The following is a 56,545-nucleotide window of genomic DNA, read 5'->3' on the forward strand; positions in this document are numbered from 1 at the left end:
TCAGCACAAAGGGACCATAAAGAGTTTTAAAGGCCTTCCTTTGGCTCCCTTGTAAGGAAGCTCTTTGCAGTGAACTGGCAAATACCTGCTGGTGGCTGGCTGGGCTCCTCCCAGAGCTGGGGCAGGATCAGGTGAGGGTTTCCAGTCTCCTTACCTGGTGTAAGAATTACTTTAGGATGGTAATCTCTGGCCCTGACTTCCAGGAAGAACAGCAAGTCCCTGAGCCATGAGGACTCAGTGATCTTAAAGGTCTTTTCCAACCTAAATGATTCTATGGCAGGCTTTGAGAGCAACCCAGACTTGCAAGATACTGTAAAATGAGGTCTTTTTTTTCAAAATGGGAGATTCTTATCCTGAAGAAGTGAAACCAAATAGTTACTTGTTCAAAAGGGTGTGCTCAGAATTGAACAGGCTAGACATGAATTACTGCTCTAAAACAATCTCTTCTGCTACCCTTCACTCTCACAGAGTCTGCCTGTGGCCTGTTGTGACAGTTTTGCTTGTTCTTTGTCCTCAGAAGTGGCATTTTTATATGGATACATCTATAGATGATACATTACAAAAAGAATTCTGCAGTGATAGCTCAGTGTTCTTTTTGCTTCTGATGGGGAAATTGCAGAGGGTGTTTTTGGCTGTAATTCCTGGGGATCAACACATTAATGAAGTAGCCAATGAACTTTGGGCTGGATGTTGCAATGTCTTCGGGCTGTAGCACTTATCTGGATTACTCTTCAGAGAACCCATGTCCTGTCTGCTCCACAGGGAGGTTCAGAGAACAGTCCATAAATCCTCAGCAATGCACACAGTGGATTTTGTTTTAATTCATAATCCACCCCAAGTCACAGTACACTGCTAACTTGGTGTCGATGTGGTGCCTGCTGCACTGACATAACCTGTGTGCAGTGGACACTGAGATCTCTCCAGGCAATCGTGGTTCCCCTTCAGTTTGAATCCTCCTTCCCAGCAGCAGAGCACAATGGTCTAATACGCCCAAGGCCTGGAAATATTTATGCTACAGGGACTCCTGGGCTGAGCATGGCTGGTGTTTGTCCCTGTGTTGTGCACGCTGTGCAACAGCAACAAGCCCTGAATTTCAGGAGTGTCAGCACTGGGAGGAATCTGGTTCTGCACACAGGCAGGCTGCAAACCTTCTGTTAACAACAAAACCTCCAAAATCGCTGACCCACTTTGTTCAGAGGGGTTGCATTCCTTCTCTGAGGTGCTTTGGAGGTTCAGGGATAAGGGAGTACTTAGCACTATAACCAGAAGCTTGGGGGAGGAGAACAGGCAGTGTTGGGAGTCCTGGATGGGAGCAAAGAGTTAACTTGCACCACTGGTTGCATGACAGCCCCCATCTGTCTGTGCCTTCCCCTCCAGCACTTTTCTCCATTATTTCATCAAAGCAACAGGCATGGTTTTAATTTTCCATGACTTGCTTATGAAATATGATCCTTGCTGTAATAAAGAAATGATTTGGTTTGTAATGGATACATAAGAAATCAATTTCCTATTTTTAAATTAGGTGGGATTAACAATGAAGCAAACAATAAGCAGAGCAACGGGGGGGAGAAGGATGGGAGAAAGACCTGGCAGCCCCCAGTCAGCGCTGGCTGCACTTGGACATGTTAAACTGCATTTGTTAATGGCTTCACCAAGGCAGCCACAGCTGTAGTGGTTCTTCCAGTATATATTCATTTTATGTTTTAAAATCACGATGTTGGGAAGATTGCTGGAGATTCATGAGTTTTCTTCTGCCTGGCAGTAACATTTAGGGTCCAACATGGTTTCTGTCCAAATTCATAGTTCAAAATAATCAGCACCATCATAAATGTCTTGGGAGCAGCTGCCCTGCCTGGCCATCCAGCAAACATACTCACCTGGACCAGGAGATTGGGAGATGCTCTCCAGCAACTGGAACAGAAGAAGCTTCCACTGTCTAAGGGTGTAGCTGTATGTGAGAGCTGCTTGTTTGGAGATAGAATAGCAGAGTGACACAGCCTGCAGGGAGTTTTGTAGCTGTCATTGCTAGAAACCATCTGGTCCCCCTCCTTTACCTTCCTCCTACAGCACTGAGCAGTGCTGCCTGGGGACCCCCAGGCCAGGCAGTTGTCAGCAGTCTCACAGCTCTGCACAAGACTAATCAGTACAGTCACCTTCCCGGCAGCTCTCTGCACTGTGTCCCTGAAAAGAAAGCACTTCCCAGTCCTCGCTGTAGTGAATATTCCCAGTGCCTGGTAATTCTGTGCTGGGTGCCATGTGCTCCACCTGTGCAGGCAGAGCAGTCCATCTGGTGAGGTCCATTGCAGGGGTGTGAGGGGCACAGGGATTAACCTTTAGCCTCTCAAGATGCTCTGCGTGCTTTTTTAATCCCCTGGGTTCCCTGGGAAATTCACCTCCTGTGTAGCAGGATGTGGGCAGGGTGCTTGCAGGGCATGTGCAGGGGGGCCTGTGGGCTGCCCAGTCACTGATATTTGCTCCAGGACACAGTTCCTTGGAGCTGCAGGAGTCTTGGAAGGCAGACTGCCCTTTAGACCTTGGACTGCAGACGGCCGATCCAGGCTCCTGCTAAGCCGCACCGAGCACTGCCGGTGTGTTTTTGTGTTGTTGACAGACGTGCTGTTACTCTGCTTTCCTACATGTGCAGGGAGCCCAGGGATCACAGTGTCCCTGGAGCTGTCAGCTTGCAGGGTTTTGGGGATGGGTCCTGTGGGTACCGAGCCTGTCTGAGTCTGTCCCCCTCAGCAAATCACCAAATTGCAGCGTGGACTTGCCAGAGCTGCTCTTCTGGTGCCAGCAACTCCTCCTGGCCCAGCTCCACACTTGTGCTAAGTGGCTTTGGAGCTGCCCCAGGGGTCTGTCACGGGTTGGAATTAAGAGTTGCATTTGGCTGGCTGGTCTGTCTTTCCTTCCTGGATGCGATTGCTTTTTTTAGCTTATCTCGGTTCTGCATGGGTTTGTGAGTTCCTGCTGAAGTCTCTAACAAGATTTGTATGGTGGCTTCTTTTTCCTCCAAGCAATCATAATTTGGCCAGAAATAAATGTCTGCAAAAATCTTTTTAAAGTCTCTCCCTCATGTAGGTTTCTGCAGCCTTCTTGAGAGACAAGCCGTAAAAACTGATGGGACTTTTGGAAATGGTTGGTGGGACTTCTAGGACTGGGCAGAAGTCCAAACAATTTCTTGTAATCTTCTCCACATAGATCTGTTATTGCTGGGGCAGGTACCAGATGCATTATCACTACTAATCTCCTTCAAGGGTGGAGGGGTGCCTGAGTGTAGGTAACTATGATGAAATAGAGCCAGATTTCTGTCTCTACAGAATAAAGACCAAGAAAACGCCACGGAATCCAAGGCTTGCTTCTACTTATTAGTGTCAGAAGGCAATTGTTTTTGTACTCTAAGACCACCAGTCAACCCACAGCTCTCAAACAGCCTCTCCCTCCCTTTCCCAACTCTTGTCCTAGTTTAAATTTATAGCTAATTTATAATTGGGGTTTTTTCCCTATTGGTTACCTCTGGAGCTTCAAAAAACTGTTGGTAGTATCACTTTGAAAGGCAAAACCAGGCTGAATGTGGGGTTTTTGCTGGGGTTTGTTTTTGTGCAGATTCTTTCTGTCACCACCAGAGCCAGCAGGAGCTCTGTTGTCCAGCTCCACTGTCCCAGCCGTGGGGCTCTCCATGAAGTTGTTATTTAAGACTTATTTAAGGGACTGAGGTGGAACTAAAGTCCAGGCACACTTACCTTAGCCTGGGCAGACATGAATGAGCTATAGGAAAAGGACCAGGGGAGTCAGGGTGCTCAATGAGGGTCAGGGCAGAAGCTTCCCATGGCTCTCACCACCTTCCTGGCTCCTGCCAGCAGGAATAACTCCCAGGAGAGTTTTACCACTCATGGTTCCATGTCATTCAAAGTCACCCCACTTCTGCAGCATTGCTGGACCTGGATGGTGATGTTGTTCACCCTGTGGGTGGGAATTTATCTCCATGCCCCTTGCAAGGCTCTGCTGGCTTCCCAGCCAGCTGAACTGCCATCGTCTTGTAGCTTTAGGTTTCGCTCTCTTTCCAACCTTGGATAAATTTAAAGCCGCTATTCATAGCTGCTGTCAGGATCTGGAGCTCCAGAACACCATGGGAAGTTTCTCATCTGTTCAGGAAGACAGGAAGACACAGATAAATATAGTGATGGTTTTCAGTGGGTAAAACAAGGTTTTGTTGTTCTATTCACGTTCAGAGCTGGCATTTGTGCTGTTGCTGTGCCAACCTCCACCATGGTGACAGGCCCTTTCTAGGATTTCTGATGAGATGGGAAGGATGACAAGTTCAGACTATCAGTTTAGTTTAAAGCCCACAAATCTATACACAGCAGGGGTAAGATCTATTTATTGTGAGCCTAGGAGCTATTTTCTGTGGAGGATGAGCTTAGTTTGTGCTGGAGAACAGCTGTTTATCAGGATCAAATTTCTGGGAGGAACTGTTCCTTGGCCATCTCAACCTGGGAAATGGCCTTGTGATGCTTTACAAGAAAAAGAACAAAAACTACATTCTTGGTTCAAAAAAAGAACAAAACCAACAAAAATTAAATGCAGCAGTTTACAAAGGGATTTTTTAGCTGAATAAAAGGCCTTGAGGCTGCATAAGAAACAGCACAAAAATTTTGATATGTTCCTTTGGGAGGATTAAACCAGATGTTTTCCCTTTTCCAATGGCCAACATCTGACATTTCCAAAGAAGACAAAAAGAACATTTCTGGGATGTGTATTAGGAAAAGTTCTGCTTGCAGCTTATCAGCTTGGAGGAAAGCTGAAGGCAGAATCCTCTCAGAACCTATGTCTGGTCACATTTTCACTGGAGAAAAGGCATGGCAAGAGGCACCAGTGTGAGGAGGAGCAAAACAAATTTCAAGGTGATTGTCACTGATGGCATCAAAGGCAGCACAAAGCCCTTCATGCTGGGTAGGGACAACTCAGAGGTCTTTTGCATGGCCTTGTAGAGTAAAGGCATCATAACCATGTTTTTGTTTGCAAGGAGCAGACACAGCCTGAATTTAGCATATTAATTTATGTGGATTTCTGCAATTTGCTCACAAAATCCTTCTCTGATAAAGTTTTGCAGCCAACATATCCATGGTGGCTGCAGAATGCAGTAAAGGAATACAATAGCAATTTGTGGTTTTTCTTTCTCATTTTCCCCACCTAGCTGTTTTGCATAAGGACTCACAGATGGGGCTGGACGTGGTTTGGAATCTCGGTGAGGAGGATTTGCCAACATTAATTTGACCAATGTGCCCTTTTGTACTGCTGAGGTTAAACCACTGCCAGAAATGTCCTCCACGATCAACACTAACAATTACTAATCTGGAGTTTAGAGTGCTCTGCTTTGCCATCCATAGCAGCATTCTCACAGTCTTCCAGCCAGGTACCTCTCTAGTTACAATAATTGTCTTTCAGCTGGGGAGCTGACTGACTATACTGCCGAAAGTATGGAATAAATCATGTTACTATGGCAGCCAAGATTTTTGGAAAACAGCATTTCCCAGAGCACAAATGCCATTTCTCTGAATTTTGCTTCTTTTCCTGAAAATATCATCCCAGAATTGTGAGAGGTTTGAAGTTTGGTTTCCCAATTTTCCAACATGAGTTCTGCAGCAAGCCGGATGCTGCTTTTCAGGTTTATTTATTTACTAGGTTTAACCTTCATGATGTTGACAGAATCCAGGTGTGTGGATATCTTATATACTCAAGCTAATTACTGCTGAGACTGACATCTGAGAAAGGGATTTGAAGGAACAAGACAAAACACAGTCAAAACTTGACCTTGAACCATGAGAAATGAGTCCAAAGGACGGCATCGGGCTTGGAGGCTTCTCAACCTGTGCAAGGACTGGGCCAAGGTCTAGGTCTGAGCTCTGGATTTATCTGTGCTAACAGGAGCACTTGGCACTGAGGCCAGACTTTTTGCCTGAGGGACTGTGCTAAATTTAGGGCAGTTGAGCACAGCTTTTCCTGGATGCGGTGCATCCATCACAGTGTTCTTGTCCAGTGAATCACGGCACAAACAAGGCACCAGAGATCGTATCCTCAAGAGCATTAATGGTTAAACTGTGATTTTAATTTTGTCTCTCTTCTTCTCAGCCACCGGTACATCCACAAGTGTTTTAACAAAGTATTTTGTTTCTCACTTCCCAGAATACCAAGTGCATTTCATAACACAGCTGTTGCAAATGTTATGGCTCCGTACACTTCGTGTGTTAGTCTTGCCTGTGCTTCCCTTCTCTGAATTGCGTTTAATAGGCCAAGTTTTATATTTCTCTACTAATTTGTTGAAATTTATTGCATTTGTTGCCTTCCCCTCTTTCTTTTGAAAATCAGGGGAACTTCCAAATTTCAATTTAAAAGCATTTTGTTTTTATGGAGCATAGTATTTGTTGGAGGGAGAAGAGCTGAGATCATAATCTGGCACGGTTGAGTAAGTTTCTAAATTTTAAACCACCGCCTTCTCTCTTTTTAAACATTTTCACTGCCAATACTAAACATTTTGATCATTCAAAATGTAAATTGTACTCCCCATAGATGCTGATGGGCTGAGGATATATTTACATACAAAGGAGCTATTGAATGACTCATGCAAAAACTCATTTTCTTGTTCTCATTCCTAACAGTACAGCAGGTTTTTTCCCCCATTTTCTGGTTTCCGGAATGATCTTTGTCTCTGAGCAGTGTTTGAAAAGGTGCATGTGGTTAAAATGTGCGCAGTGGGAAAACCACAAATGGTTTAAATATTTTTTGCCAGAGGAGCTTGTGATAGTCACTGCCCATGAGTAGTGCTGTGTTACATAGAAAAAACACCCAGAGCACAACCTGAGGGCAGTGGCCGGTCAAAGGAAGGGAAACTCCCCAATTTCTTGGGGTGAGGAGGAGAAAGCAGGGGTTTAGTCAGAATATGAAAGCCAGTGTTTTGGGCTGGGTAAGATGTTCTCAAGGCAGTTAGCACTTTATAACAGCAGTGTTGCTAACTGGGCGTGTGCTGTAAGACCTCAGTGATGGTATCTATATCTCCTCACGGAGCAGCATTTTATGGGAGAAGTGTCACTTGGTTTTCCCATGTCCATATGCCTGCTGGGCTTGGGCCCCTGGCACAGATTCCTCTGGCAGGAAGTAGGAGTCGTTTCTTTGGAACATTCGTTGGAGCCTGGTTGTGTTTGGGAAGGCAGAGCAGCACACTGGAGTGCTCAGAGAGCTCTGGAAAGCCCCAAGCTTCTGTACATCTCCTGGGCAGCATTTCAAGCTGTGCCTGGAACACGTCTGCGCTGCTTAGGGCCGCGATCCTCTCCCGAGGCCTCTAAGAAACTCTGAGGCTGTAACTGGCCATAACTCTCTGATATTACCACGATGAATTTTCTCAGCTCTCCCTGTTCTTCCTTAGACATATCCAAATACCAGTCCAGTGCTGTCATATCAGTTTGGGAACGGCCCAGGCTTTTCATCAGCTATTTATAGAATTACTTTATTAACAACTTTATTTTATACACTTGATAGTAATCCTTGAATCTGAGGAGTGTGTATTCCAGTCTTCCTTGGCTCACTTCCTCTGACTTATTTATTGACTTTCACCTTGACTTTTCCATTGATTTGGAGCCTGCTCAAGAGCACACATATAGGTGACCCTATAGGAGATGCAGATGTGATTTTGATCACCTCCACAGAGGCTGCACCACTCTCCTCCACTTCCATCACAGCTTTCTATTGTCTGTTCTCTGTCTGACCTATGCATTGAGTTGGGCTCTATTATTCACTTCAGAACTGATAATGTTTGTGTTAAGTCTTAAATATGGAGTCAGGGGGTGGTTAGAGCCTTTTCAGGTTATGTGACCTCTCCTAGCAAACTTTGAAGGGCAGCTGTTGACCAGCCCCGGCACTGTTTGCTCTGCAAGGAAGCAAGGTCTGTAAAAAGGCTTATTACACAATGTAAGTGATTTTCTTTTTGCTAAGCAAATATTTGCAATATGTTTTGGGAGATCAAGCATTCAAAGTGAAAAAGCAGGATACCTGCCAGGGATGTGGGAAGCACATAAATGACACCTCTAACTGGGAGAACACGGGATGGTTTTAGTGTCTTGGCTCTACAAGGAAGCCAACACAGGCTCCTACCCTGATTTTCATTGAGCTCTAAGGCTTTAGGCATCCCGACAAATCTGGAGAACTTTTTCCCAAATTGTCTTTACTTCAACAGCTGCACTCGTTACTCTTGCAAAAGCCAAGGTACTGTGGAACAGAGACAAATCCTATGACTTTAACAAATGAGCAAGGTCCTAATATGGGGCTTTCCTAGAGGGTAGTTTATTTTATAAATGCCTGCAGTAACTAACAATGCCCAGTTATGGAGAGTGTGTCACCAGCTGGATGACTGCTCACAGCTGGTATCATAATTTCTGGACCATTCCTTGGCTTGAATCAAAGTTGCAAAGACAGTATGTGGCTTAAACCAGTTGGCTTAGGAGTAGCAGATCAACTCTAGTCAACATCTAACTTCCACATGTGAATCTCTCCTTGTGCTGTGGTATTGACAGGAGGCTCAATTTATATGCATGCAGTTTATAAACAGCAAGAATACTGGAAATGACGTAATATTTTGTATAAACATTTATTTTATAGTTTAAGAACAAGCCATTCAAAACATCTGGAAATCACAGGAACATGAGTAATATATAATAGCAATATCTTAAATATGCATTAGTAATATAAAGTCATCTTTCACTCTGATAGAAGTTACGACTTCATTTTTCTAAAAAATATTTAAGCCATGAAATATGTTTAGGTAGTACATATATACAGCATCTAATTTTCTCTCCTCTTTCCTGCAGAGTCTGAGACTCCAGAGGTTTCTGTGATGGAAACAATGTGCTACAACTTGAAGGCTGGATTGGTTTGGATTGTATACGCAGAACTAGGCAAATAATTTACACTCATCATGGCTCTGTGTGCATGTAAGTGACACAGCAGGGGTTTCAGACCCTGCGCACATGCACTCCCACAGCTGCCCACCTATTCACAACAACCGATGCAGTTATAAATCATTAGGTCTGGAGTTATTTCTAGAATGTCTGTATTTATATCCTAACTAAGCTATGACCTACTTTCATTATAACCCCCTGCCCATCAGTGTGCTGTTATGCTTCCAGTGGTGATTTGGTGAAATGTGTTTGCCCTGTCTTAGCGTGTGCGAATTGATAAATAATTGTGGGTTTGATCAGCTTACAGCTGTTTTATCCTCATCTCTAAGGCAAGCAATTCCCTTTCTATTTCATAGGGAAGGTCAGCATTAACTTGCACTTCAAAGTATTGCTTGATTTCTTCTACCTCTTTTTCCCAGAACTCTTTTGAGATATCAAACAGTTCGGTCAGGTTGACATCTTCTAAACCCTTCAAGTTCAAAGCAGCATCAGTAGGGATGTAACCTATGGCAGTTGGTTTGGCAGAGGCTTTCCCTTCAATTCTGTTGAACATCCACTCCAGCACACGGGAATTCTCCCCGAAGCCAGGCCACAGGAATTTCCCTTGGCTGTCTTTCCGGAACCAGTTAACGTGGAAGATCCTGGGTAGCTTTGCAGCCGGACGATGGGCCATGCTCAGCCAGTGGGCCAAGTATTTGCCAAAGTTGTAGCCAAAGAAAGGCCTCATGGCAAATGGATCGTGCATAATGATTTTGCCTGTTCAAAACACAGATGGAGAAGGTAAGGGAATACATAGCACATTTATTCTAAAGTACAAAGATTCAGATCCTCCCAGGGTTTAATACCCATAATCCCTTCACCATCCTTCTGAACCAAAGAGCTTTAAGAAACAACACAAGCATTATCCTTGATGTACAAAAAAAGGTAGAAATTAAATTAATTTTTGTTTTTAAACTTCTTAAATCTCAGGTCAAGCAGCTTAAATGAAGATCCTCAAGAGATGGCTATCATTCACGCATCTATGTTGAGCTCTAGCAGAAGAGAAAATTTAAGTTTGTTTATCCCAGACTGTAACAAGAACTCCCTGTCAAGGCTTCTGGCAACCCTGTGTCTGCATCCTGTTCTGTATGCTTGCCACCTAAGGGATTATTTTGCTTAATTTGACTTTTACAGAGAATTTGGCTCTTAATTCCAGTGCAAATATTTCCTATTGTGAAAATGCACAGGTTGCAAAATTATCTGCCAAGACTGAAATGTGAAAGAGCGAGGGGAAGGAGAGGGCAGGCAGTCCAGAGGGGACTGCTTTTAATACAGGTAGGCAGATTAAATTTTGATTTACCTTTGTGCTCAGCAGCTGCTGTTGCTTCAGATCTCATGGCTGCTCCTACAAATACTCCATGCTTCCAGTTAAAGGCCTCATATACAAGAGGGACACCTAAAAAAGAACAAAATCACTTCAGTAATTAGAGGGCCAGAAACATTTTTATAACAGGTTTTGCTATCTGAGATAGTGCTGAATGCATGTCACGGGATAATATAGTCTACTTTTTCCTGTTTTTTAAAATCAGTTCATTTCCTGCTCTCTTACAGCAAACAAGTTTAAATGAATGTTTTCAAAACTGGCTACTGATTACTGAACGCATCCATGTTTAGTTGCTCAGTGGGAGATATCTGGGACATCAGAATCTCCAGCAGATTTTAGTGGAAATAGAATCTGGTCCTGTGGTCATATTAGACTCAGACCTAGCATTACTTCTATTTCTTTTCCAACTTTAGGTGATCTTTAACAGGACAATTTATTTTACTTCCCTTTCTTTAAACTATCTAAAACTGATTCATTTCTCTAAACATTTGCTAACTGAACTAGTTAAACTACAAGCAAATTGAGGCCAATACAGCAATTTTCTATGTGTCTACTACCCAGGTTAGTGGGTCCTGATCTCCCTCCAGCCCTTTATTATTATTATGTGTTTTGTGCTAACATCAAACAACTCAGACACTGCAATACCAGTGGCTGGAAGCGTGTGTGCCAAAGGCTAACACGGAGAAATTGGACTAACATTGTTATTTCCTTGCTTTTGCAGCTGTGAAAGAAAAACCCATGTCTATGGCCAGCTGTGTGTCAACCCTTCTGTGGCCAGCACTTCAGCCTGGAAACGTGGCTGCTGCATCTCTTACCAGCAGGTCTGCGGCCTCCAAAAATGATCCCCTCGATGGGAACGCCTTCGGGCGACTCCCACGCAGGATCCATGATGGGGCACTGCCTGGCTGGGGAGCAGAACCTGGAGTTGGGGTGAGCACAAGGTTCCCCTGCACAGAACGAAATAAAAAGGTCTTGATGGCAGAAGTAACATTAATTAATTTCAAAGAAAGCCAAGAGAGGGCCATGGCATGGGCCAGGTACCGTTGTCTGGGGTCCAATCCTTGTTCTTCCACGAGGTCATGGTCACTCCAGCTGGCAAGGGCTCATCAATGCCTTCCCAGTAGACACCTCCATCACTGGTTTCTGCCACGTTGGTAAAGATGGTGTTCTTGAATATGGTTTTAATAGCATTGGGATTTGTTTTGACTGAGGTTCCAGGGGCCACACCAAAAAAGCCATTCTCAGGATTGATTGCCCTTAAGTTGCCTGGAAGTTAAATGACAAAATATAAGTAAATCATACTGATTTAATTCTATCCAGAATTTTGTAGCATGTCTTACTGCACCTACAGCAACCTGTAAAACATTCCAATTTAATTTCCATACCTTGTTCATCAAATTTCATCCAGGCAATATCATCACCCACACACTCAATTTTCCATCCTGGCAGGCTTGGGTTCATCATGGCCAAGTTAGTTTTTCCACATGCACTAGGGAATGCTGCAGCAAAGTACTTCTTTTTACCTTCTGGATTGGTAATTCCCAGGATCTATTGAAAAATTAATGCAACTGTTAAACACAGTCTTTTTTTCTTGCACTTTTTGTTTTGGAGATTGTCTCCCAGCAAGTGGAAATTATAAGATATTTAATAATGCACATTTGTTCCTACAGAAAAAGCACCACATAATATAGCTGAAAAATATCTCAAACTGTATTTTTGAAATCAGAGAGTCAACTCTTCTTGCCATTAGAATATCTGTAAGAAATTCTTATATTTTTAAAAAATGTTAGGTCTGCACATAATAAACATTTATCTTTATTTTGCTGATTAAAGACCATATACATCTGGGTTTCACTGTTGAGACAGAAGAAAACGAGGCAATATTCTTTTGGCTGCACAAGTGGAGTGAAGGGAAAGCACTTTGTGCGTAGATACTTCTGCTCTTCTCAGAGACCACAGATATTTTTTCTGAGACTGTTCTCTTATGCACTTTGAAGTTCTTTTTTGCAGTGGTATTTTATGACGGTAGAATGTTTGAGTGACAGCAGAAATTAAAGGCATGAAGGGTACACAGCCTTAGAACTCCCTTAGAAAAACCAATATTTGCAGGTTTTTGAGTGCATAGACCTCTTTATAATATGAAAGACAATTTTAAAAACTTGTATGAATCTTTAGCTATTAGACTTGTAAAGCAGATGCCCAGTGATGATGTTCAGGCTCTGCTCAAGTACATGGGTCTGCCTCCAAGAAGTCACTCTCAGAAGTTCCAAATCTTGCTTGTTTTATGCCATTACAGGTACTATTTTAAAAGTTTAGCACTTGGCCTTGCAAGCAGTTTTCTATTCCTCATGAGCCTGGCACGGGATACATTCCTATCTAAAGTTACAGGACTATCCATATGTGAGACTAATTTCATTGATAACAAGATGGGTGATGGATTTATGTGGCTCTAATTTGGGGTTTAACGGCTGCTCAAACACACATGATTTAATAGCTCTTACCAGCATGTGCTCTGCGAGCCAGCCCTCCTCTTTGGCCAGTCTGCTGGCAATTCGGAGAGCAAAGCATTTCTTCCCCAGCAAGGAGTTTCCTCCGTAGCCGCTGCCAAACGAGATGATCTCCCTGCGATCCGGGAGATGAGCAATCAGCGTCAGCTCCGGGTTGCACGGCCAGTTGTTGATTAATGGTTCTGCAGAACAGAATGTTGTACTCATGAATGCAGCAATTTCCATGCTTGATCACGCTGTTGTTTCATCAGCATTGAGCCTCTGACAGCAACCCACACCAGATGCTTCAAGGAAATCCCTGGTAAGTACCAGGGATAATAATCTCCTTTCCATGAAACTCTCGTTGAGCTTTGATTCCTTTAATTGAGTTTTGAACCTAGTGCTGTTACAGAACCACCCTGGTCTTCTCTGGTGAGGGTCTCCCATGTGCTGAGGACACACACAGAGCTCCAAAACACAGCCCTGGGAATTTCCAGGGGTTTTTAATGGCTCTTACCTTTTAGCGGGAGAGGGCACCCAACCGAGTGAAGGCATTTTACAAACTCCCCATTGCCCAGGGCTTTCAAAACATCTGTTCCCATCCGTGTCATGATCCTCATGCTGGCCACCACATAGGGTGAATCCGTCAGCTCGATCCCAATCTTGGACAAAGGTGACCCAATAGGCCCCATGCTGAAGGGGATGACATACATTGTACGTCCTGGAAAACAGGGAGTAGCAACATGTGGCCAAGAGTAAAACAAAGAACTTTTGAAGTAACCTTTATTCACGAGGAGGTTGTTTCTCAGTCCTTTAAGAGCCGTTTGTCTTGTGAGAGCTCCTGATGATGTTTCAAGAGTGCTTGTAGCTTTCTGTTTGTCGAATTGTGTAGCAAGAAGTTTTATCTTAAATGCTGAAAGCAGCAGTTCCGACAGATTGTCTAGCCAGGACTAAGGGGAGTTGAAGGTCAAGTTCTCTGTTAGTGTAAATCCCTGAATCTGAAATTATTGCTGTGGATGGGGGGGTCCTTCATTCTCATCTCACTTCCTATCTGCTGCTTAGTTGCTGTGTGACTTACTGAACAAAGTCACGCAAAGTTTTGTACTTTGCCACTCTTTTGGAAGACAACAGTGCTGGAAAGAGACTGAGGACTGTCCTTGCCCAGGTATTTGGGTCTGTGGTAAGATCTGCATGAAACCAATGAAGTGACTATCGGGGGTATAAAGTTAAATCTTCAGCTCAAATTGTTCTTTAAAGATAACAGTGACTTGTAACTGTCATCTTTACAGTAGTAAGTGTCTCTGCAATCCTGAAAGTTCAGTGTCAATCATCTTTTTCTTGCCTACCTTGCATGCAGCCCGGGAACCTGGTGTTGAAGGCTTTCTCAAAATCTTCCTCAGACATCCAGCGCCCCAGCTGGCTTGTTCCAGTCTTAGGCATCGGCGTGGTATCTCTCTGCTCTTGAGTGATGATGACAGTTTTGCTCTCAATTCTTGCCACATCTCTTGGATCAGTGAGAGCCAACCAGCTGCATTTCACCAAAAATCAGGAAATTAGACTTTATAAATATAGCATTTTTACCCTTCTGTGGGACCAATTTGGCACAAAAGGATGCTAAAACAATGCTTTGTAAGGCAAAAATTACAGTGACAGAGCCAGTATAACAGATAATCTCAAAAATCAGTCAGATACATTCTCTCATACAAAATGTTTTAAGACTTTCCAGTGCTAATAACAAATTATATGGCCTAGGAAATTCTTGTTACATGTTAATACTCCTTTGCCCCTTATCTCAGCCTTATTCTCTGTTGCTAACTTTCAGGGAAAAGTTAATCTTCTTTAATTCTCATTCTCATCAGTGTGAAGTTGTTTTATATGGGAACCATAAAACGATGCCTCGAGCTAAGTGGATGCCAAGGAAAGTAGTTTAAGTGTTGGTATAAGTGCCAGAGGGATCAGAACCCAGCTTAGTGAATTGGCATAGTTCTTTAAGTTAGACGCATCACAAAGGAAATACTGAGAATAAGCACGATCATTAAAAGTGAAGGAGTTTATTAAGGGGATTCTTTTTCCCCTCCAAGGAATTTTTGCCATCTATTTACAATAGAGGGGATTGTTTTACATTTTCACCTCTGTGCATTGAAATTTTCCATGAGTATAAAAATGTTCTAGTTGGGCTGTCATAACCATCATCACTACAGCTAAGCATATAATTAACAATGAATAATTTATCTGGTGAATCTTGCCCTTTTCTCTCCCAAATAGTCTGCAAACAGATTGCCAAATTCCTGCACTTAGTTATTCAAAAGTCATTGCAGATTTCTCCCATGAAGATCTCGTGGTTGGCACGTAATTCCTGAGTATGTACTTGTTGTTAATATTCTCCTTTCATGTTCAGTTAGTTGGGAGAAATTATGAAATATTTGAAAAAAGTATTTGCAGAATACATTAGAGTCAAAGCTCATCAGTACGATATGAATAATGCCTGTACTGAATAACATTTGAACACCCACAGACCTATCTGAATGCCACAAAAAAGTATGTGATGAATAAACTAATTGGCTAAAATAGTAGAATTCTTCAAAAGAAGATTTGCTCAATAATATTTAGCCACTGCTAATGATTAGTTGCGTATGTCTCATGACATTATTTCAGTTCCCTGATGTAACTAATCAATAGAGACAACATACAGTTGATAGTCCAACTGAATAATATGCTTAATGTTAATTTTTAGAGGACAAAGTTTGCTTTTCCTGAGTATTTCACCTATGTAAGCTAAAGTTCCGAAATGTTCATGGAAAGCAAATATTGGAGAGTTATAAGAAGTTTTTAAAGTAAACAGGATAGAAAATGAATTTTCCAATTCTGAGATGTTACTTGACTTCATGTAGGCTACTCACCAGTTCTCATACTTGTTCAGCTTCTTGATCATGCCTTGTTCCACCATGATGTCCAGAATTTTTTTGTTCTCCTCTTCCGAGCCATCACAGATGTGAATGCACTCAGGCTGGCACAGCTTGGCATTGGTTTCGATGAAATCCCTCGCTTCTGGAGACAGACTCTCCAAATCCCCCTGGACAACCTTGGGCATGACGTTCATCTCGGCTTTCAACTGTGGGGGCATTATTGAAGCTGTAGTGGATCTTGTTGATGGCTTTAAAATACTGATCACAATCTAAAATCAAATAGATTGGGTGTGTTAGTACACTTTACGTTCTAACCAGTGTCACAAAGCCTAACAACATATAACATAAAGGGAGAATTTGCAATGGACTTGATTATCTACTGCTTTAATATCGAGATAGGGAATTTGGATCACTGCTAATTTCAAGGTGGAAAAAATAGAGGCCATTCTACTAATTTAAGGTGAAAAAAGAAAAAAAAAAGGCCATTCTACTTACTGTCTATGTAAGGTGGCGCTGGATGCCAGAGAGGATTTTGCTGTCCCTTTCAGCTGAGCCCGTTTCACCTGCCTTGGAGCTCTCTTGCAATTGCTGCTTTCCAAGGACGCACCTCCTTCCTTAAATATTCTTTGTGGTAGTGTCCATCCCACCAGTTGAGGTGAGGGAGGCTTGTCCTTTACATCACCGCTGGATGTGTCTTGGGACAGTGCCACTGACATTGTCATCACGCAGAGCTGTCAACAAAGCAGCCCTGGTGGGGTAATGATTTAACAGGCTTGATTAATGAATGCTGAAAGCGGAGGTTCTTAGCCCCCGGGTTTGCTGTTTTGAAGCAGTTACAAAATTTAGCAGCTTAACCAAACTTTGATCCAATTTGGCTTTGAAATCAAAAATGTCATAACTTCTCGGCTTGTGGGAAAGGTTGAGTACAAAGAGTTTCTGCAGCAGGAACACAGAGGTCATGCACGGAGGCAAAGTGCAGTTGGCACATTTTGTAGGCAGATGGTCACTAGTTGGCTGTGAAGTGGAGGCTCGTCCAAGGAGTGTTTACTCACCTTGGGAACATTGCCTGATCCAGGTATAAAGTTCAACAGTGAGCACTGACAGGCCTGAATAACCACTACGTACACAAGGCCCAGAGCTCTCATTTTTGTCTATGCAATACTAAAATATTCCCAAGCAATATAAATCTAAGGGTTGTGGTTCCTTCAGTGTAGGCTAGGAAGTTTTTGCTTATGGCTTGCTTTAGGCTCTTGGAAACTAAACAATTAATTTCTATTGCTACAAGCCCAGAATAGGCGGAGCGGCAACTGTCTCAGTAATTAACCTCCTCTTTCAAATATTATGTTTTATTTTACTGTGAATTCTGTGGGGGGGAGGTGTCATAAAATATTAACCCATCTCTAAATTAGTACTCAGAGCAAAAGCACAGAACTGCTCAGGACTGGGGCTGCACACTGTTCTGTGGGAGAAGTGCTCTGTGCATATGTGCACATTCATAGACTTGAGTCTGTATCTGTATCAGTTGTGGCAGTGTCTGATACCAACAGCCACTACTACTCTTAAAATTCTGAGCGTTATCTCAGAGTGATATCAGACGCTTGTGTGATCTCAGACACTTTGAGCTCTTGTCTCTGTTTCTGCCTGCCTGTCTTTAGCTTCCCCTATTCCATTTCAGACCATTGTGACCATAAAGAAAGGTGGTCCTCATGTCCATTTGTCCATGCAGTCTGGGTGTGTGAAGACTGAAGTATTTCAGACAAACAGAACTGTAGAAATAACTCTGCTGCCATTTCCTCTTGCTGTGTTTACACCCAGTCCCATCAGAGCATCTGGGGTCTGGATGAGCTGGTGATTTCATGCCAGCTTGTGGGAGTTTTTTTGTATTGATGGGGCTTTTACTATGTATGTAAAATGTTGTCATTGGTAGTTTGCAGAATAGGAAATCTGGGATTCCCAGCTAAGTTTCAGCTCTATAAAGCAACAAAATTGACTGAGTATCTTGTATAAAGGGTGTTCATAACCCAGCCATTGCTCAGGTTGTGAAGCAGCTGGATGTTCCCAGCAAGGTTCTTGCTGGGGCAGCCAGCAGTGACTTACAAGCCCTGAAAAGCCATGCTGGCAGAGCAGCAGGGATCAGGACTGCAGTTCACCTTCCTGCCCTGCAAGTCTAAAATACTGCAGAGCTGAACCTCCCACTGCAGGAACACCCCCTGGGACTGTACCCTTTATCTCCCCATCAAAGTCTTTTATTATGTTTTGTAAATAAGGGAAGAAAATATTGAGGTAAGAGGGGCTGTCCTTGATTCATGGCAAGGCCAAACATTCCTGAAAAGGAAAACAAAAATCTGGTGGGATAAGAGGTGCTAAAGACTGTTCTAGATAGGGCTGTGACGTAAGCAAAGACAAAATCCAACCCAAATTTAATAATGGCAAAGCTGGTGTTTGTCTTCAAAGTCCACATACTGTGTTGCTGGTGGAGCTGATCAGAAATATTTTCCTTTTAAAACACGTCATTAAGTACCTTCATTAAAAATAAAATGGAGCATAATCTTTAGTAATACTAAGCAGAGCCCTTTTTCAGAGAAGTACAAAAATACTGAGTGCTTTTTGCTGGCCAGGTAAGTCAGTGTACGTAGAAATAACTGAGAGTAAGCCAGCAGTGCTCAGTTGTCAGGAAGACAGTAGACCAGAAAATGATCCTATTGCAGCACAAGTAAAATCAGAATAAATGCTTAAATACAACAGTGTAATACAGCAGGATAAGTCTTAGTGTCTCTAGGTTTTGAGAGGAGGAAAAAAATTCCCAAACCCAGAGCATTAATTCTGCCAATTAAATTACAGTCAGGCAGGTGTTGTGCAAATTTTCTAACACTGCAATCCTAACCTCCCACAATCTTGCTATACAAACTGTGGGCTTCTCTTGAGAAGACACTAAATATGCCAAATTGGTGGCACTGTGTTATGAACATATGTCCATTAAAAATCACATTAAGGATTCCAAATGTTTTTCATTTGTGATGGCAGCAGGGCTCGAGTGCAGATGTCCACTGGGAATTCTAGACACTTCAGCATCAAATTACTTGTATTTAGGTAACACCTCCCATCAGAGGATCTCAAAGCATACCACAAACACACAGTAAGCCTCAAGCCCCTACATAAAACACACGTAGTATTTGGTGCAATGAAATAAGTGGAGCATATGCAAATCAGGCCCAGGATTTTTTATTTTTTTTTCAAGAATCTTCTCATTTAGAGATTCAGCTTTTAGACAGCCAACAGAAGGCATTAAAGGTTTTATGTGAAGATAGTGAATTCTCATAACACCCACTGTCTCCCACACAAAAAACCCAGATGTAGCACTTCCAATGGCTCAGTTACAGTGGTCTTGAGGTGTTCACCCACTAGCAGTGGGTGCTGCTGCCTGAATTCAGTTTCTAGAAGATTTCACTAATGGCAAACATGGGAGGTGGTACAGGGCAATGTAAGGCCTTTAAAAAAAGAGTTGTCTTGAATGTAAAGTTTATTTTCCATTTAAATGAGAAGTCTTTTTTAGTAGTACTACATTATAATGCTCATCTAATAGCTGATACGATTTCTTCTGATTGAACTTTTTTTGGCACTTTTTCTCTGTGCTTCTTGACACTTGAATGTGATGCTTATCAGGTGCATTCTTGGAAGCTGTCAAATCATTTAAATGTGTGTGAATCTGACATTTCAAGATGAGAGTGTTCAACAAGTGTCTTGAAAGGAGGGGGTTTAGGACGTTTGCTTTGATGGACACTATTCAGGTTATTCAAAACAGCAGTTTTTGAGCACTTCAGGTTTTACAGACTTACTGGAACTCAATAAATGTAAAAGTTTTTAGATGCTCAGAAAAAGTGTCATTAAAAGCTTAACTCATCACTACAAACCAAGGTGCAACAAAGCACTCACAGTGCGATCTGAAAGTTGTTAATGGCATGTAATAATACTCAGAAATTCTACTTCCCTCCCATTGCTAATTCTCCTACATATTGTCACCTCCAAAGAGTTTGTCACTTGGGTATTTTGTTATAAAATTGTAGGTTTTTTTAAAGATTCTCTGAACTGTTCTATTAACGGAAGAGCACTGCCTCTGGCTTGTTATTTCTGTGGTGGAGTCGTGCTCAGCTGACACTGAGCACACTCCAACAGCTGCTGGACTGGGTGCCACAGAGTCCAGATCCAAGGGCAGCCCTTGCAAGCTCACAGAGAGCAGGGCAGGGATTGTTCTCTCAATTTCCAGAAGAAAACGTGAACCGTGCAAATTGCCTGCATTTGCAAAAGAGTCTGTGAGCGAGCCAAGTGCTTATTCCAGACCCTGCACAGCCCTGAGTGATATTTCCGCCTCACAGCCCCTTTCCTTGCAGGCAGTTCTTCGGCACTGACCCATCTGCAGGAGGTCTGGGGGCCCTGCCACACGTGCTGCACACTCCTCTCCGCGTGCGCTGTGTGAACCGTGAGCCTGAGCCTCTGCAACCGGCCACAACAGGTAGCAGCAATCCGGGGCCACAGTGCTTTCCTTCTTACCTCCTTCTTCCCAACCCCGAATGATACAGGATTTGTCTTGGGCAGATTGTAAGATATATTTGTGGACCACTACAAAAGGGGATGTAATTTTTTTTGCCCATGTTCAAAATGAAGTGGCTTGTTCTGATGGCGGAGGAGAGGAAAAAAATACCCAGATTTATCATGATTAGACTGTACTTCCATTAGTATTTTCAGCTTGACAACAGACATTTCTCAAAACAAATGGAAGCAAATTTCAGCAGCCAGGAACATGCACCCATGCATGTTTAAGGTCTCTAAAGAAAGTCACCAACCTTTGATGCTCAGTTTAGTATCAGCTCAAGTGCTCAATCCTGAGCTGTATCTTAGGGGAAGTCCTAGTTGGGCCACAGTACATGCCAAGGCTGACATTATACCATGGGCACACTGATTTCTTGCTCATTGTTCTTCTGTTTGGGCAGATAAAATAGTTATTGTCGTTGTTATTATTATTACTTTATTTTTAAGCTCACTTTTACAGGCTCAGCTCTGGAGATGGGATTGATTCATGTAATTTTAACTTTGATAAGCAGTCGCTCTTCTGGAGCCATTTCTTGAGCTGTGACTCTAATCTGGGGACTCTTCCCTAAAGGAATACTGTCCTTTCTTAAAAAAACCCTGTTAAGTATCAGTGTGAATATGTGAGTAATGGGCTCTGTAGCCACTGGTACCTGACCAGCATCTGGGTATGTGTAATTCTGTTAGCTCGGGAGCTCTTCACATCTACTGCAGAAGATCTCATAGTCACGTGGAGAGTTTGGGCCCACCAAGACTTTGACTGACTTTACCCTAGCCACAACAAAATTATAACTTTTGCATGGTTACTGCAGGGTTTTTTCCCTGGATGAACAGTAGAACCATAGCCAGGAGAGAAGGGGACATACAAAGAAGAAACCATACAAACCAGAGTGAAAACCAGCCAGCATAAGGTTTGCACTTTCCTTTACCTTTCAGCATCTCCTCTGCCCAGTCACACAAAACCCAGATGGCTCTGAGATCCAGTCTGCAAATAAGAATGGTTACCCTTGCTGGAGTGAAACGTCGTTTACCACAGAGGAGTGTGTTTGCAGCTGTCAAGGACTCCCTGCTTCCTACTTGGAGAGAGGGGAACAGACAAACAATCCTTGCACACGAGTTCAAGCACCTCTCGTTCAAGAGTTTCTGGCTTCCTGTGGATGACTGGTGTCCTGCTAAGTATGTCCTTTTAGAGACACCTCACCTCCTCAGGCCTAAAGAAATGACATGGAAGCACCTTTTTATATTCTAAAATTGTTTATTTTTTCTAGGATGAGACACCCCTGGCTCCCCTTGCTCCTTCCTCTTGCACGCTGTTCATTATTTCTCTGCGATGCTTTGCTTTCTAGCAGCTCTCTGCTGGCAGTTGTCCTTTCACAGTTACCCAGCTCTACCTGTGCAATGTGCTTTTTCTCTTTCCTTTAAATCCTCCCATGTATCTTTGTTCTCCCTCAACATTTCAGTCCCTTGTTACACACAGTCTGACCCACTGGTCACAGTTCTGTACGTCCTTCTTGAGCTGACTCCTTTGAAGAAGGATGGCTTTAACCAGTAAGTGTGGGAGCAGATTCTGAAGGTTTAGGTTCTGTTTCTTCCTCTGCAATGGATTTTCCCATTTGACTTTGGACATGTAACTACATCCCCAAGCCTTTATCATGTCCTAGGAAGGGGGTTGGGAGGAGATGATGCCAATTTCTCCCTGCTCTTAGGAATTTTCCTAGTTTGGTTGATAGTTCCCAGCTAGAGGAGTTTAAACCCTAATTAGACATGATCATTATCTCTTCTTATTGTTGTCTGTGCCACAGATAGTCCCCGCTGGGTCCTCACTAGGTTGCTGTAATGCAAATAGTAAATTCTTACTTGAAATGAAAAGCCTTTACTAAAACCTCTTTTCTCCTTCAGTAGCAACACAAAAGCAGCAACTTGGGCTGAACCATGTTTTCTGTTCCAAGTGAGATTTGTTCCGTAATTTTTTCCTCAAGAAAATAGCTTTGACTAATATTTCAAGCATTTTTATAACACTAAAAGCCAAGCAACAGGATAAAAAAGCTGATTATGCAGAAATGAAAGCCAAGCTACATCTAAAGGTCAGAAGGCAAACGTGCCTATGTCAAGCACTACATACCTTTTGGTTCTTGAACCTGGCAGCTGGAGGAAAATCAACATTGCACAAAAACCAATAATCCCTGTAACAAATCCTCTGTTTACTGGAAACTTATGTAAGTGTTAACAGGTCAGGTGAAGTCCTACATACTGTACACTTCTGCTTAGCAGCATTCTAATAGGAATAAGGCAACATCAGTGGACCACAATGGGATTTTTTTCAATGTACAGGCACTTTTGTTTGGTCACTGTAAATAGTTCCTACCAGACAAGTGCCGCAATTATGATTATTTCTACAAACAACCCTCAGTAAAGAGATCAGGACTTCAACTGGACCCTGGAAATCATGCTCTTTTCTTATGCTTTTAGGAAGACAGAATTCAGACTCTGCTACACATGCATCTTTGACTGACCATCTGTAACTCCCTCCAAATTTACTGATTCAGGATGATACATATGCATTTGAATACTATTTATGTAAAGAGGAGTTTCTTACATGTGTGCTTAAACCAGTATGTACAAATGAATAGCAACCAACTCGCATTCTGCAAACAAAATAAACCCCCCCCCACACACACTTGTTAACCTTGTAGAGCTCAGGTATTTGCTCTGCAATAGCACTAAGTACCTTTTTGTTTTGGGTGAAGCATAAATGTACTCTGCCCAGAAGATCTTTAACAAAAGATGGGTATGAATGACAAATCAAGAGACTTTCAGTTTCCAGAGGCAGCTCTGAACAGAGTAATAATCATGATTCACGAAACATGTCACCCAGATATTCTCATCTGCTTTCTAGACACTGCCTCATCTTGATGTTTAAGATTACAAGGACTATAAGGCTGACTTTATTTCTTCTTACAGGAGCAGAAAAGATGTACAACTAAGCCTGCTCTACCATATTTCCATTACCAGCTCCTGATGGAGAAGCCTGGGGCTATCTGGTCGTGGTCTCTAAGTGATGACTCAATAGTCAGTAGCAGTGCAGAAGACTAAGATTTAAGGTATGTCTGCTGATAAATATCATGGACTACATCACCTGCTGTTCAGTGAAGTGACATTAATATACAAGTTGTTAAATGTTCCCTCAAATTTTCTTGATTTCTTCAGATTTTTGAATCAAGAAGTTGATTAGGACTCCTCAGAAAGTTTAACGCCCAAGACAATTTGTTATCTGAGCTGGAAAAAATAGTGCACAGGAACCCACTGCTTTTCTGAACCCACCAGCCACCTCCTTACTGCTGATTTTGCAAGGTTTAACGTGCACTTGCTGCATATCCAAGTGGAAGCAGAATTTGAACTCCTCTGGGTTGTACATCTCACTTACAGATTTATTAGGACAATCATTTAATACTCTCTTTCTTCGGTGATCCTATTAACTTACAGGTTTTGGTGTCTGTTCAGCTGTGCACGAAGAGCTGTTCTCAGAACTGTTTTCCTGATTAAAGATTAACAACACGATAAAAGAAGGAAACATGGACATCCTTGGAGTTTGTTTCTTACATCAGCTGGGTTAAACCTTTACTATATTTTCTCACTGTGTATCTTCTCTCTGTGTTTGGCAATCAAATTCTGCACGGCTCCAGCACGTTTCCCCCGGTTTAGTCAAAACAAGAGGAAAACTTTCTGCCTTTTAAACTTTTAACTCTTCGACCCTTGCACAAACAGCAACAGAAACCTGTAATAACTAACTAAGAGCCGTTGTAGTTAAAACTTTCTTTGCTATCTCTTGGATTAAAGAGTATTCTGTAAAAACAGTGGAAGTCACTGAGGTGTAGTTAACTGTATAACCATGCTAATGTCTTTTGAAATGGAAGAAGTGATATGCTTCCCAATAAACATCCTTCCTCCAAACAGATCCAGGCACGCAGCTCTGCTGTTTGCCACAAGCAGCAAATTGTGTATTACTGGATGGCAGGATTGTTTCTAAATATATCAGTGTTAGATGAAACAGTTAATAGACAAATTGCAATTATGGTTAATAATTTTTAGACCACTTCCCTGACTTGTGTCTAAGCAATCAATCATCCCTGGTACTTTCCTCCAATAAGCTTATGTTAAATACTTCCCCCTTTTATATATCCCACATCTGTACTCTATTATGTCTTGTTTTTTTGTCATGCTATGTCATTATAATCATTTACAGTATGGAGCAGGATTTTAAGAGTATAGACAATACTTGAAAGCATTAAGTCTTTTAACTTAATAGGAGTTGCTTTTGTTCTGCTGCAAGAATCACTCATATTTAAAGAGATGATTTGTCTCCTCAAAGTCAAGATGAGCACTGGAGAGTGAGCAAAGCCTGGCTTTCCCCATGCCTTAGGCACAACCCGAATTTAGCTGATCCTGCATGAACAGCACAGTCCAAGCACTGTGCCCCGAGACAGCTCTGCAGCTCTGCAGCTCTGCTCACCCTCCTCTGTGCATGAGAAGTGGTAATTTATAGCCTGCCTAGACACTAGTCAATCAATACCCTCCAGCATGATTTCCATCTGGCTTTGCTTTGCTGTGTCCCATCTTCCCTCTGCTTTGGGGATTCAGCAAGGAAACAAGTAGGACTGTATGTTCTGATGTTCCTGGGTCTGAGGTCTGGCTAGTTTTTATGTGATTGTAGCAACAGGGAGCAGAGAACTGTGTTCTTTGGGGCAGGCAAGAAATCCAAGTCAGATCTGAATCCTAAATGATGTCTGCTAAAATAAACTGTAGCTTCCATCTCAGAACCAGAGGTCTGGAGGAAAAAACCAAAAAATTAATAATATTCTTCTTTCCAAGTGATCAAACTATGTATTTTCTCCTGAGAATATTCCAGGCCAGCACTGAAGCACTGACTTAATTCTGAATCTGCAAGATTCAGTTGCTTAGAACAGCATCAAAAAGAACGTAAATTTTTATCACGCTCATTAGCTGACGTGCTTTCTTTTTTTTTCTTTTTAATTAAGCTTTTTGGTGGTCTCTGAAGAAATGCTTCATATTTGTGAAAGTGGGACACCAAAGGAACAAGGAGCACCAGAAAATACAGCAAAAAGATTTCAACCATTTAGTGACAGCTTCCAAGGCCTGAGCAACATTTAAAGGAGCCAGATGAATTAGAAGATTGTAGAAGTATCTTCACTTTCTCTGAAGCAGGTGACAGTGTGAAGGAGGTTATCTGGTGCTGTCATTATTAAGAGGAGCAATATCTCACTGCAAAAGAGGTGCTGAAGGTAGTGATTGTCCCTGGGGTAAGAGCAAAGGGAAGGTGGGCATGTTTGCAGCCCGGTGCTAAGGCACACACACCACTGACAGGTGCAGTGTGAACACGACACATACTTGGAAACAAAAGTGAGATATTGGTGGAAAGTGAAAATGGAAAACTTTCCAGATGCCAGGTGGAAAATGATATTAAAGCTGTCAAAATAAGTCACAACAAAGACTGGGTTTTCTCGTAGACTAACAGGAGTCATGTTCTGGAGAAGAGGGAAGGTTTCAACTACAAGGCGGAGTGTCATAAATGAAACAATTATGAGCATTGGAGGTTAAATTTGAACCCATTTGTTTTGGGGTTTTTTGCTTTGGTCTTTTTCTGGTTTTTTATCTTTTTCTCTTTTAAGTGCACTGTGGCATTCCTGATTTACTCTGCATCTTGTGGACAGGTCAAAAATGTGTAAATAAATCCCACTGTCATTGCTCCACATGGTTATCTATTCTGGGCCTAATTCCAAGCCCAGTTAAACTGATGGCAATCCTTCCATTGGCATCAAAGGACTGCAGTTTAGAACCTGTGATGGAGGTGCAAAGCATCACCAAAGAGGCTGGATAAACTGCCTCTGCAGTCATCCAAAGTGAGTTTCTGAAACGCAGTAAGGGAAGCAAACCTTGAACTAATTTGAGGTCAAATATGCTTTATGCACATGATAATGGAGCTTTTAAAAAAGTCAGCTCCACCTAGCACGTGTTAAACATCTTCAATATTATAAAAGATATTATTCAGATTTAAGACTGACAATTTGAACAGATAACCCAGTATTTTACTTCTCAAAAAAATCAGATGCACTGTTTATACTTGGGTGGAAAACCGCAGATCAGAATAAAGTTTGTTGTGTTTCCTCAGTGCAGGATAGAATTTACTCTGCTGATTGAGGATTTTAGTTGTCCACGTATTGCCTTTCAGGCACTGGTAGATTCTTATCAGCAATTTATCTGCAATTTTGTGGCTGAATCTTGTTTCTTTATGTAACGTTACTTTAGCACAAGAAAATGTGCCTACATTACATTCCTTATGCTCCTTGTAAAATACTCCTAGCAAACAATAATTCACATTGAACATTTACTCCCCAAAGTATAATTATGACTTAAAATATAAAATGGCTCTCCATTCTTTTTGTGAGAGACTTTTCATGCAGGCTGTTGATGTGTTAGAAAGAACCAGACTCCCAGTGGAGTGGGTAGAAGCTTGATTGCAGCTAGAGATAGACGATGCAGCAGCAGTAACTGGAGACTGCACACACAACACACCACAACGGCCATTATGGAGCTGTTAACCTCTAGTGTGTCAAAACCTACTCAGAAACTGGTTGAATTCATAGATTGCTGATCCAAGTGGTTCCTTTAAATTCAGCAAAAAATGAACTGAAGGGCTATTCTGCGTTCGAGTTATAAATTCTTGGAAATATCGGTTAATAGTGGAAATAATGACAGACCTTTACTGTAGCTGCATGGATGGTGCTGGTATTAATAATGCAGAAGTGCAAGGCAGGACAGCTCTCAGAAGCTGATAACTGTTGAAGTGCAGAAAACCTCATTAAAACAACCTAAAGGATGGTGGATTATTATAACAACTTCTTTCCTACAGTGCCCTTCAACTATATAATTGCACAGTATACGTAGCAACTTGAAAAGATTCAGAAATATGTAAGAAATAAAATCTCTGGCCAGAGTTACTGGCAGCCTAATTATGTGAATATATTGTGTACTCTGCATCCTGTTCTTTAGTTTTGAGAGCCTACGGATTCGTGAATGATGAATAATGTGGTGTCTAACCAAAATATCAGCCCTAAGTTGCTGGAATACATATCCAACCTAAATAATTGCCTTGGATTTGTGTTGATTCCAAGCAGTAGAATAGTTATGACTAACTTGCAGTTGTTAAATGTAAACATTTTGTATTATTTTTGCATTTAAGATTTTACAGAACTGTGGACAGGAGTTGTTAAGGGTGTTTATGGGATTTTTGGTCGCTGTTTCTGAGGATAAGGTGCAATAACCCCACCTCATGTGAGGGTACCGCTCGAAGGCCAGTGGTGTGGGCTGCTGTTTGTGCTATGGGTATTTCACAAGTGCCAGTTTTACTGGGTTACTTCCACCGACAAGGAAAGCCACCCCCTGGTTTGGGGCTTTGATTAGTGTTCAGTAATTCAGTTTAGCAGGATCTGGACCACACTGGGCTGCAGTCCCTGTGCAATGTACTGTACCCTGCAATGCACTGAGCTAATATTTAGAGGTAAAGCTCCAAATCTGTTCTCTGCACCAGCGTATAATAGAGTATTCAAAGTAAGTGGGTTTTATAAAATGTTTGATGGCTGGAAATTACTAGTCTAGAAGAGTACACAAGATTAAACGTTAAGTCGCTCAAATTGTGCAAGTTTACCTCAAAGACATTTTCACAATGCCTTTGAAAAAGTCTTTCAGCTTGTTCTCATTGAATAACCAATCCTGGCCTAAGGTACAGTGTAACGATGCTTATACATCGCTCCACTGCCTCTGCAAAGCCACTTGAGACAATTTTGTACAACACTTCTGTGGCGGCAGCATCAGGCGGCCCTTCAGCAGCACTCCAGCGTAGGGCTCCCGGCTGGAGGCTTTCCGTCGCAGAAATGTGGCAAGTGCTTCAGATATTTTGCAAGTGGAGAAACCAATTGAGCTCAGCCCCGTGGTCTTAAGCCAAGTGGGAGCAGAAGGTGAAGGGCCTACAATTAAGGCCAAGAGATCTTCATCTTCACTCAGAGGGTGAGAAAACGGCAGCTGCTCTGACAGGACTTGCCGTGCGTGGGGACCAAGGAGCACCGGGCACCCCGTGAACTGGGAGGGAAACCTCTGCAGGTCCGGGGCTTTGTGTTTCATAAGGAAATAACAGGTGAGAAGCAGCTGTTCCCCACAAAATGCTCCCCACGAGTGGGCTCCCACTCCAGCCGCTGCTGAGGGGGCGGCACAGGGAGGCAGAGGGCAGCCATGCCGACGTGCACGGCAGGGCATTGAGCCCCTTCCCTGCCACCTCCCCTCGAGGGGCAGCCCGGGCGCAACGGCCCCGGCCCACCCGGCCCAACAGCCTGGCGGACCCAGCTCCCCGCGGGGGAACCGCCCGCAGTGGCCGTGAGGGACCCCGGCCGAGGAGCGCTGAGGGGGCGAGGCCGGGCAGCGTGCGGGGTTCGGGGCTGCGGGGCGAGGCAGGGCCGGGGCTGGTTTGCCCTCGTGTTTAACCTCGACCAGGTTCGCTCAGCAGCGTGCGCGGCCTCAGGGCTACAGGAAAACCGGGGCCGGCAGCGGAAACGGTGGCTGAGCGGAGCCGGTGACCGCAGGGCGGGCGGGACACGCGTCCGCCGGAGTGGGCCCCGTCTCCTGAGGAGGGTGAAAGACACCGACCCCACACTCGGTGTGCGTGAAGGGGAGCCTGCAGCGGAGGGAGCCTGCAGTGGCCCCGCCGGGGCTGGGCCGGGCCGTGGCGCACAGCCCGCCCCCGGGCATGGCTGTGACCCTGCGGGAGGGCATCTGCGTCTTCTATGACTTAGAGCTGGCGGAGATCCGTATTTTGCAAGAAGAAGGGCAGGAAGAGAGTTCAGAAAACAAAGCGACAGAGAAACCACCAGACACGCTCCTGATGGAGGTACAAGTTCTGGATAAGGTGAAAGTAGAGACATGTTGTTCGTTGTTCGCTGTTAGCTTGTACGGTCGCACCGATTTGGTTCTGTCTTAAGTATTAGTCAGTATTATTGTTTCTAAATTGCTGAGCTTAAGTATCTAGTCCGTAGTACATCCTTTTACAATTTCATCTCATTTTAAAAGGACAAACTAAAAGTTTAGGCTTTCTAGATTCAGAGGATATTCTGAATTGGAAGAGACCCAGATTATCGAGATGATATTTAAGTGTTGAAATTCAGACCAGTTTTAAATTCAGTTCACCAGTTTCGTACTATTTGGTTGGACAGCCTCAATCTCTTAAGTGGCCTCATGCAATTTCCCTTCTTAATTGAATTAGTTCAATACTGCAGTAGTTGTTAAAGCTGGGTATGTAATACAGTCCCATTTGAAATGAATTTTATTAAGAAAGGATATGCAAACGTTGTTATTTGTTCTGTACTAGCTATTATATTGGTTCTACAATAAAATACTATTTTTTTCGTATAAAATTCATGCACCACTAGATAATTCCTGAGGTAGGTCATACTTAAGTTTAGCTAACACAAGAAGTATCACAACCTGGTTAATTGTTATATGACAAAGAAGGCATTACAATTAGTCTGCTGAAATCCTAAATTTGTTAAAAAACAGAGCATACTTCCCATTTTCTTTTAAAAGGTTGATGTACTGATATGAAATTTTAATATTTTCTTTAAAAAAATAAAGGTACAGGTTTCTGTGTTCTTAGTGCTGTAATCTTAAAATGATGCTCTGAAATTTAGATAAAATCTTGAAGAGGTAGGGCACAATTTTAGTAATTGTTCACTTACCAGTTAGGCTGCTGTATGGTAAATGCAAATGTTTTGTTGCAGTTTTGTCCATCACATGTAAGACTGAAAATCAGAATGAATTGATAGCTTGCATTTTGTTGACTGCTCAGTTGATTTGCCACTACTGACTGCCTTTGATTGAGAAAGTTGTAAAACATACTCTTTTTTAAAATAGATTGACAGAGATAATGATGCCATTGCATTTGAAAATGACATCCAGCAACTGAGCCCATCTGCAGAGGGGGAAGGAAAGGAAGTTTTTTCCACTGTTGGGGAAACAAAGAGTCAGAGCTGCAAAGGGGGTGATGATTTGTCAGAGTTACTCAGTGAAAGTAAAGAGCAGGAATATCCAACTGCACCAGAACAAAGAGTTGTAAGAAATCTCAAGAATCTAAAATTTGTGGCTTGTGCTCCACATCAGGAAAAAGGTAAAAAGTTAATAATCTTTGTAGTTCATTTTTAGTTAAGGCATGTTAAGTGAGATTTTGAACCGAGGTTGAAATTTTACATTAAATACTCACAGTGGTAGTTGTTAAGTTTAGATTAGGTTAAGTCTTAACATTCTGTGGAAACTTGGAAGAAGAAATAATACCTTCCAGCCCGAAGTGCTTGAAGACCTTGTTCAGGCTCATGTCATCTGCCTTGTGTTCAGGAGAGACATTTTGGATGGCATTTAGAAATTAAGGGTCTTTTGAGCAGTGTGTGGTATTTGAAACCTCCAGGGAGATTTCAAAGTTAATATTGTATAAATGCCTTTGAATAAACCTAGTAATTTATTTAATCTCTTGATTCACTCATTCAGCTTCAAAAATGTGCATGTTTGAAGGTTTATGGTTGAGCTTAGAGTGGCTCCACGTTGCCAGCCCAGGATGGTGGGCAAGTATCAGTCAATACCTGTCAGCAAAGCCTTTTCCAGAACCTAAATAAAAGTAACAGGAAATGGCTGATTTAAGATGTTAGAAACCTAAAAGTATGGTACAGAAGTTAAGGACTGACTCAGAAGGGAGCAGATAAGCATCTGTTTCCCTAGAAACTGTGTGTGTGTACTGTAAAAATCAGATGACATCAATGATGTTGAGTCTGTAAATGTGTGTTGTATCTGGAAGTTAAGGTATTTTGGCCGAGGTTCTCTATGGATACCGTACAAATTGTTAACGTCCCCTGTTTTAGTTACAGCCTTTATAGGGAGCACATTTGAGCAGTTTTAACAAAGCTAACAATGTTCCTTTGTGTGGGCGTGAATCCACAATGAATAAATGACAATAAAGTGGTTTTGTTTGCTGTTACTGAAGTGAAGTGTTATCTGCACATCTCTGTGTGGTATAAAGCATTGTAAAAAATGCATTTTGGTCTCAGCATGAAAATCATTACAGAGAGCACACTTGGGAGCAGAGACAACTGTTCTGGAACGACTCTTCAAATATGACGTATTTGCCATTTCACAGTTTCAAATCTTCTTCATAACTGAAAGTGTTGCACATTCATTACTGTTGTGCTACCAACTTTATTCTATGACTTCTTAAAATAACTGATTTTTTCCCCTCAAATTCAACCAGTAATTTTAAAAAGGCTTTTACATCATGATTTTTTTATATGCACTTTGCAGATTCAGGAGCACCAGAAAGCTCCTGGGAACAGCTTAACCTGCCATTTCTAAATCTTTGAATAAACTTACTTAGTGCTAATTACACAGTTGTTATCAAGAAGTTTGTTGCACAGGCTGTAAGTCTTGATGATGGTATCAAGAGAGGAAGTCTCATCCTGTCTTGGAGGTGGCAGCTAGGGTAGGAGTTAGGCTTCCTGGAATTAGGTTCTAAACTGTTTCACTAACAAATAACACCATTTTGGGGGCAAATCACTTAAGTCTTAATGAAGTCCTTTGATGTAGAAATTTGAAATAGTTTTACCTAGACTAGAGGGGCTCTTTAGAAATTGGTAATATTTTTTGAAAACTAGTCATTATTTTGTGGCATGTACAGTGTAAATCTGTCTTTGTTCCAGCAGGAGAAAAAGAATGTTTCAACTGTTTTTTCTGTACATTCACCTCAGTCAAATTATCAAGTCTTAGGCGTCATTTGAAAACCCATTCAGATGAGAAACGTCACGTGTGTCACCTCTGCCCGAAGGCCTTCCGTACAGCAACTCTGCTGCATAACCACGTGAACACACACACAGGTACCTGATGCTTGAAAATACTTCATGTTCCATACTATCTTCAAAATTGAATTAACAGTCAAGTGACTTTGCCTCGGAGCTGTGTTCTGTGATCATTTTATGCTCAGAAATTCCTCTGATTTTCTTTGGCGTTCCACACTGAAAAGACGTGGTCTGTAGTTGGAAACTCTCTGTGTGGGTATTTGTTTATTTTGTTTAGTACCATTCTAACAGTTCTTGTCAGCTGAACAGTGACTTCAGTTGTGCTTCATTCCTACGTGCAGAATAGAATTTTCTGTGATGTTTTCATTTTCCTGTATAAATACATGAAGCAAAATGATAAACTGTATTTATTATAAACTTATTGTGTGCATCTATGTGGAAGAAATTCTTCTCTGTGAGGGTGGTGAGGCCCTGGCACAGGTTGCCCAGAGAAGCTGTGGATGCCCCATCCCTGGAAGTGCCAGCTTGGACAGAGCTTGGAGCAACCTGGGATAGTGGAAGGTGTCGCTGCCCGTGGCAAGGGGTAGAACAAAATGAACTTTAAGGTCTCTTCCAACCCAAATCATTCTATGATTTATTGTATATAAAAAGTCAGAATATCAGAAAAGGTTCTATTAAAAAATTCTACATGTTGATTTAAGGCAGACAGATCACATTGCTGTGTTTTTAAATAAAATTCTAATGGTGTATTCTTGCAGGGAACAAACCCCATAAATGCAGTGAGTGTGACAGAGCATTTGTGACCCGGGGGGAGCTTTCACGACACAGGAGGTACAAACACACTTTAGAGAAGCCTTTCAAGTGCACAGTATGTGAATACTCCAGTGTTGAAGTAAGTACAACCTTACTGAATCTTTTGGGAGGGTTTGGAGGCTTTCATGTGCCAAGATTTTAATGTACACAGAATTTTTGCCCAGATTTTTAATCTTGAGAAGTCCAGGCTCTGCTGATCTCCTTGGACACACTGATGGATTGTGTTTATGTGTTATGTTGCTGCAGTGTTACTGCAAGGTGGCTGATGGCGACAACTTTGTGGTGCCATGAGTTTCATTTCATTTGTGTGCACATCTTTTCATCCCCATCACCCTGAAGAGAAGGAACAAGTAACCTGAATTTCTGGAACCCTCATTTGGTCCGTGTAGTGATATTTGCAAATGTGTTGCTCCAAATTAATATTCATACAGTTTTCTAGGGGTTTTTAACTAGTTGCATTTTAAGAGCATTTTCTTTTTTGTGACGCTAAAATTGCTGCTAGACTTTTTGGTCCTACACAAGCATTCTTGGTCCTCATTTACACTACATTCCATGTACTGTAGGACAATACCAGCTAATGTCTAAAATGAAGCTCATATATTATGTTTGTACACTTGATGATGTTTGGGGTTTTTTCCAGGATTGGAATTTTCTTAATCAAGAGATAAAAACCTTAGAGTCTGCTTAAGGGTGCACTTGAAAATTGCAATTGAATTGGGTACACAGGCTTTCAGAAATGCACCTGTGATTGAATCACTGCCACAGTTTAGTGGATGTTCAATATCTGAATTTGTGCTGTGTCCAGATCTAAAGCTGTAAGCAAGCCTGAACTTTATTCCATGCACCTTATCTTAATAATTAGATTTTGGATAGCTTGCATCTTAAAAAACTGTGACAGCTGATATTAAATTACCCTGTTCTTTCCCTTGTTTCAATAAGGAGCTATTCAGCATTCGCTGCTGTTACAGAACTCTCATTCCTGTAAGCTTTACTTGAATGAAAAAGCTGAAGGAGCTCTCTAGTACTTCTATGCAAATTATTTGACTTTTGGTAGCAAAGGTTGGCAGTCATGTTTAATTTTATTTAAGTGAATCGAGGTGTAGATTTGAAGGAATCTAGCAGTGAATTCAATAATTGTGTTTATAAATGGAGGAACTGAACATGTGGTAACTCCTAATCACATACCTGCAGTATTTATGTAATACATATCAGAAAAATAGTATTAAAAAAGTAGAATTGAATTAAACTTTGCAATGGAAGTGATTCATTGGGACTTGAAGGTGAATAGACTCTGGATAATGAGTTAGGTCTTTCATTTATTTTCCTGAGTGTTTTCAAAGAATTTTATGGTTTGTATATCCAAGTAGCCTGACAGTAGTAGGTATCCTCTTTTTAAAATTCTATCTTTTATGTTCCTATCATAAAATCTCCCATTTTGCTAATGAGGACATTAAACATGGAAGTAAGATATACTGGAGAAAGGGTGCAGAAGTGTCCTAAAACCACAGCAGGCTGATTGTGCAGGAAAAAAACATGGAGTGCTAATTCTGGGATTAATACAATGCTTTAAATTGCAGTAGGTGTAGTATGTAAAATTGCTTATATTTTCATTAAATACATCTCTAGTGTAGATGTTACTTTAGAAAATCTCTTTATTTTTATCTGAGGCCAGCAAAATGAGACGCCACGTTCGTTCGCACACGGGAGAGCGGCCCTACCCCTGTGACCTGTGCAGCTATGCAAGCAAAGATGCCTATAAACTGAAAAGGCACATGTTAACTCACACAGGTAAGATTCTGGGGTAATGATCAAGTCTAGGGCCTCAGCTGCTTAATATTCATAGGATTTCATTTCAGCCTCAAAATTAGCCCTTTTTTTATTTCTGATTTTGAGTAAAAACACACCCAAAAAACATGTTCTCTTTCAGTGTTCTGGATTTGGCTGTTGGAAGCCCAGCAGTGCTAGTAGTTAGTCTTGCTATTCCTCCTAAACCTCTTTTATATTAGAAAAATATTTCTTTTTCTGTGGATCAAGTTATCACTTCTATTTATCAATTACTTGATTTTACATGGAGATGTATCTGATGAGAGATTTTTAAATATCTGTTCAGAACATGGATATTGTTGTGACCCCAGACTGCCAGCAACTAATTTGGTCAACAAAGAATTAAATTGCTTGAATGTTGAAAGCAGCGTGTTCCTGTCATAGCTCTGTAACAAGCGAGTAATCTCAGAGGGCACTGGGTATCAATCCTATACTTCAGGGTTTAACTTGGCTCAATTATGATATGTAATTTGTGCTCTGATTAATGTTTTAGGTTGAATCAGAGTGTGACAGCGTGGTTTGAATCAAATTTTCCAAATATCTCCACTTGTCATGCATTGGTTCACATCTTGAGACTGTTTGGTGCAATTAAACTGACATTTTTTTATGAGAGTCAACCACAAGAGTCCAACTGGAAGAGTTCAAGAGTGTTACCCACTAGTGGCAAGGACTTCTTCCACAGAACCAGTCTGGAGTTGGTTCAAAGCTGTGCCAGTTGCCAGTGTTGATGTAATTTTTAATGATAGTCACACCTGATGTGGCTTTTTGGGGAAGAAAAGCAAGAAAATAATTTCCTAATTTCTCTCCCCACCATTATCAATGGCTGGTGGTGTATCACTCTTATCATGGTGGTCTACAGCTGTTGGCTTCCTCTCCTTGCATATTTGAGGATAATTCTGCATTTTTGTACATGAAGTATTCAAGGAAGAGTAGATGACAGTTAAAATAATTCCTGATTCATAGTTTAGAATTATATGTGTGGCTTTATACTTCATCAGTTTGACTTGTGGAGTCAGGAAAGCCAAGATTTTGTGTTGCAATCAGTTATGTAAACTTCTGGAAGCTTGTTTGGCCTTTTGTGCACTGTCAGCTAATACTAACTTTTGGTTGGTCTGGGAACTGTTGCTGTTAGAACATGGATGTTGAGTTCTGTGGGAATTTGCATTTGTATCAAATAAGTAGAGTTTCTAAGCATATGTTATTTTAATTTTGTTTTAATAGGTGAAAAACACTATGAATGTTACGTTTGCCAAGCCAGATTCACTCAAAGGGGTACCATGAAAATCCACATGTTACAGAAGCATGGAGAAAATGTGCCAAAACACCAGTGTCCACATTGTAGTACCTGTCTTTCCCGAAAAAGTGATTTGGGTGAGTTGAAAGGAAAACACTGAAAATAAAATGTGAAGATAAGTAGAGGTGAAATCTCTAATTTTCACAAAGTTTCACCAAAGACATTATATATGGCTTCGTATTATCACAGAATATTTTACGTAAAATGTATTCATAGTTTTACAGGTAAGTTCCTCCTGCAAGGAGATGTGGTGACATCTTGTGGTTGATGTTTTAATTTGTTTAAAATGCAAAGTAGGAAAGATTTAGCTTTTTTTCTTTTTTTTTATTTGCTTGATATCTGTGGCACTGTGACCTTCTGTTTTTTCAGAAGTGTTGGAAGCAATAGAGCTGACCAGTAGCAACAAAACCTATATAAAATTTCAAGTTTCCAGAAATACATGAAAAAACTGTATTAAAACTGGAAAGTTTTTGAGTATTTGATTTGTTAAATTATTTCCGCTGAAATCAATCAGTTGCAGGCTTATAACTGCTTGATTTCTTTGGGAAGTTACAACATCTTGCTGCAACTTTAGTTTAATCTTAAACTAATTTGTCTGTTTTACCCCTACTGCAGAGAGCAGAGAAGGTTCTTTTGTGTTTTCCTCTACAAGATTTGCAGTATTCAGGGCCATGCACGGCTCAACTCTTGTTCAAAACTGTGGAAATAAAAACTTGAATGAATTGTTTTGAATAACTGTCCAGGTGTGCACCTGAGGAATCTGCATTCCTACATGGAAGAGGCAGTGCAGTGCAGGGACTGTGAAGCAGCTTTCCACGAGCGCTACGCTTTCCTTCAGCACAGGAAGACTCACAGGAATGAGAAAAGATTCAAATGTGCTCAGTGCAGCTGCACATGTAACCAGGTATTTCAGTTCCCTGAGAAAATACTGATTCCTCTGGTGATGGTGTTGCCAGGTACAGTTGGCTTTGGGGTTATGTTTACCTTAAGAAAATAAAAACTTTTGTGACTGCAGTCCAACTGAAATAGTGCAGTGGTGCTTATTTCCAGGGTAAGTCCTTCACAAATAAACACTGAAATTGAAATGCTGGAAAGATGAGTCTATCTTCTTGATAAATCTTTTGTGCATGGGCTGCTTAGAAGTATAAAGTATGAGCAATCACTTTCAGGGATGTTGTGATACAGAACAAAATATAGTATTTGAGCCTGGAATGTGATTTTCAGCAGTGATGCAGAGTAAATTCAGTCTGAACTAAAAAATTTATTTTAAAGAGTACTTTTAGGATAGCTAGGACCAGTTCAGCAAGGAAAGTAAGAAATTATTTTTCACTTCAAAACCGTATGCAGTGAGAACATTCTCTCATTTTGGGTTAACTGTGCCCACTTTAAAGTAAACGTGGCCCTTTTTCCACATACAGATTTTACATGTAAAACTTTATTTGCTTATCCAGGAACCAGAAAATGGTAACTTTTATTTTATACCCACCAAATGGCAATGTTCTTTTAAAGCAGAATTTTAATAGATATTCTGGAAAATCTTCAGGAGTTTTATGGAAGTTGTTAACTAAGTCAGTCTTCCAGTTAGTGTTCCAAAATTTGTCTGTCAGAACTGTATTTGCTTTGTGTGTGTTAAATTGCTTACATGGATTAATATTTGATTGATACATTTTTTTCTTCATTATGCTGACAGAGTAATATGTGTAAGCACGCTGAAAACTGTGGATTGGTGAGGGCAAAAACTGCTACACCCAGAAAAAGAAGCAAAGGCAAAAATAAAATCCATAAGAACCCGAAGTGTGTTAAGCCAGAAGGTAATCAGTGACTAAGTCAGAATTTAATCATGTAAATTAGAATCAAGACTAAAAGGCTAAGGCAGTGAATCTTCCCTGCTGCTTAATTACCGTTTCACAGTGAAGCTAATAATGGAAGAATACTTCAAAATAGGCTTTATGGTGTGTCAGAAATTCTTGTCATGTGAGTTGGGTCATTGCACAGGTACCATCTTGGGCTGTTCCCTGCTCCTGCAAATGAGTTCCTAAACTCCCTTCTTAGCAATGCTTTCAGGTGGTTTTTGTGGAGTAAGATACAAGAATGGAGATACACCTTAGGCCTAGATGTCCCTAAACCTCACCTTTTGGTGTATCAGATTGTGTCTGCACTGAGAGAAAATTTGACATGGCGAGAAGAAGAAATGTTGGAACTTTTCTGAATCTAATGAATATATATCAGCAGCTGAGTTTACATTAGCATTGACACTTCTGTTTTCACTGGTGAGGCTGTAATGGTATGGTTAGAGAGAAGTGTTACAGCTGCAGTGTTTATGTTTTTTCAGTAATTAGATTTTGCTGTTTATTAATGTTTTCCTACATTCAAACAATTCCTTTTGATATCTTGTAAATACCTTCATCTGAAAGCTTGATTTTCTAGAGTTGTGAGAATGTATCTTCAGATGTTGTTCATGCAAATATTCAGTTCATTAATTGACTCACACAAAACCTAAAAATTTCTGTGCTGTTTCAGAAGGTTTTTCCCCAAAGTTGACATTTGCAAGTATTTATATATCACTGTCCACTTCTCGCACAGCTTGAAGGGGCCTGTGGGATCCTCAGTGTGGCTTTGCAGATGATGACTTGTGAGACTGGGGCTGTTGCTAATAATTAAAAAAGAAAAAGGATGCATATGATAATTAAATTTCCAGTTAAATAATGCTTCATTTTCCTCTGATGAGAATACCACACTCAGTAACATGGCTTGTAATGTAATAGTCAACAAAAGATACATTGATTCCCCAAGTGAAGTGTAAGATAAAAGATGTGCTGTAGTTACATATTGGTAGCATTTTCTCCACTAGATTAAACTACATACTTGTTAAATTTATTGAAATATTTACTTGTCTTTCTGGTTAATCATCCCAGTATTTAATTTTCTTTTCAAAGTTGCCCTGAAATCATTCCAAGATGACTCTACTGTGAGAAATGAACATTGTGCCAGTGAGATTGTTCCTGTTTTAGATGGGACAGAAACAGCAGCTCCGAGGGAACACAAAACAGAAGCAACTCATGAAGTGGATTCTCAACATCAAGGACAAATAATGCACAAACAGACTGGTCTTCCTTGTTCTCAGTAGTTGTAACTGAACAGTTCAAAGTGTGGAACTACCTCCAGTTAGAAAGGTAGAAAAGATGTTGGTTGGAAGCTGTTGAAGCCTTTTCCGTGCTCGTGTTTCTTCCTGCTGCAGTTTCTACTGTGCAGCCTAAGTACCATTGCAAAGTGTGAAAGTTAGAGGGGACCTTCAGCTGGTTTCTTACATACATGTAATAACAGAATGGGAGAAAACAGCTCATTTCAGGGTCATTTATTAAAGAATGGGTAGGTTTTTTCACCTTGCATTTGTTTTTTTCCAGCTTTACTCACAGAATTGCAGACTGATCTGAGGCAAATTTATCCCTCAGTATCACTGAGAGCTGCCTGAATTTTGGTGTTTTTCAGTGTTTATACTTGGCTGAGGTGAGCACATGAAAGACAATGATTTTTTTTAATGCAAGAAAACATTTACTAAATCTCCTTTCTACAAACACTTTGGTTTCCAATAGAATTCATGATGCAGTAGAATGCGTGACACAAATTTCTGAAAAAGCACTGTTTTTTATGCCTCATACTGTTGGTAATCAGAAACAAATTTTTTGTCTGAATTTTTATCATCTCAGTTAGCTGGGCAGACAGAGCTGCATGACAAAAATGAAGCAGGAACAGGGTGTCAGAAAAGTGTGGATGAACCCCACATTCTGGGAATGCAGAACCTTTTGTGACCTTAAGCTGACTGTTTTTTGAATGCAGGTGGGATCTCTTTTTTTTTATCCCTCCTTTAAACAGCTTTGCAAGTGTTCCATGTAAGTTTGTGATCCTCGGTTTAGCACCAGATCCAAACCACACCCACCACTTTGATTTTAATTAGCTCTTCAATAAAGCACAATTGCATTATTTACGAAAGTTCATGTTTATAGTAGACTTAAAAATCAAAAAAATTTAACTGACAAATACAATTCTCTAACGTTCCTTAGGTTATAAGAACTACTGGGTTTAACTCAATAATTACTAGAGTCATTACAGTAAGTACTATTACTTTTTATGATTCATTACAATGATCACAATTGCCATTTATGCACTGCTCACACATTTTTTTTTTGTCATTTATAATTAATACTTGGAAACCTGCTCATAAAATCTTAAATACTTTTAAAATATTCATCTTTAATGCTGCTATTCTTACGTTACATTTAATTATAAATAAGCCCAGCATAACTAACAAATATTAATAATATTAGGTCATGTAACAAGTAAATTTAATTGAAATGTCAAGCCCTCATCCCAATTTCAAGATTAACATCTGTGTTTAGCTTTGTTATGGAATTTGACCAGTATTAAATGGTTTGGGTTTGCACGTTGGGCAAGCTGTGGTTGCTGGTTCTGCTGATGTGGTCAGGGGCAGAGAATTCCTGTGCTGTGCACTCCAGGTGAGCTGAAGTCTGACAGCAACTGCAACTTTAAACTTTTTTTACTTTGAATAGCGTGTTAAAAATGAAACCTAGTTAGTTTATTAAAATAACAGCTTTATCTTATAATTGGTAGTGTCTACATGCCTGTTCTAGGATAACTTCTTTAATTCAGCTGCTGTTCCAAGCCAGTGCCAGGAGCTTTAGCTGCCACACAGTGTCCCCAGTATCTCTGTGCTCACGGTGAGCAGATAAGGAAGAATGTTGGTATTAGCAGGAGATAATTGCTGTTTACAGCAAATAATCCATTTGTAGAGACCACACCAAAGGCCTCATTGAGACCTTCATCAATCAGCTCAGTCAAACACATGAACAGGAATTACAGTTTGGTAATAGAAACCTTGTCCAGTTTTGTAGCAAACCTGAGAAGTCAGAGGGCTTGAATTCATCGAAATTTCTCATTGGTTTTGTCTCTCCATTACAGAGCTGTTACTTGAGTGTTTATAAATGTTCATATTTATTGGTTTGTGTCTGTTTCCATACTGGTAAAATGTCCGTAAGTTCATTTGTTCTTCCAGTGACAGGACTTAAGAATACTTTTGTTCATGATAATTGCTTAAATAATATGGTTAACTTTATTCTTGTTGTGCTATCTCCATTTCTGTTATAAATTATAAGCAGCAGATTTTTTGTTAAAATTAATTTTAGAAGTTGTTTAAATTCCTTGATCAATTTGCTGAATATATATTGTTCATTTGAATTGTTAATAACAAAGCTGACTCATCCTGTGCTGACATCTCAAAATCAGACTACATAAAGTGGAATGTGAATGTAGTAATAAAAGGTATTTTTATCTCTGAACTTTCAAATTATTATTTCAGTAGTTAGAAGCTAAAATGTGTCATTTTGGAAATCAAGGAAGAATGCTTTGACCTCCTCAGGAGCCATTCCTAGTGGCCACATGCTTTTTAACAGCAATGATTGTTCTTCATGATTAAGAATTTGCATAACTATGCAAATGCAAATATTTGCATCGCTATTCTGATTTATATTTTACAAAGATAATTTCATTGTATTGCTCACATATTTTAGACCAGTAGGTATGTATTAATATCTTTTAAAGCAATACATATTCTGAACAGATACCAAATTTAAAATACTTTAATTTACTAATTGTGGAGGAGTTGTTAAATACACAGGAATTATTCATGTCTGAAACAGATAGTGCTGGAGTGTTCTGTAGCATTATGTAACAGTGTTCTGAGATAATCCAGTTATTTGGGAAAGAAGAGGAAACTTGCATTCTGAGTTTCCTCTGCAAGCTGAAATTGTCTACGCTTTAAATAGTTAATGTGTGAGGAAATTTAGTTTGCACAGACCCAGCAGATAGAAAGCAGAGAAAGTTAAAACAGGCCTTTGGATACATTTTTTTTACTATTTATGCTCTGTAATAAAAGAGACTTGACACAGCACAGGAGTAGCTTCAATGACGCTAAAATGTGACGTGTGACGTTGTGGAAGTGATGTGTCAGTTGGAATGAATTGCGTTCTGAAATTTGGGACAATCGCTCTCAAAAGCATCCTGGACTCTGACGACGGGATGAGAAGGAGCCGAGGCTGGAAGTTGGCTCTGGTGTTCCTGCAGGGAGAGTTCATGGGCAGTGCTGCTCCGGGAGCGGTCCTTCCCGGTGCGGGTCCTGGAGGGGTCCTTCCCGGTGCGGGTCCCGGAGCGGTCATTGCCGGTGCTGTGTCCCGGAGCGGTCATTGCCGGTGCTGTGTCCTGGAGCGGTCGTTCCCGGTGCGGGTCCCGGAGCGGTCATTCCCGGTGCGGGTCCCAGAGCGGTCATTCCCGGTGCTGCTCCCGGAGCGGTCATTCCCGGTGCTGTGTCCCGGAGCGGTCATTCCCAGTGCTGTGTCCCGGAGCGGTCATTCCCGGTGCGGGTCCCGGAGCGGTCATTGCCGGTGCTATGTCCCGGAGCGGTCATTCCCGGTGCGGGTCCCGGAGCGGTCATTCCCGGTGCTGTGTCCCGGAGCGGTCATTCCCGGTGCGGGTCCCGGAGCGGTCATTCCCGGTGTTGTGTCCCGGAGCGGTCATTCCCGGTGCTGTGTCCCGGAGCGGTCATTCCCGGTGCGGGTCCCGGAGCGGTCATTCCCGGTGTTGTGTCCCGGAGCGGTCATTCCCGGTGCTGCTCCCGGAGCGGTCATTCCCGGTGTTGTGTCCCGGAGCGGTCATTCCCGGTGCTGCTCCCAGAGCGGTCATTCCCAGTGCTGTGTCCCGGAGCGGTCATTCCCGGTGCGGGTCCCGGACCGGTCATTCCCGGTGTTGTGTCCCGGAGCGGTCATTCCCGGTGCTGCTCCCGGAGCGGTCATTCCCGGTGTTGTGTCCCGGAGCGGTCATTCCCGGTGCTGCTCCCGGAGCGGTCATTCCCGGTGCGGGTCCCGGAGCGGTCATTCCCGGTGTTGTGTCCCGGAGCGGTCATTCCCGGTGCTGCTCCCGGAGCGGTCATTGCCGGTGCTGTGTCCCGGAGCGGTCATTCCCGGTGTTGTGTCCCGGAGCGGTCATTCCCGGTGCTGCTCCCGGAGCGGTCATTCCCGGTGCTGTGTCCCGGAGCGGTCATTCCCGGTGTTGTGTCCCGGAGCGGTCATTCCCGGTGCTGTGTCCCGGAGCGGTCATTCCCGGTGCTGCTCCCGGAGCGGTCATTCCCGGTGTTGTGTCCCGGAGCGGTCATTCCCGGTGCTGCTCCCGGAGCGGTCATTCCCGGTGCTGTGTCCCGGAGCGGTCATTCCCGGTGCTGCTCCCGGAGCGGTCATTCCCGGTGTTGTGTCCCGGAGCGGTCATTCCCGGTGCTGCTCCCGGAGCGGTCATTGCCGGTGCGGGTCCCGGAGCGGTCATTCCCGGTGTTGTGTCCCAGAGCGGTCATTCCCGGTGCTGCTCCCGGAGCGGTCATTGCCGGTGCTGCTCCCGGAGCGGTCATTCCCGGTGCTGCTCCCGGAGCGGTCATTGCCGGTGCTGTGTCCCGGAGCGGTCATTCCCGGTGCTGTGTCCCAGAGCGGTCCTTCCCGGCGCTGCCCGCAGGTGGCAGCACAGGGCCGCCGCCGTGGGAGCTCAAGGGAAGCCGCTCCGAGCCGCTGGAATTGCTGCCTCAGTTTCCCTCGGCCCGTCCCTCCATCACTTTGGCCATGTCCGGGCGATATAAAAAGAGCTGGTTTCTTTCCCTTAGCAGGCTACAAAGTGTTGTCACCCTAAGCAGGAGTGAGGATGGGGAGAGCGCTGCTGTCTTCTGCTGAAGCCCAGCTGGGATAGGATGAGGCTGCCTTGTTGTGCCTGGAATGGGACTTTTCTCCCGCTGGGGCTGGCACAGGCTCAGCTGGTCCCTCCACGTTCGCTGGCTGTGACACTTCTTCAGCCCTGCAGTGCCTTTGCTGTGTTTGTGTTTTCCCTTTGGCTGAGTTGGCTCCATGGAAGGTGAGGTTGGTGCCGCCAGTGCAAGGCAGGCACAGGGAGTCTGCCCTAGGGCGTGTTAATATATTTTCTGTTGCTGATAAATGTTTTTAACATATCAGGATAGTTACTGTTTATTGCTAATTTAAGCATCTTATCTAAGAAATCTTTACTTAAAGAGATTTTAGGGCTTTAAACAAGCAACAGATTTGTTAGGTAAATTTTAAAGTAAGTCCTTTAAGGTGAGGTGAAGTGGGCACACAGGCCATGAGGAGTGAGCTGGCCTTTTGATAAAGGAAGAGCTTGTCAAATCCAGTAGATTTCTTTTGTATGCTCCAAGTGTGGAAATCTCACAACAGTGTGGAAATGGTGCTCAGTGAGTGTCACCACAAGGACTAGCAGTTCTCATGCTGTGATGTAACATTTTGCCATGAGATGGTCTTTAGTCACTGTCTAAGTGTTATTCCTCATATTCTAAGAGTATATGAGGAAATGGTGGATTTCCAGCTGATTTCCATTTTTGTGACTGTTCCAAGAAATTTTCTTGAATTGTCATCTTAACGTTCCTGTCATCCTCTCCTTTGTATCCAAACTAGTCTCTTTCCTGTCTTTCAAATCTTTTTGCTGACTGCTGAGTCTGGATCGGGGAAACATGTCTGCTGTCTGTCGGCACATTCCTGAAGATCTTTACTGTGATAACTTTTTTGTTAGTTGCATGAGTTTGGTTATTTAACAATCTCACATCTATACTGCAAAGATAACTGACAAGAAATTAACAGATGGGAGTGTAATTGTTGTTTTGAGGAAGCCTCTCCGTCTCTCAGCCATAGATGTGTTGTCTCCATTGTGCAGATGAGAAAGATGACACAGAACAAAATGAATCTCTGATTTAATCCTCTTGCCTTCAGGAGCAATGAAACCCACTGATGATACAGTGTGCTGTGCTTATTACTACTTCAGTCTCAGTAAACCAGAAATAGAAACCTGGGGTGCTGCAGCATGTGATGATTAAGTTACATTAGCAGAAGGTGGTGAGCAAATAGGCAAGGATCTAAAGACATAAAGCTAGTGCTGTTAATCACTGCCAGAGACATTAAAATCGGAATATTAAAGCTGAAATAACATTTATAACTTCTTAAAGGTCAGTGCTTAAGCTGATAGGAAGGCACTGTGACAGCATGACTAACAGCCATGGGCACGAGTGGCATGCAGCATCTTGGAAGGAGCAGACACAGGGTTTCATCTGGTGCTAATTGGAAGGTCCAAAAAGGAGACACAGACTCTATAGTCTTAAGACCTTTCTAAAGTAGGAACAGTGAAATGAAAAACACTTTCCTTTGCTACAAACAGAGGCCCCTTTTGCTGTGTTTCTCTGAATGCAGGCTCACTCCATGCAGTCCCTAATGGGTGACTGAATTATGGCTGGCAGGTTATGTATGGCTCTAGCAGTAACTTCCACTCAGTTTAATATCTCGGGTTTGTTTTGTTTAAGAAGCGGGATGTGCATTTGAAAGCAATTTGCATTAATACAGTATGTCTTCAGGCAAACATCATTCCCTGTTTTAAACAGCTTTCGAACTTTTAAACAGCCCAGCTATTGTTTGAAGTCAGTCACAGAAACAGCTGGGCTCTGTCTGGCGTTAGGGGTGTGAGTGTTACAAAATGGGAAAGCATTTTTGGCAGTTTTGGTTCAATCTGTTTTCACTTCGAATTGGCACTTGATAATGAATTTAGTTTCGATCTCCATCGGTAGTTGACTGTTTGAGTTGCCTCTCTAAATTATTTTATTTTTAGCTTTTGAGATTGGGGGTTTTTTCCCAGATTGACTATTACTGGTTCTATCCCTGCCCTGTCCACATAACAACATCTGCAGCTAATGGGAGGAATGCAAAGGAGTGACACTGCTGATTGGTTTGATAAGAAAGAGCCTTGCTTTTATTACCAACTAATTAAGTGGTAGGTAGCAGCTAATGGTGATTATAATTAAGCCTGGAACTGCCATTCTTTTTCTGGAAGAGCTGTAAGCTGGGAGAACTAAGCTAAAGTCCCTTTAAGGCAAAGGTGATTTTTCCTTTAGTTACAGGAGCTGATCAGCTGTTTCACTGTAAAGTGAAAGTTGTAAAGCTGTTTATAGTTGGTATTTGCCAATCCCATTTTAAATGTCCTGCTGCTTGAATGGAGTTGTTTATCCCTTCATCATTTAGCTTTACTGACTGTGAATTGAAATTGTTTAATTTTACATGAGCTGTACCCTCCAGGCCATGCCCTCTGACAAAACTTTTGCAGGAGTTTTGCTTCAGTAAAAATTGTGGGATAATAAATGTCATAATAGTGTTAAGGTAAGGCTGTGGTTCATCTTTGCAGAGGTGTAAGTTTATAGTAAATTCAGTTAGTTCAGTGAATTCATTCTATTCTAGTTAGAGGCAAAGTGAGACAGCTGTCTCTTCTTTTGGGGCAAACTTCCAAAGAGTGATGCACAACCAACAAACCCCACCTTTCAAGATGAGGCAATGCACCTACCTGTACTTTGGATACAAAGTGATATTTTTCTGTTTTCCTCTCAATGCCTCTGAGGGATGCAGGAGCATCCAGGGTGCTGCTGCTCATCCTGCCAGGACAGCAGCCTGGAGGGAGTTGCAGTTCCTGCCAGGGCTGCCCCTCTGCAGGGAGGGCACGGTGGGCAGCCAGGCTGTGCTTCAGGGGGTTCCTCCTCTCAGAAGCAGCTGATGAGTGCAAACAATAAAACTGCTTTCCCCATCTGGTGATGGAGACTGACGGTTCGTAGGGGATGAGTCAAAGGTCACTGATGAGAAGATCCATCCAGATAATTGCTGTAATTGCACCCTGAGGATGCAGCTCCTCTCGAAGAGCATCAGGCAGTGACTGTTGGTAAATCTATACTTGGCAGTGAACTTCATCCTAGGCTTTAAATCAAGGAAGTTCCTTCATGAGATATAAATGGAGAAAGTTATTTTGATTTTTTCTTCCTCAATCCAACCATGTTTTCTCTTGTTGGTAGGTGAATAAGGAAATAGTGCCATTATGAAACAGGGAAGTAATTGTGATTTAAACATAAAATTACCATTTAGTGTTAAATCTTTTGATGAATACACAAGCTGTTGTTACTTCACAACAAATATCAATAGGCAGCATGAATGACTATACATAATTCATAGTATTTAACTTGAAATATTGCATCTTCTTCTTACAGTGATTGATTCATTTTTCCTGAGTTTGTCCAGTGGCTTCATTACAATTTAATACAAAAACCTTTTCTGTTGGAGAGTGAACAGTAACAGAACACAAGCAGCAGCCCTGCCACAAAATTAACTTTTTTTCCACCCTTTCACGAGGCCCTGAAATCCAAAAGCTTTGTGGTTGCATTGCTGAGTGAAACTAGGGAAATAACACCATTATCAGTCAGTCAGCCCCTGGCAGTTAGGACTTTATTACATGAGGAATAAGAAATACTAAACAGAGGTTGTGCTCAGTAAGAAGGAATTGAAAAGGCAGGAGTTAAATACAACAATCAGACTGTGGTTTTTTTTACCTCAAACTTCCTATTTTAATAGACTCTTTCTTTGCCCATAGGGAAATGTCTCTTTTACCAGAGAGGCCAAAGGGATAGGAAGCAAAAATCTTTGCTCGTGCAAGAAGCTGCAGTGTTTGTTTTCTGTCAAAGCTCCACAAAGGATCGTGATTACCCAACCACTGGTGAGGAAGGTGAGTGAGCATCCAGCATTGCATGAGCCTGTTTATGGCCAGGCATTTTCATTCCCTCTCAGGCTGTGTGTGCCCTGGATCAGTTTTCTGTGGTTCCCAGAGGCTGACAGAATGAAGAAGTGCAGGGGTAACCTGGCGTTGCTCTGAACAAAGGCCGGTTCCTCTCCAGTGCTCTCTGGGGTGGTTTGCAGGTTCAGGCATGTTCCTTCAGACCCACACTGACACACAGGCAGGGGCAGAAGAACATTTTCTGGAAAGTGCTGTCATGGTTTTTAATCTGCTGTTGTTTCCTCCTTCCTGGATTTTTCTGTACCGGCTCCAAGGCAGTGTGATAGGGAGAAGCTGTCTCTAAACACTGTAGGGATAACGACGCTTTGCTCTCCTGTTGCAATTTATCCAGTCAGGTTTCGTTTTTATTCAGTGAAATTGCTGGGATTTTCCACACTGATAAAAGCTGTGCTGTCAGAGACATAATGGTTTTACATCATATACCTCTCATGCAAGTATTAATTTAAACTTGTCCTTACTATTATGGAATAAGTAGGTAGCAGCATGGTCTTGTGCCAGCACAGATTAGTACATTTGTAATTAGATTAGTACAAATTGTTTATAGGTTTCAGACTCCTCTTAGTCCAGTAGAATATGCATGCAGGCTGTAAAATTGCTTTCTTTGCTGGAAATTCCTTTGAAATAACAAATGTGTGGTTCAGAATAGAATTTTACATTTTTTACATTAGTTCAATAACAACAATAATCTGATATTGTGGTCATTGTTTACGCCTTTTGCCATTTATTCATCAAAACAGAAAGCAGTATTTTGTGCCTACGAGAGATCTTGGTATTTGTTTATGATTCATTCAGTGTCTATAATTCAAATATACTCCTGAAAGTCTCCCCAAAGCTCTTGCTCGTGGGAAACCAGCAGGCTTACACCAAACATATCTGTCACTACTAAAAGCTATTTGATAAGAGACTTGGGAAAAAATCTTCTTAAAATACAGCAGAAGAGAACTGCAAAAACCAGAGTTCTTGAGTCAACTGCTGCACAGGAGCTCTGGCAGCTATTTTTGCTGGGAGTGCTTTGGGTGGAAGACAAACATGGTCAAATTAGCTAAAATGCTGGAAGTTCAGTCAAGGATACTGCCTTAAATAGTTTACCCAGAAAAGGACAAGGCTTTCTTAGGGCAGCCCCTTCAGAATTCCAATGGCAGTTGCAATTTCTAATAAGTAAATATCAAATATAGTAATTTTTCTGTGAATTTGTTTTACGAGAGATTATTGGAATGTTTCGAGGTCAAATTCAGCCCTCCTAACTATGAAATACTCACTAGGAAAAATATATATCTGAGAGTAGACCTTGATTAATATTGTTGTTTTCCTCTTCTAGGTTGTATTTTTTTGCCATTCATGGCTATAGGTCACATAGCTGGAGGAAAAAAAGTATGGTAACAAGATGCTAAAATTTAAAGGAAAATGCGTTCACTCTTGACCTCCTTTTACTGTGTAGTGGTTTTTAGTTTTTGCCAAATATCTGCTATTTGACCTCTCTGGGGTATGATAATATTGACCTAAAGAGCACAGGAGATTATCTTTCAATGTAGGAATAAATTCAATATTTACTCATAAGTATTTTTCATAGAGCCATAGAATACCAGGCTGGAAAGGACCTCAAGGATCATGATGGAACCTTTCTAGGCAAAAGCACAGCCTTGACAGGATGGCCCAGCATCCTGCCCAGCTGAATCTTAGAAGTGTCCAGCACTGGGGAATCCACCACTCCCCCAGGGAGATTTTTCCAATGGCTGATTGGAAATTTCTCATTGTGAGAAATTTCCCACTTGTGTCCAAGTGGAATCTCCCCAGGAGTAACTTGTACCCATTGCCACTTGTCTTTTCCATGTGACTCCCTGTAAAAAGGGAATTTCCATCCTCTTTATAGCCTGGAACGTGGTGAGGAGGTCTCCCTAAGCCTTCTTTTCTCAAGGGTGAACAACTCCAGTTCTCTCAGCCTGTCCTCATGGGGCAGCTTCCCAGTTCTTTGCTGATCTTTGTGGTCCTTCTCTGGACCCTCTCCAGCCTTTCCACATCCTTTTTGCATAGCAGGGATCAAAACTGAACTCAGTATTTCAGGTGAGGCCTGACAAGTGCTGGATTGAGTGGGATGATGATTTTATCTCTGCTGGTGATGCCCTTGTTGGTGCAGCCCAGCATCCTGTTGGCTCTCTGCCACCACAGCTCCCTGGTCACCCATATTGATCTTTTTGGCCACCAGGACCCCCAGGTCCCTTTCCCCAGAAAGTGGCTCAATTGCTGGCTTATCCCTGGTTATCCCATCCACCTTTCCTGCTGCAGTGACCATAGACACACCTGACACTGCAGATATCCAGCCTTTCACTTGATCACCCCCCTGCTCTCCTTTCAAATCCCTTCAGCTGCCACGAAAGCTTTGTGGTAGTTCCCCAAATGCCATATGTGTGGGTGTGACCCCCCATCTGTTAATTAACATTTGCATGCACAGACCAGTTTCTAATCACGTGGGTAGAGGGTGGCTGTACTCATCCCACTTCTAGGAAAGATTAATTCCCAAATGCCAGAAGTAGAAATAATGGAGTGAGTAATTCGTGGCGACCCCTTTGCCTCGCTGTGGGGTTGTGGTGGTCTCAGCAAAGGGTTAACAGGGGCTGTGCACAGCCAGCCCCTCACTGCCTCTGCTAAAGGAGCATTAATTATAGAGAGCCCAAAGGATTCAGAGCTAAAAAGCCTAAAAAGCCTGAGTCGTATTTAAAACCAAGACAGTCAAATAACCGGTTGGATTTGATCGCTAATAAATTACTGTGTTCTGATGGTGAAATTCAGCAAGAGGGTGACAGTCAGATGGGGAGGTTGGCAGCAAAAGTTTTAAAAATAAATAGTCTTAAATTGCAGGAAATTACAGCAAGCAGCTCCTTGGAGTTATTTTCCTGCACGCATTGTGTGTCTGAGGAGGCAGGCAGCCTGCTGGCAAGCTTTTGACCTTTTGTGTGAGAAATAAAATATGCAGGTGCAATAGTGTGAGTGCACAACGGGGGACAGTGACTTTCAGCTGTGGTTTGAGCACTGGGGGCCCTGCAGGGCAGCCAGGAGTGCTCCAGATTAGCTCCATTAAACCTGAGAGCAGCACAAGGAGAGGCTGTGGCTGTGAAGGATTGCAGAATTTGTGTGTTTCCTACAAATATCCTTGTACTCCAAATCAGTAAATCAGCCGATGGAAGATTTGTGTTAAATGATCTTGCTGAGAACTGATCTGGTTCTCATATTGCCCTATTTATATTTCAGTCTGGAGTAACTCTTAGAGCAGTTGAGTTTAGTTCAAAGACATTACTGCAACCATGATCTAACTCCCAGTTCCTTGTCTGAAAGGAAATCCATACCTGCATGGCAGGGACTTCCTCCCACTGTAATTATGTTCCAAATTCCTGAACCCTCTATGTAAATATGAATGAGAAGTGATGATTGTAAATGTAATGATGGTGCTGTAGGTAAAAAGGTGACAGTAATGTTGGGAATGTCAGCTCTGCGGTGGCTGGAGGAACAAGTCCCCTCAATTCTCCCTCTGCATCAGAAGTGCCAGATCCTGGATCTCTCTGGACAAAAGGAGTTGCTCCACTCAGATATTCAGTGTTTATCAGATCAGTGTCCATACAGACAAAACTGAGGAGTTCCAGTCATTCAGTTCTCACAGTTTAATGTTGTTGTTACTGCTCCAATGTTTGCCAGTTGTTTGGGCATGAAAAAATCACCAGTTTTTACTGTGGGAAAAACCCCCATGTTGTCCCAAACTCTTCCCTGTCTTTATAAGTCATAGAGGAACTTACACTGAGGATTCTGAACCCAAAGTTTTATCTACTGATAGATCACATTTAGAACCAATTTTTAGCTCCATGTTCTTATCAAAATACTCTTTTTAAAAAAATAAAGGATATGTTCTTGGAAGGTTAAATAACCTCCATAGAGAAATTTGTATCCGTGCAGTTTTTACAACTAAAACCAGTTCTAACTATTATCTGCTGGTGGCACCATTACACCAGAGGAATTTATTATCCAAGTCTTAAATGAAAAACTGCTACAGACTATACCTCTCAATTTGATTTAATGGGATTTTTTTTTTTTTATTTCTTCATAGTTTGGTGTCAGTTAAAGCAAGCCATTTTGTTGCCATTGGGCCTTTGTGGGTGACTTTTAAAGAAATGAGCTTCATAAGGAACCTGACCATGATGTAGCAGGGAAGAAAATTGTCTGGCAGAGTCACCTAAAGTAAGTGATCCTTTATCCTGTTTTTTTCTCTGCATCAGAAGTAATTCTACATTGAGTTTTATTCCCCTACTTTTTTTTTTTTTTAATTTCAGAAATCTTCACTAAATAAATTTAAAAGCCATCTTAGATCATCTTTCATCTTTCAGATGCTGAGAATTAATCTCTGACACTTGATTTTTCTAATTTTGAGTGGGTAGAAACAGGTACATTAGGGTTTTTTCTGTGGGGTAACCACACAGACAAACCCATTATTTTTAGTTGGCAGATACAGTTATTTTGTTTTCTTCACAACCTTATATTGTCCTAATCTTTCATGTAATTTCCTAGACCTTTCCCTTATTGATATATATTTATACATAACTGTGTGAGCCACTTATATACCACACAACATAGCGGAGTTTGATTTTTCCCGTGGCTAGGAGAGCAATCACTTTCCACAGTATTTTTCCACACAGGTTTCTTCTAACTTTAGTTTTTAGCTTAAAGTTACCAAGATTGAAAGTTTTTAGTAGTTACCTAAATTAATCTTTGTCCTCCCTGGGAGACACAAACATTTCTAATCAAATATATAATTGATTTTACTAATTCTGTTTTTCTTGCAAGGAACTGTTTGGTGCAATCTTCTTTGCTCAAAAATGGGAGAATCACACTACACTTCAGTCCAGTGTGAATGCCCTTACCCATGGCCCTGTATGAGAGAGAAAATTATTCAGTTCAAAAATCCTCATATAAAACCTGGTATTTTTCTGTTTCTCCCAATTTTAGAAAGCACAAATTCTCATCCCCCCATGTTGCTCTCTCTCCCTCCTCTGGTTGACGTTGCTTTATATCTGGGCAGAAGTAATTTGTGCAAGACACATTACTTATAGGACAGTGCCTAAAAATACATCTAAAGGTCACTGCACACCAGACAGAAGGCAGCACTTGTCCCAGCCACTCGCACTGAGAACGACAGGTCTTCGTTAATATTAATTGTGCATATTTTAAACAGTGCCTGCTTTAAAAATACATTGCACAAACATGCAGCAATGAGCATTTTGTGAGCCCTGGGACTGGATAATGGAGGTCAGCTCTTCACTGATGATTTTAGGCATAAGTGTTTGCTGTTCTTATTGGGTTCCAGGTTTGTGAATTAGAGCCGTATTGTGCATCTGCTTCCAGGGAAGTGGGGTATATTTCCAAAAATACAAGTGAAATTAAGAATAGTAACAAAGATGTATAAAGTACTGAGAAAACTCAGAGCTAATGACTTGCACAAACATTCACCACGATTGTGCTTATAATAGTAAGCATGTACAGAGAACATGGGAAAACTCTGCTGGGAGAGCGAGGCCAGATCCCCTCCGTGCTCAGGAGAAGCTGAGTTGCCGTGAGGAGGTGGATCAGAGCCTCCTCAGTGTCCTGCTGCTCCCACAGCATCCAGCTGCCTTCCCGCAGCTCCTGGCCCAGGGATGCCTCGCTCTTTCCTGGCTCCCTCAGACCTTGGAAATGTTCCTCCAAAGGCAGTGGTGGCAGCTGCTCCATGGACTGACCTTAGGATCCACCTGGATTATCCCCAGGGTCATCTTCTTCCTTCCAGCTGGTGATGTGACACTGAAAAGTAGCTCCCTACACACAGTACACACACAGTCACCTCTTGTGCCATCCCTTCTTGTGAGCCCAGGCAAAATCAAAATGTATGATTCTCTCCTCAGGTGGACATTATCCAGGAATGATGTTTTTACTAAAACCATGGATTCTGAGTCTTTATATGTCTCCAGAGAAAAGGCTGCAATATTTGAAAGGCTCTATCAACATCAAACAAAGAAACCCTGGCACCTGGACACTGTTCACATCAAGGCCCTCTCACTCGAGCACGCTTGGTTTGTTTTGTAATTTATCCTTAATAAGAAAATGTTGAAAAGATCTAATTCTGGCTGGGCATCAAAGGCACTGGAGCTGTACATGGACAGCGTTGTTTATAATGTGACTGTGCTGTGTGGCAATTTACATCCCAAATTTATGTTGCTATTGAGTATGGCCTTTTTTTCTTTTGAAAACTGGTGTATGAATGTGTTTACAATGGTAATTATTCACACAGAGTTAGAAGCAAAAAAAGATTGAAGTGTGGTGAAAGCAACAGCGTCACAAGGAAGGTGATGCTGTGTAGGTAAAGTCATTTCAGAACTTCCTGACATGTTAAGTTTATGAAGATGAACATTAATTCTCTTTTGGAAGAAGAATCGAGGTAGAACAGATGGGTTGGTTGCCAAGAAAATGGTTTGAAAGGAAGTAATGTGCACATTGACATTTCCTGCTTTTACATAATTATTTTTTAAATAACTTATGTAATTGCCTTGAGTGGAATGACTGTGTTCATTAGTGGGGTATGAAGACAAGCATTTCCAGCATCTCAGAAGGGCTGTCTTGTGCTGTACCTCTCTTCTGTTGCATTTAACCACCCCAGCACATGCTTTTATTTTGTTTTTGACAAAGCAATATGCCATGACTTGAACAAAACTCGAGCAGCATTTTTTGCTTGCCTTGTGCGCAGCCTGTTCCACCCGGAGGGGTTAAACGTGAGTGGCACTTTGTCCACCTTCCCACAGCTGCCCACTTGGGGTGGAAAATCATGGTCCTTACCCTCTCAGGGCACGAGTATCATCTCCCTCTTCCTCTGAGCACAATTTGTTGGCTCATCCCACTCTCCCTCCCTGAGAATAAAATCCCCAAAGCAGGTCTTGGAACAGAGGATGTTGGTAGGTTGAAGGCCCAGGAATATTTTCCTCTCTGGCCCCTCTCAGTATTCATCCATGCCCTGTGTGCTGGGTATCTTCTCTCTGCTCCCAGATTTTCCCTGTGACAATCCCAGTTTCCTCCCTGAGCACACCCCCCGCCTCACCCCCATCCCAAGCATCCTGTAGCTCTGCAAGCAGCGTTCTGCTGCCTTGTTTTCGAGTTCCACTTGAACATATGCTGCGTGTGGAGATGCTGATGGGCGGCAGCATCTGCTGCTCCAGCCAGAGCTGTGCTCCGCTTTGGAGGGTAATTACTGCGAGCCGTGCCCTGTGTTTGCCCACTATCTGCTCCTGCCAGGTCTTCGCCTTCCACAAACTGCCCATTATGTGGTGATGATAATTAAATCTCCCCTGCACCAGGCAGGTCTGAGCAGTGCATGAAGAGCCCTCCTTGTCCGTGCAGCTGCCAAGGAAGATGCAGCCCGTAATGATGCCGTAATCACCTGCCGGCTCCACAATGCCTGGCACCACCTATTTGTTCCCAAAGAGCTCTTTCAGCAGCTGTCAGATGTTAATGGCTTTCAGCTGCTGAAACAACCTGCGCCCTGTGCGAACCGGGGGACACATCATGGAAATGGGCATAAATATTCATGTGGGACTAACAAAACCAAAAGTGCGAGTGTGGGTATCAGAGTTCCAGTGTGGATGTGCTGTGATGGGTTTAGAGTGATGAATGCAGCGTGAATGTTTTGAAGTAACGTTGTTCTTTTTACACTTGTGAGAGAAAAAAAACCCACTAAAGGTAGTGGGATTGCGGGGGCACGTGGGTAAGAGCAGGATTTGTGCCCCTGGGTGATGTAGGCAGTTCTGGGTTGGGCACTGCGTCTGGGTGATGCACTGAAACTTGTTCCTGGAAGAAAGGAGCTGCTGTGTTTGCTCATCCTGTTTGCATCTCTCTTCTGAACCTGCTTATGAAGAATTGAAAGTTTCTCACCAGATCTGTGCTAGATGCTGATGGGACACAGAACCCCACAGGCTGAGTTCAGTGTTCTAGTTTCTAAAATAATTAATGTCAAGAATAGCAATGTATCTGATTTGGTCGAGAGCTGATAATTTCCCACCTTTCAGCACCCCAAAGCCTCAAATCTTTGACATCAGAATAGAAGTGTTGTGAGTCAGTCTCTTTAGACAGACTTTTACAAATTAATTCTGTCAATGTGTCTACACTGGATTTTTTAAACAATAACTTTGTTTGTAATGTGCTTTTACTTTTTCTTCAGATTCAGGATAGCCCTGCTGAGAGGGGTCAAGGCTGATGTTCTTCTTGAAACCCTTTGTTGGTACATCAGAACCGTAAAGGTACATCAGAAGCCAGTGACACCCATTTAAATAATCATAAATTGGTGGTGATATCCTTCATTACCTTGAACAATTATCCGTATAGCCTGTATGTGTATATTTTTCTGGCGAAGAAGTCTTGTGAAAATAAAGTTAATTCAGTGTCTCAGATAAAGAATATTTTAGTTAGAAATTGTTGTCATAATAGTTGCACAAAAGGCTTCAAATGTTCTGCAACTTGGTACAAATAAAATGTTCAAAGGTACAGGTGTTGTTCATGAGCCATCAAAGAGTTTTCCACTGCCACCACGGTGTTTTATTAAAATGAAAAGAAGAGAAAAGATAAAAACCAAAGCTCTGTGCTAATCTTTTCCTTTGTTGCTTGAGGGACATTTCAGTATAAAGTAGCAATTTCCATATCATT

The 56,545-nt window shown here is 42.0% G+C and overlaps 2 protein-coding genes and 1 long non-coding RNA gene across 10 annotated transcripts; 2 read left to right on the forward strand and 1 right to left on the reverse strand.

The window, feature by feature from the left end:
* Positions 1 to 8,619: 8,619 nt before the first annotated feature.
* Positions 8,620 to 16,348, reverse strand: PCK1 (phosphoenolpyruvate carboxykinase 1). Its single transcript, XM_048322217.1, has 10 exons — positions 16,199 to 16,348; positions 15,698 to 15,972; positions 14,144 to 14,325; positions 13,315 to 13,518; positions 12,813 to 13,000; positions 11,697 to 11,859; positions 11,353 to 11,577; positions 11,127 to 11,258; positions 10,288 to 10,383; positions 8,620 to 9,704 (listed from the first exon to the last, which is right to left on the reverse strand). The coding sequence occupies exons 2-10, from the start codon at positions 15,919 to 15,921 to the stop codon at positions 9,250 to 9,252; spliced, it is 1,869 nt and encodes a 622-aa protein (XP_048178174.1). The 5' UTR covers positions 15,922 to 15,972; positions 16,199 to 16,348; the 3' UTR covers positions 8,620 to 9,249.
* Positions 16,349 to 19,924: 3,576 nt separating this feature from the next.
* CTCFL (CCCTC-binding factor like) lies at positions 19,925 to 41,469 on the forward strand. 7 transcript variants are annotated; one of them, XM_048322102.1, is made up of 13 exons: positions 19,931 to 20,013; positions 20,092 to 20,213; positions 21,100 to 21,198; positions 23,249 to 23,388; positions 25,324 to 29,261; positions 30,263 to 30,515; positions 32,089 to 32,262; positions 32,943 to 33,076; positions 34,665 to 34,785; positions 36,043 to 36,192; positions 36,859 to 37,019; positions 37,806 to 37,926; positions 39,052 to 41,469. In XM_048322102.1, the coding sequence occupies exons 5-13, from the start codon at positions 29,103 to 29,105 to the stop codon at positions 39,240 to 39,242; spliced, it is 1,464 nt and encodes a 487-aa protein (XP_048178059.1). In that variant the 5' UTR covers positions 19,931 to 20,013; positions 20,092 to 20,213; positions 21,100 to 21,198; positions 23,249 to 23,388; positions 25,324 to 29,102; the 3' UTR covers positions 39,243 to 41,469. The 7 variants fall into 7 exon arrangements, with proteins under 7 accessions (XP_048178057.1, XP_048178061.1, XP_048178063.1 ...); XM_048322100.1 differs by having other exon boundaries at positions 19,925 to 20,213; XM_048322104.1 differs by having other exon boundaries at positions 19,925 to 20,213; positions 32,092 to 32,262.
* Positions 41,470 to 43,645: 2,176 nt separating this feature from the next.
* On the forward strand, positions 43,646 to 56,290 carry LOC125334888. Of its 2 annotated transcripts, none has more exons than XR_007207271.1 (4): positions 43,646 to 44,074; positions 47,642 to 47,773; positions 51,936 to 52,066; positions 53,761 to 56,290. It is a non-coding gene; the product is annotated as an uncharacterized LOC125334888 (long non-coding RNA). The 2 variants fall into 2 exon arrangements; XR_007207272.1 differs by having other exon boundaries at positions 43,650 to 44,074; positions 56,064 to 56,290.
* The last annotated feature ends 255 nt before the right edge of the window (positions 56,291 to 56,545 follow it).

This window comes from Corvus hawaiiensis, chromosome 17, assembly GCF_020740725.1.
Source record: "Corvus hawaiiensis isolate bCorHaw1 chromosome 17, bCorHaw1.pri.cur, whole genome shotgun sequence".
NCBI lineage: Eukaryota > Metazoa > Chordata > Aves > Passeriformes > Corvidae > Corvus > Corvus hawaiiensis.

What these genes read in the sequence shown, in the direction of transcription:
- PCK1 (XM_048322217.1), bottom strand. Translation starts at nt 15,921, where the DNA reads ATGCCCCCACAGTTGAAAGCCGAGATGAACGTCATGCCCAAGGTTGTC. An exon ending in GTGCCCTCTCCCGCTAAAAG is followed by an intron (nt 13,001 to 13,314) that starts GTAAGAGCCATT and finishes TCTGTTCTGCAG; the next exon opens with AACCATTAATCAACAACTGG. An exon ending in GGATTGGACCCCAGACAACG is followed by an intron (nt 11,259 to 11,352) that starts GTACCTGGCCCA and finishes CGTTCTGTGCAG; the next exon opens with GGGAACCTTGTGCTCACCCC.
- CTCFL (XM_048322100.1), top strand. Translation starts at nt 29,103, where the DNA reads ATGGCTGTGACCCTGCGGGAGGGCATCTGCGTCTTCTATGACTTAGAG. An exon ending in GCACATGTTAACTCACACAG is followed by an intron (nt 34,786 to 36,042) that starts GTAAGATTCTGG and finishes TTGTTTTAATAG; the next exon opens with GTGAAAAACACTATGAATGT. An exon ending in GAAGTGTGTTAAGCCAGAAG is followed by an intron (nt 37,927 to 39,051) that starts GTAATCAGTGAC and finishes TTCTTTTCAAAG; the next exon opens with TTGCCCTGAAATCATTCCAA.